Below are 72089 nucleotides of genomic sequence, written 5' to 3'. Positions count from 1 at the left end.
GATAGAACGCATACACTCGCGTGGAAAAAAGTAACCACTAGATGGCAGAAAACTTAATTCATATGAACAAGGAGAAACAAAGACAGCAGGGGTGCATTTCACAAAGCAGGTTCAACAAACTCTGAGTCTAATCCTAAACTCAGAATTCAGAGTTTTGTGTTTCAGAACAGGTGATAACAGTTAGTTCATTCAACTCTGAGTAACTTGACCCTGAGTTACGGGGAGATGAAAAGCCCTCATCAATGGAACAAAGATAACAGGATTCACCATGGTAACCAGCAAAAAAAAGCCTCACCCCTCCCACTTCTCACAGTGGAGTGAACACACACACTACAAAAAAAAAAAATAAGAGAGAGAGAGAAGTGTCTGTGTGGTGTCATGTGAGGGTTGTTCAGATAAACTGAGGGTGCAGAACAACGGGAACGATCAAACAAATCCTCATGGAGAATAAAACATCACGTCCTGTCAGCCGCTGCTTTCAGTCTGCAGCTTCAGATAAAAAGGAGAAACTCAGGGTTAGTTGGAGAAAACCTGCTCCCGACCAGGTTAGGTTCACGGAGTGTGTTGGAGGTTGCCATAGTAACTGACTCTGAGTTTCAGTTACCTCTCTTTGTGAAACGGGCTGGAGTTACTCCTCTTTACCTGGTTTGAGTTACCTCCCTTTCTGAAACGGAAAACCCAGAGTTTGCCTCATTTCAGGGTTAACAGACTCAAGAGTTTTCACTAAACCTGCTTTGTGAAACAGACCCCAGATCTGTGAATACCTGGAGTCCAGACTCAATACCAGTAACATCAACATGCTACATGTCGTTTTCAATTCAAAAAACCTACTCTTGGTCAACAAAGCAGCTCCTGGTCTGGCTACACAGTACATCAAAGACAGTTTAAAACCCCAGCAGACTGCCAGTTGGAAATCTCCAACTCTGCAAGTAAAGATGGCTTTTAATATTTATCCACCTAAAACAGTTTACCTACTAATTTTATGACTTTCTCCATTACTGTGTTCTTTTAAAACCAAACTCAGGACCTCTCTATTTTCTTAAATGTTAGTGAACGGGGCACAACAGCTACACTGCACTTGTTGGAAATTGAATTCCACTTATTTTGAGCAACTGAGGTGAATTACAAACAATGCGTGGTCTGGCAGATAGATGCTCATCAATGACTATTATTGTCAGAACAGTACAAATCAGAATAGAACAGAGACGCCAGAGAAATTTCCTCCAGTGAGAGGAGTTGAACCCCTGACACCTGGTATATGCTGACTGTTCTTCATCAGATCCTACACAAGTTTGATAAATGAGGGGGGGCCATAGTCACTATCTTGGGTGTAAAAAAGGGTTGGAAGGAAAATTCTATAGAGCAGGGCTGTCGCCTTCCATCTAGTTTTGACTTGAACATAACACACATTCATCAGAGATGTGATGATTAAAATTTAAACAGTAATACGGTAATCTGTAACTGTATTGAAAGCGTTAGCTGTTTCATCTCAATGTGTGTGTATCTGTGTTTGTGTTTAATTCCTAGTTTGTTCATTACTTATGTAGGGGGAGGTGCTATACAAATAAAACTGAATTAATCTGAAATAGGTTTTACTGTATGAAAAAATTTAGAAACAAAACTGCATTTGGTGTAGATCTTGGTCTGTTTTCCTACCTGTTTGTGTGCTGAACTCCCCATCATCTTTTGCTCTCTTGTGGTTCTCCAGCATGATGATCTCACAGGTGAAGCACTGCTGTGGGTCCTTGGCTGTGTAAAATACAGTTGGACATAAAGAATATTCAGTCATATTTCACATCTAGTACTTTGGGATATTTGTCATGTGGGGAGGTTCTTGAACGGTGATCTACCCTGCACACATCAGTGTTTACATAAACAGATATAGATATTTTATTGGTCCCTACAGGGAAATTTAGAAACCTCATGTGAACCTAAACACAAAACCAATGAGGACATCTCTTCGTATCAGGTGGAATTATATGTGAATGAAGAGCACTACCTACCAGGCTGAAGTAAGACATAAAGTGAAGTTGTTGATATTTTGAAGTCCCCAAAACAGCATCACACCATCTTGCCGCGCAGTTCTTGATCTCAGCAGACTGGAAAGAGATGAAGGTTGTGCCTAGTAGAATTTAATGCTACTCCATCTCATATCAGTTAATGTTGTTTTCTTCAATGGCCAGGAAAAAAGAGGATGTTTCCAGTTTAGAATTATAGGGATAGTTCGCCCAAAATTCAAATTTCCCTCATTATCTAATCACCCTCATGTTGACTAAGAGCTGTGGGAATTTTCAGAGTCCTCTGCTCCTTCTCTGAGTTACGGGGGGGGGGGTCCACGCAGCAGTATTTGTCCATATAATGGTTGTCAACCAACTTTTTTCGTCCAAAGAGACACACCAAAAAACATCCAAATACCTCCATACTGCTCGTCTGTAATGTCCCTCTTGTATTGAAGCCCCCACATGAGAAATTTTTCCGCCGGTCAGTGGAAGAGCAGTGAACTGAGACACTGGGAGCTTCCGCTACAAACAAGCTTAAAATATAGACTTATTTCATTTTTTGCGGACCCCCCTGTAACTCAGAGAAGGAACGAAGGACTCTGAAAATTCTCACAGCTCTTGACATGAGGGTGAGTAGATGGAGTGAAATTTGAATTTTGGGTGAACTGTCCCTTTAGTAATAGCCTATTATTAGTATTAGTTAGACAATTACTTACCAGTCCGAGGGGACCATGAGCAGCAGACTGGAAACAACTCAGTCCAGATGAAGTGAAGGTTGTGCAGGAAACATCTGCTGTTCTGCTGCTCCTCTCCTCATCCTCTGTAACTGTACAAGTATATGACAGTCACTTTTCTGTTATTCACCGACTCTATTCATTTACCTGCAGACTTCAGACCTGGTAGCAACATACACTGAAATTCGCTACTTAATACATTGTGAAACTGTTAGTATAGCTCATGTGCTAATGGCAGGTAATTTTTCATCTCAACACACACGTTAATGAAGCTGCACTGGTTGCAATATCGTCCTCACCTTAGTAAGATGCAGGAAAAAAATACTGCCACGGTCGCAATTACAATCGGTACAATCCACGTCCGTTACCCCGCCCGCAGACACACACACACCTACACACACAAAGGCACACACAAACACAGACACACACACACACACACACGCATGGCACACAAACAAACGTCACAATAATAACAGAGGAATATTATCTTACCTGTTCTTTTTTTGAAGAATTTAAATTCACTTGGTCTTGACCAGGTTCCGCCCGACGGTTTGTCCATGCCTTTATCCGTTTATCCATGGCATAAAAAAATCCACATGACGGTGATGCGCATTGTCGCGGTTACCATTTCCCAGCTGCAGTAGCGCGTATTTTCAAATTTGACGGAAAGGCGCGCCCATTGGCCGCGCTGTGATGACAGTCAAACTAACCAATCACGGTCAAATGCTCAGGTTGAGACAGCCAATGGGTGTTGTTTACTATGGTTACATAGTAATAGGGGGGAAAAATACTTAAACGTTTTTTATGTGCTTAAAACCAATAAATGTGTGCATTTAGTTAATATCATTCATTGATTCCTTCATGATCAAAAGAGAAAAGAGCTGATGTTATGTACATTGTCCTTTTTAAATACATGAATTAAATTAAATAAGTGAAACATTGTATTTTTCATTAATTTATTGAATACATTTTGAATTAAGTGTTTCTGACAATGAAGAGCACCAGAGGTAGAGACAAGAGACAAAGATGCGGCACTCCATGCATGTTTTTTGATTGAATATTTTGAATGATGTATTATGAAGTTCTGGGCTCACACTGGTTCACACATGTAGAAATGAAGACAACATCAGCCACAGCTGGGTCAAGCTTCAAACCTGATTCTTGCTTTCATGTTCTACCAGGGATCTGCCATGCACTTTTTTTGAATTGAGGACCCTTGTCCATACAGTATATTCGTTTTACTGATATACAAGCTGCTCTGGGGCTAGCACCCAAGGCAACTCTGTCGGTGAATTGGCAGCAATGCAAAAAAAAGTTTCCTATATTTACATCCAGAATTAGAAAAATTTAAATATTAAAGTGCACAAAAACCATGAACTGTAAACAGAGATTACCTTGGTAAAAGCTCCACATTTATACAGATATACTTTCATGTGCTTGAATAAAACAGAGAAAGATAGTAATGTTTCATTTACAAAATGGGAAATAAATGAAATCACATTTTTTTTCACATTGAAAAAGACTACGGTCGAAACGTCTACCTGCCTGTCCTACATTAAAGATCACCAAAGGATCTTATATTCAGAGTGTGCTGGTTTTTCTCCCTTTCAAATAAATGAAATCCACCATAATCCTTACAGGACATTCCTGTAATTTCATTGGCCTTTGCACACTTTCAAAAACACTAAATTTACTTCATAAACATTAGAGTTATACAAGTAATTATAAATAATCTTTTAGCAGAACATCATTTGTAACTCCTTTTGGTTGTCTATTGAAGTCCAGAACCGGGCCAGGCTGGACGTATAGTCTCAATGTCATATATCAACTAATTCTGGTTGTCATATTGACGTTCAGATCAAGGCCTAGCAGAACGTCTATTTGCAACTAATTTTGGTTGTCTATAGACGTCCAGAACTGGGCCAGGCTGGACGTATTGTCTCAATGTCATTTATCAACTAATTCTGGATGCCGCGTATAGACGTTCAGATCAAGGCCTAGCAGAACGTCTATTTGTAACTCATTTTGGTTGTCTATAGACGTTCAGAACCAGGCCAGGCCGGACGTATAGTCTCAATGTCATATATCAACTCATTCTGGCTGTCATATTGACGTCCAGATCATGGCCTAGCAGGACGTCTATTTGCAACTCATTTTGGTTGTCTATAGACGTCCCCAACAGGGCCAGACTGGACGTATAGTCTCAATGTCATATATCAACTAATTCTGGCTGTCATATTGACGTCCAGATCAAGGCCTAGCAGGACGTCTATTTACGACTCAATTTGGTTGTCTATAGACGTCCAGTACCGGGCCAGGCTGGACGTATTGTCTCAATGTCATATATCAACTAATTCTGGAAGTCGTATAGACGTTCAGATCATGGCCTAGCAGAACGTCTATTTGTAACTCAATTTGGTTGTCTATAGACGTTCAGAACCAGGCCAGGCCGGACGTATAGTCTCAATGTCATATATCAACTAATTCTGGCTGTCATATTGACATTCAGATCAAGGCCTAGCAGGATGTCTATTTGCGACTCATTTTGGTTGTCTATAGACGTCCAGAACCGGGCCAGGGTGGACGTAAAGTCTCAATGTCATTTATCAACTAATTCTGGCTGTCATATAGACGTCCAGATCATGGCCTGGACGGGCCGACGTGATTTCAACCTGTATTGGACGTCCATGGACGTTGCTTGCTCAGTGGGCTGGTGTGTGCGCAGATACGTCCTGCAGGTAAACCCTGAACCCTGACCTCAACCCGACCTCTGAACCTCTGTGGAAAAAATAAATGCCTGTGTGTGTTCGCGCATGTGTGTGTGTGTGCGTGTGTCGTGTCCTCACAACAACATCAGAACAACAACGGCTACTTTTAAAGTCACAATGAAATAAAACATTAAAATGTTTAAAATGAAAATTGAATTAGAGAATTAATTTAATGTGAATATCTACAAATTCAGGACAGAGCAACAAAACTCTGCTGAAGAAGCTCATGTGACACGACTGAAAGCTTCACATCAGCCTTTGTTCTCAGTATTAGGATTCAACTTTTTGAACATTTCTGAATTACTTCTAATCTTAATAGAATAGTGTTTTTGTTTCCGCTGTGTTGTTTGTTTTCCAGATGTTTTTCAGCTGTTTGCTGTTCTTAAGTGTGCTTTATATATAAATTACTCTTCATTTCAATTGCCACTGTGATAGCACAAGCTCCTATGTTTATTTTTCTTCTTTTTTTTCATATTTTTATATCAAAATGGAGTTTATTTTAAACCAGTAGGCTATTGCACACCAAACATGTGCCCTACAGAAAAGCAAACATTCAGAAATACAGTTTATTATTAAACAGTTTCAGATGGATTTTTTATTTTATGTCCTTATCCCAAGTAAAGTAATTTGCATAAACCAAATCTAAAATCTTCTGTTTTTTTAACAATCATCAGGCAGTTTTAGGAGAATTCAACCAAAACTGTTCTTTTACTAGGACTTCCAAGACATTGTTTGCTAATAAGCACCTTGTAATGTACATGAACATAATTTACAGGCCATTCAGTGCATTTAATTATGTGAATTCAAACCACCACAATAAATGATTTGAATGTGAACAAATGGACAAAAGCTGCTGTGCTGCTAAGCTAGGCTAGTCAACGTTAGCAAGATTAGTTTAGCAGGTTTTCGTTATTCTTTCACATCACAACTGATTTTACCTTTCCCCTTAGTTATGTTGGATAACCCAGTGATGTCATAAATAAGACAATTGTCTTTTCTATATGACCGCTGAACGGAAAAAGCTAACACGTAGCCCAGTTTTTTTGCTTTAGAGTTAGCATATATATAACTTGAAAATAAGAATTTTGTTCTTAATTTGCTTGCCTGGTTAAATAAAGGTTAAATAAAATAAAATATCTGTTAGCTTGAACTTGATGTAGTTCCCTAGCTTTAGCTGTGTAGCTCTGTTTCTCATGTGTTAAACTGTAGAAAGTGTTGACAGCTAAAGGTTTTAAGCCTTTTGGCTAATTTTGATACATTTACAGAAATATCTACTCACGTGAACTTTCCCTGTTAAATCAATCAATAAATAGCTAAACAACAAACTACGATACAGGAAACAGCTTTTAACAGTGGTTTGTAGTGAGTTTTTATATTTTACATGCCATTTCCAGTAGCCTATATACATTATTAGTACAAAACTGATGTTAAAAATTCATGTTTTGCTCAACTTGCTCACAGTTTGTTAAAGCCAAAGACCATTTGTTTGATCTTTGAAGTTGATCATCAAAACAAGTTTGGGAAGCAATTTTTCTCTTGACCAACTATCCATGATCAAGTGTTCAATTTATTGTGTCAGATCTAATTCAGGTTTATCCAAACTGGAATTAAGTTGTCTAAAAAAAAAAGCCCATCCCCAGACAAACAGACCTGTGGTCAGTTGTGTCCATTTAGTTTTGGCCATGCACCATTAGGCTACATCATTAAAAAATCCTCCCATCCAGTTTCTTTCTGTCCCCATTTCCACAAATATGTAAAATTCAGGAGCAAGACGCTCTCAGAGTTGCCATTTCATTGTGACTTTAAAACCAAACATCTTAAATCTTAATGTGAAAGTCTCAAATCTTCCTCTCAACACTGGTGGTTCAGTCTCAGCGCGGCGCGTCAGAGTTGTGACCAATAAATTATCCTTTTTCAAGAAAAAAAACCCCACAACAACGCTTTACCCACAACATTATCTTTAACCCTGGAGAAACAAACAATCCCCCAAAGGACCCAGTTTGCCGCTGTTTAAATATTCAAACTCTGAAGTGTATTTACATGATGCCGAAAGGCCACAAGCCACCAGCTCTCAGAAAAAAGTGCTTTGACCCTCGTGCACTGTGGAGGTCAGACGTGTGAAGCACAGCAGTTAAGTCCGACTCCTCACTGATCTGAGTGTCCGTCAGCTGGCCGGACGACTTTAAAGACAAGAGTGAGAAGAACAAGCAGCAAATTTACAGATTACAAAGAAAGTCAGTCTTTTACATGGGACCATCACTGTGGAATCCCGGAGGAAGGACAGCAGATTCATTATCAGCCGCTTGCTCAGCAGGTCAGGAGGTGATTATCTTACGACGCTACTACGTGGCTTGTGATTTAAGAGTCACTTGCTGTCTCGGCAGAGATCAAAGCACAAAAAAAAAACAGCCTTAAGGCTTTTAAACAGAACTGCTTATGAACCTGAGGAGGAAACGCAAAGAGAGCAAAAAACTCTCTAAAATAAATAAAATTCATTGTCTCATTGACGAGGAAACGTCAAGACCGTCTGCTGGCGGGATGTCGTCCCACTCAGCGGTCGTCTCGGAGAGTAAAGCTAATCCTTAAATCAATATTTTCATGTGAAACCCGAGACTGTGTAAACAGCTTCCCACTAACATCCGACTTCAAAAGAGACGAATCCCTCTGATAAAACAGACCAGCTCCTAAATAAACCTCAATCTCCTCTCTGGGAAATGAGCTTAAGTCCATCTGACACACGTCTTAGACTCTCACACACACAGATGCTGCTGATTAACAGATGATTTCTTGATGGATGATTTTTCATACACACATTAGTGTCTGGAGTTCCCTAAGAGGAAACAGATCAGACCTTGGATTCAAGTGTTTTCAACATTTTTTTTTGTTTTTTGCATCGCCTACTTCTACCCTGAAAAAACCAAGACAATTTGCAGATTTCTTTCAGTCAAGCTTGAAAAGATTTATAACTTTTTTTTTTTTGCATTTCAGTGAATTGCACAACACAAGTCGTGCTGTGCTTTCCTTTGTTGTTGTTTTTTTTTGCATCTGGGAGTTCTTAAGTCAATGTCGGCGTCTGATCAGACACATGAACCTTATTCCTACAGTCCACTTCTTCTCCTTCTTCTTTACTCCATGTCGTCAGATTGTGATCCTCGCAGCCGTGAGAGAGCAGCAAGACCCAACTTCCTCTTTCTTTCCAGACGACCGACAGGCGCCAACGCGGCGAACACCTCTCTGTGCACCGTGCAGGAGGTCTTCGACGGGTTTTACCGCTTGACCAGAAAGACCTGCGTCATGCCAGGCAGCTGAGAGAGCAAAGCGCACACACAGAGGACCGTGCCTCTAAAACAAACCGAACCGAATCCGTCGTCGCCGGGGGCTCATACTTGGCATCGAGGGTTCGATCGGGGGCTGACGGGAACCGGAGCCTTTTTGGCGTCCGTGCAGCCGAGGCAAGACGGAAACAACGGGCTAAAGAGGCGGCCGAGGCCTTTCCGGAAGACGCTGTTGGAGAGGCTGTAGATGAGACAGTTGCAGAAGCTGTTGCTGATCGCCAACCACGTCGTGAGGAAGGACGCCACCTTGTGTTGGTACAGCCCAGCGCTCTCCAGGAGGAAGTAGAGGATGTACGGCATCCACAGCACGTAGAAGACGCTGGTGATGCGGAATAGCACCATGGCGTAGCGCTTGTCCGGGCAGCCCTCGCACCGCTCCCCGCGCCCCTCGCACTTCTCGCCGTCCACCTGCGAGCTGAAGCGGGCGTGGCGCTGGGTGATCTCCCGCGTGTGCTGCCGGCAGATCCTGAATATACTCCCGTAGGTGAAGCAGACGGTGAGCGCGGCCGGCGCGTAGAGCAGCGCCACGATGAAGGTGCTGAAACCCGGGCTCGTCTTCCACGAGTCCGCGCACCACTGGAATATGTCGCCGTGGTAACCCGGCTTCCCCCAGCCGAAGAAGGACGGCAGGAAGACGGAGGCGGAGTAGACCCAGACGAGGACGATGCACACCCGCAGCCGGCAGGGCGTCACCAGCGTGGCGTAGGACAGCGGGCGGGTGATGGCGATGTAGCGGTCCACGCTGATGCACGCCAGCGAGGCCATGGAGACGCTCTTCAGCACGGAGACCATGTAGCCGAAGGCCTTGCAGGTGAACTCCTCGTTCAGGCCCCGGAGGTAGCGCAGCAGCGACAGCGAGGGCACCAGGCAGCTGACGCCCACCAGCAGGTCGGCGTACGCCATCGTCTGGATGAAGTGGCTCGTCGTGTGGTGGTGCAGCAGCGGCGCGCAGTGGAAGACGAAGATCACCACCAGGTTGCCGGCAATGATGAGCACGGTGAGGAAGAGGATGACCACCACCTCAAGCACGCAGGTGTCCAAGCTTTGGGAGTAGCCCACGGCTCCCAGCAGGCAGAACTGGGGAGAGCTGCTTTGGTTCGCATCGGAGGAAGAGTTCATGTTTGGACTAGACGAGGGGGGAAGGAGGAGGTTTGGGGGGGGGAGTGGGTTGGGAGTTGGTTTCAGCTCAAATCATCAGTTATCATCCTGCCGTCCAAGTCTGTTTTCTTTTTAATCCTGGAGTTGCTCGTCCCGTCTTCTGCTTCCAAGAAAAGAAAGCGTGCCTCCTGTTCATCTCAGATCAGCATCTTTTTGCTCATCCTTATTAAAGTAGCAGGAGTCGGCGGCCGGGCTCTGCTGCTGCTGCTGCTGCTGCTGCTGCTGCTGCTGCTGCTGGGTGTGAAAAACGTGCATGTGTGCATCCAACGGGAGGCAAAAGAAAATCCCAAATGCACAACAATAACAAGAAGAGATGCCGGTCGGATGCTGCAGTGCAAGCCGTCCTCTCTCTCTATCTCGCTGCTGTTTACCATACCTCCTCTCTCCTCTCCTCTCCTCTCCGCACCGACCGGTCCCTCCCTCTCTCTCTCTCTCTCTCTCTCTCTTCACTACAAATCCTGAGGTAAGCACTCTGCTCTGAAACACAGCCGCTGAAAAAAAAACAAAAAAAAAACAGGCATCCACTTCCACCGGCTAGGATAGAGGGAGGGAAGGGAAGGGAAGGGAAGGGAAGACGCAAAAATGCCGAAACGTCCCAGCAGCTCCAATTGTTAACACCAATCCACAGCAGTGGTGGCGGTTGCGGCGTTGGGCTCCTTGGTAAGCGAAATAAGACAGTCCAAAGAAGAAGCAGAAGAAGCAGAAGAAGCAGCAGCGTCAGCCCGGTCCATGGCTCTGCTGACGGGGACGAACACACGCCGAGAGACGGCTGGAGGAAAACATCCAGAGGTGATGGATCATGTCACCAGGCAGGATCTCTGCTTCCTTCTGCGCCGGGCTTCTGGTGAGGCTGAGAGGCAGCCGGCGCACTTCCAGCGTGTGTGTGTGTGTGTGTGTGAGAGAAAGTGTGTGTGTGTGAGAGAGAGAAAGTGTGTGTGTGTGCATGAATGTGTGTGTATATCGGAGAGAGAGAGGGAGAGAGTCAGGCAGTCAGGCTGCCTCTCCTCTGCTGTAGTGGCGGTGTAGTGATGATGCAGCACTGCCACTGCTGCTCCGCTCTCCTCCCCCTTCTTGCTTGCCCTCGCTCTCTCTCTCTCTCTCTCTCACACACACGCTGGTGCTCCCTCCCCTCTACTCTTTCTTACACACACACACACTTTTCCACCCCTCCCTTTCTCTTGCCTTTCCCCCTCTTTCCTCTTTCACACCCACTCACTCCCGACTCCCCTCCTCCTTCTCTCTATCTTAAACCTTCAGAGTCAGAGTCATTTTATCGTCCCTCAACAGGGAAATTTGTTTTGGAGCGTTGGGTGACAAACAATGAACAATTAAAAAAACAAAAAGAAAACAGTAATAACAACAACCAATAGACAGTCACTGTGCGTTCACACCAAAACCTTCCAAAGCGCCAAAAACGCTTGAGGATGGGCTTCAGACAAGACAGCTTCCAAAGGCAAGGCAAGACAAGGCAATTTTATTTGTATAGCCCGTTTTTACAAACAGTTTGTCTCAAAGGGCTCTACATGGCATCGTAACAACATCCTCTGTCCTTAGACCCTCACATAGACTGAGGAAAAACTCCATAGAAAACCCTTTTAACAGGGAAAAATCGGAGAAACCTCAGGGTGAGCAACAGAGGAGGGATCCCTCACCCTCACAAGCAGCAAATATTTTCAGCCGCTTTGGTCGCTCGTCATGTGACTGACGAAGTTCGATCGCGCTGGTCATTGGGGAGCCGAAGGACAAAAGAAAGGGGGGAAAAAGCCGCCGAAGGCATCTCTATTCTGACAGGTTGCCGCCGAACCGCGACATAGCTAATTACCCTAAAGTTAACCATGGCTCAACTTCTCGTCTGGTGACGCTTTGGTCGCTCAGTGTCGCCGGCTTGACTTCCGGCGTTTTGACGCTTTGGAAGCTTTTAGTGTGTACACATAGTCATGTAAATTTCAATTGATTTGGGATAGCCCCTTGAGATGCGCCATCTTGTTTTTGAGGGGGTAAATAAAAACAATTACAATCACAAATTTTTTTTCTGTCTTCTCTACCTCTGTTTTCCTCACCGGCTCTTGTATTACCACTCATTAGTGTCCAAAGATCTCTCCAGAGGAAGATGAATTTACTCCTCTGTGCCTTGAAATGTTGGTCGGAAAATAAGTCTGTGGAGTCACAACTGATCCAGATTAATCAAGTAATCAATGAGTCAATCAGCAGAAACATCAGTCACTGCTTTGAAAATCAATCAGTCTCACTTTCACATCACTGTAAATTGGATGTGTTCATGTTTTGGATGTGGCCACACTAGATTAGGATCAATCAAGTAATAGATTAGTCAATTGACAGATCAAACTAAATAAAAATGTTCACAAAACTATGAATCAGTTAATCAATATTGCAAACAATTAGTATCAATTATCTATTAAATCTATTAAAATGCAGCTCAAACAATTATTACACACAATCTAGACGTCTCAAAATCCAACTTTTATGCTCAGTTTTTATGTAAACAAATTAGCAGATCGATGCCAACAGTTTCTCGACTATTGAAGCCTAAATCATTAAATATTAAACATAGTAAATAGATAATTAAATAGTCATTAGTTGGAGGCCTGAACTATTTAATCACCTTAATCTGTAGATTTTACAACATTTCTCATTATTATCATCATTGTCATAATATAGCGGTTGCGTTTCCTCTCATCCTTTTCTTCTTCTTCCTCACTGTTACTGTCACTGTATCTCCCTCGTGTCTGTGCATCCCTTCCTCCCTCGCTCCACTTGCCAAAGGAAGCCCCTCCCCCCTCCTCATCTCTCGGCCAATCAGCAACGAGCTTCCTCTCCATCTGTGCAGAGCCCTGGTCCCGCCCACCCACGTGCAAACACCACCACACACCCACCCTTCCTTGGCAGGCTTCACCCCCCTTCACGTATGAACTGTACCCATGTGAAGAAAAAAAAAAAACGACATGACAACACACACACGTGTTCAGAGACACATGTAGAGAGACACACACACACACACACACACACACACACACACACACACACACACTCAGAGGAGGATGAAATGAGGCAAATCTTTTGATGAGGAGAGGAAACTCCTGCAGCTCGCAGCGTGTGATGGAAGGAGAGGTGGATGAAAAGATGGAGGAGAGGGCGACACAGAAGAGGGAAGACTTAGGGCTGGGCGGTATGACCTAAAATTCATATCATGGTATAAATCGAATTCCTTCACAGTAACGGTATATATTGCGGTATATAATTGACGTGTTTCTGAATGGGTTTTGTAGTCCATTAGCAAAGCTTAACTGATTTAAAAGTATAATATGTAGGAATTCCCCCCATCTAGCGGTGCGGTTGCATATCGGGACATATTCTTGATGTTGCATTCACGTGAAATCGGGCAGACATCAGACAGACAATAGACGCTGCATGTAACAGGATAAACAAGCGTCTACTGTATGTAAACAGGCAAAACAATACAGGCGTGACAACATGTTGTCATGGTGATGTCGTATTGTTTACCTGACCCACGTTTTACCGTCTTTCTCTCGTCGAGTAAAATGGCATCCGGTTGGTTTGCCGACGGCCGTCTGCCTGACTGCACCTGAATGCAACACCAGTGCCTCCGTCCTTCCTCACACTACACAGTGGTGACAGTTTTAACAGGCCGAGCCCACAGCTCCGCTGAGTTTCCGTGGTTACCTACGGTCACGCTGACACTCAACGTAAAAAATGGCGATGCAACATGGCCGCCTCGGTTTGGTGCGTCGCCCACTTATGTAACGACTTGTAACAACTCATTCTAAGGTGCGAGAAAGCTTTCATTTGTATGCGGCTGTGATTCGACTTCAGTGAAATGCGTATTTATGAAAGAAATATTTGATTTTTGCCAATAAAAAGCCAAATTAGTTACATACTGGGGCTTTAACAAGCTCTCCTGCTCCGCTGTCTCTGAGGCAGGTAAGATGACGTCATCGACGATAGGACGGTAGAGCGCAAATCTCTACTGTGGGCCACCGTCTACCGCGCAACCCTATGATGAGATAATCCTGACATCCAACAGCTCACACACACACACATGCACATTGCTGCAGAGAGACCGTCAGGGTTCAGGAATCACACAACAGTCAGACCAGCTGCTCTACAACATTAAACATTTAAAAAGGTTCGTATTATTACATATTTTTCCACTCAGCTGCGGTGGCGTCTCAGCACATGGCCACATCCAGTCCTTTATTTGGTGCTCACAGCAGCATCAAAACTCATCTATCAAAAATAATGTCTAAAAATTACAAATACATACATGAATAATTAAAACATATCGTGTTGTATTGTAAAGAACCACTTACAACTGAAACAATTCAATTACAGTCACTGAGACAAATTCTCCGCACAGAAGCTTTGTTCCGTCTCTATTACATCTATATCTTGTTTCACTGGGTGGTGAATCACTGTTGCCAGTTGTTTTGCCAAGGTTATTTGTTGATAAAGACATAAATGCACAAAATGAGTTTAGTTTGGACAGATAACATTGTATGCAATTAAACAAATAATGTCCCTCAATGAAAGAAAAGTATGTTTCATCCAATTAATCAATTAAATAATTGGTAGATTACTTCCATTTCTAAAGTACTGTTGCGTCAGACATGTTGTGTCTTCCTGTTTTCACTCAAGTTTCCAAAATGATGATTGTATTTCTGATGCACTGCGCTTGCCTTGTTTATTTATTGACATGGAGACACAGAGAGCAGCAGGTTTTACCCTTAAAACACAACACTGTACTGTCTGATCTGTTACGGTGTCAGATTATCGCTGCACAGCAGTCATGCAGGGCAGAAGATGGGAAATTCTCGAGTGCAGCTTTTTGCACTTCACACTGAGAAATCAGATCTGGGTCAGATTTGGGTCGCATGCGAACCAAATACACATTACGGACACAAGCTTGTGGGAGCTCAGAGGTGACCTGGATATCTGGATTCTTAAAAAAAAGAAAAACCCTTATGATGCCGATCTATTCTGATTTCTATTTTTTCGCCACAACAGATGCTTAATCTTGGCCTGTTTTTTTCCTTTAAGGTCAGACACTACAGGTGAATAGGGTAAAAAAATTTTAACTAACAGATATTACCATGAAACTTCCCAAGTTTATCACTTACATTAAGACAAATATTTTTTGTATTACAAGTTTTGTCAAATTTTATGTTGAAATATGTAAATTAGGCAATATCTGATGAAATATGCGCTTTATTGCATACATTTCCAGAACCAAAATCTGAAAAATGGATAAAGCTCCTTTCAAAATTCTTGTTTTATTCTGTTAACATATTAGAGTCAGAAGTTTTTACAGAGGGGATTTTGGATTTCTCTTTTTATTACTCTGTAAATGAGAAAATACTGTCACCAGCCCTAAAAAATTCAATTCCGCCATGTTTTTATGATTAAAATATTGTATAAATCAGGCTGTGAATGATATATCAACAATTCCTCTGTAAAAACCTTCAGAATATAGAAAGGGATCAAACTGGAAGGTTTGGTGTCTGTAAGTGCTGCTGACGTGGAGATTTCTAGCTCAGAGTCTGAGGAAATACTCATTTTGAGAAAACGGCCTTTAAAGACTTGTACTGTAAAATTCCATAGATTGTTCATGTAAATCGTACTTTTAGGATTGGTTGCGGACACAGATGACAATTTTTGATCATTGTTCAGGAGAGAGAGCTTTATATCATTATAAAGCTCTCCTGACATGACATGGATCAGACAACAGGCACAGCAGTGTGTCATGTTAACTTTTTTGGCCAATCTAGGAGAAATCTACTGACAAAAGAGACAAAATGAAGTAAAATAACCACCTTTATGTGGATTTTCTATCATTTCTTTTGACTTTTCTGAAAGAATATATATTAAGGAAGAGAAATAGCCCAAAATCTCAAAATTGATCAGTGCATGAAAAAACTATGTTTTTGCCTGTTTAGTGTCTTGCCTTAACCAGAAAACATAAGTAAAGCACCAGGTCAGATAGCAGATTAAAAAACAGTTAGCATACTGTGTTGTCTGCTGATTCACCACATCAAACTGAAGTCTCCCCTGTGAACCGTGGGAGGGTCACGGTGAGAACGTCTTCCCCTTCCAGGCTGGCCGGCGGTCCTGAACAGAGACGCCATTCAGACATTGCTGGGGGGGGGGTTAACCATATGGTGAGCGCTGAGGTGGGAAGGACGACCATGAACCACCATGTTTAGCTCTTTGTTTTTGCTTTTTTTGCTTTTCCAGGTCAAGGGTCGGAGGTGCACATCTGCGGAAAGCTAACTGGCTGAGCGTTGAACATGCAGTAGGTTGTCTCTTCTACATCTTGCAGGACCGTGTTACCTAGTCAACGCATCGTTGTGAGTAAACAGCAGGCAGGCCTTCGGGGGAAAACCACCTTGTGACTAAATGTTTGGCAAGAAGAACTTGTGATGCCTTGATTCAAGTCCCAGTAGACAAGATCTGAAAATCACAACGGTTATGTCACAGCCCCGAAGAAACGGCTGTCACAGAGCAGTCTGAAGATCTCGAGGTCAGAGTGTCTGCAGCTAAACAGTTCAAGGGCTCTTATTGTGGAAATTAAAAATCGTCTTTATGTTTGATCCAAGTTGTCATCGGACAACAACTTAGAGACTAAACTTTCCTGGAAAGTTAAGGGACACAGACATCTGGTGTAAACAAACTACCCTCTGTCTTGACGGTCACGGCACTCGGATGTTTTTATCATGAGCGGAGCCTTCAAGGCCCCGAGGCTCGAGGGATCTCTAAAGAGACATGAATCAGGACACACGAGAACGGCCTTCAATGAAGTCTTTCACCAAACCAACAATATCCTCTCTGGTGTATGTATTGGTGGTCGGACCACTCTGACACAAGACATCACTGAAGTTTTACACAGACAAGACAAACAAAAGAACCAACTCAACTCGAGTGAGATTCTGGATGATGAAGTGATGTAACCAGAGGTCAACGGGTGCTTTGGAGCTAGAAGCCATCCATACATCATCCATTTCACTCTAGCTTGGTGGCCTCTAACATTATTACATGGTCTGGTCGAAGCTGAAATGATGATACAGTAGCAGGTCCTCCTGCAGACTTTGCTCTAGGTTATAGTCGGAGCTTCTCTCTGGCTCTGAGGACCATGATGCTCTTCGGCTGGTCGTCGTGGTCCTTGGTAAGTTTGATGGCGACACCCAAAGTGATCAGTGTCCGTCTCTAAGGGCCTTTGGGCAGCTGCTAAGCAGGTGGTTTCCAGGATCCTCTTCCACTACAACAAGACCAGGAAGTTGTCTCAATTCTGCCCCAGACATGAAGGTTTGCTGGACTTGGCAGAACACTGTAGACAGCTCTGACTAAGGACTTCATGAGATGCACGACGTCTGCTTGCCAGATGTTGGACCAGGTGATCTTTCACAACGGTCGCTGCAGTTCTCTCCCATCTCCTGACATCCAGCTGGCTCATAACTCCTCTTGTCTGCATGCCCCGTTGTCACTGACCCCACCAGTGCCCTCTGACTCAGGCATGACTCAACAGATTTGTTGGCGCTCCACTTCCTGCCTCTTCCGAGAACGAATGGCACTTTTGGATTCTCTGTTCTGGAGAGTTTCCGGGGTCCATGTCACCCTGTACTCTTCAATAAGGCCACTCCATGGTCCAATGCTGAGTCACACCCCTGTATATCTCAGTAACAGATGAAATAAATAGCATGTTGTCTAAATGATGACTCTCTATTTTGTACTCAGGTTTGCTGTCAAGTTTTATGAGATTGTGAAAAGACGCATCACTCAGTTTTGTTTTTCCTTTCATTAAGCAGAGTGCCATTTTTTTCTCTAGACAACAACAACAATCTCCATCCTGCTTCTGTGGCATCAGCTGAAATAAAGGTTACGGGAAGGTGGAAGTGGAGGTGCTGAACAAAGGTGACCTAATTTTCTTGCCGCTTTTACAACTTCAGTGCAGACAGAAAGGTCAACGCCACAGCGGGGCGAAATGAAGCGAGGATGGAAAGAATGGGGATTTACATGCAGACAAGTCCTACCTATTATCCTGCTGGTGGGTGATTATGCTTTCAAAGGAAGGTCAGATCTGATATTTGGGCTTTGCTTCAGTCTGTCCACGGAGGATTTAACAATATAATTAAAGGTTTCCCCATTTCACGACACCAGGGCAAACTTGCAAAGCTGGAGTCCTTCCTACTGCAAAATTGGAAAGGTTTCCTCTGAGAAGCAGTTCAGGAGATACTGCATCCATGGAGCTAAAACCATTTTGACCTTGACCTTTGCCCTTTAGTCACCAAAATCTTATCAGTTAATTTGTGCTACTTGCTTGAAGACATTGCTGAGATGCCACATTCATAAGACCAATACGCTCCGTTGTGCGGTCACCATGTCATTAACCCCAAAAATCTAATCAGGTCATCCGTGAGTACCAGTGACTGTGCCAAATATGAAGAAGGTCCTTCAAGGCACAATTGAGATATCGCCAAACATAACAAAGCTGTTCTAAGGCTATTGTGATGAATAGAAAGATATGGTAATAAGATATTTAGTGAAACTGGGGCTTTGGAGCTGACTTTGAAGAGAAACGCCACAGGTTGATCTACAGCATCTACAGTCTACTAGTAATAAAATAACAGTAATATTATAAGAATACTGATCAGTATGGAAAGGTAAAGTAAATGTACAATATCTAAACAAACTTAAATACCCCATTCTTGCTGTATTTGTTCAATTCATGGACTGTTACACTTTGAAAATGTATAGAAATTATCCTCAAAGGAAATCTGAACCTGTGTGTCATTCTGGACAGAAAGTGCTATGATGCAGACAAGAGGTAGAAAAGAAGTAATGCCCAAAAGAACAGGTATAGTAAATCATAAAAAAAGAAATTAAGAGGTTTAAACACGTGCAATTTCTTGCATTTTTGTTACGTTGTAATGATCTGCAGTGCTGTTTTAAAGAACAATAAATGAATATTTATTTACAGTCTATGATAATATAAGAAACTACAGTATTGTATACGATGCAAAACATTTGTACAGCTTTAAATCAGGAGGGAGGGACCAATGTTTAGAGCAGCTGCAGCAAAACATATTGAATAGTAATCAATTTCATTTTACACTGTTCACCAACATCATATATAATTCATGTGCCCAAACATCAATTGTGTACATTCTCTCCCTCTCTCTCTCTCTCGGGTATCTTTCCCTCCATTTTTCAGCCAGCTCCTCTTTTTTTTTCCAGAGGGTTTATGTGACCCGTGAGAGCTCCTGCCCAAATTGAATTAACCTCAGTCACATGGTTCATTAGGGGAAGGCCTGCCTGGTGCCATGGGCAATTAGCTTTTACAGTGCGAGTCTGCACAGCCAATACTGTGTCCTCGCCGTCAACAGACGCACAAATACAGGCCACGGACGCACAACGCACCACTACAGGAGCATGCAGCCAATTAGTATCAGAGCATGAACAAAAAACGTCACGATGACAGATGTGACGCTACAGCAGGAGGTGGGAGTGTTTAGTTTCTATAGCTCGTAGCTAACTGTGCGCACAGGCGGTGTGAATGTTTGTCAAACTCACCTGTTTTACTTTTACTTTTACGCAGACTAAAAGTGAAAGAGTAGGTTGGCGCTTGGTGCTTTGTGGTTAGCCAAAGGTTGCACCTGTCCAGGGTTTCCCGCAGCGCTTTCCTGTTAAGGCGGCCGCCTTAACAACAAAGAGCTGCCGCCTAAACTAACGTCTTAAAAAAATAAAAATGTAGCATATTCACAGCACACACACACGACGGTGACATTAACGCGCGCCGCCACGTCTGCTCATAGCGCAGCAACAATGCAGCAGCGTCAGGCCGTCACTGAAACGCTCCGTGGAACCGAGACATGACACGGCGCGCCCGGTGTAAAAGTTCTCAGAATCAGCCCCGGTGACCGCGGCGCTGACGATTGGGGGTGAGTCGCGAGTGTCATATGTCTTGGTAGCAGGCACGTGCACACATAGGGCCCAAAGGGTGCTTGAGCCCCTGCCCTTTTTGCCCCGTATTAAAAAGTGCCCTTTTTTATTTTTTTATTTTTTATTTTTTTCAATAAATGCATTCCTGTTGTGCATGAGGATGTAAACAACCGCGCTGTAAAAATGCCACGGTTATCTACCGTACGCATTTCCTTGTAATATACACGGTATTGTGTATACGTTGGTGTGTGTGTTGTCCACTGCTGCTCCGCTCTGTCCCTCACTGAGGGGCGGGGGGGGGGGGGGTGCGCGCTCCCTCACATGCACGTCCAGAGAGAGAGAGAGAGAAGTAGAAGCTGCTGCCTCATCGATAACTCTGTGTGTGCCGCATGTAGATGAGACGTGACAGTGGAGCGACTTGTGTCGAATCTTGTGAGTTATAAATCCACCAACACAACTTCCTTGTCGGTTCTGACAAGTCGCCGTCCACTTATTCAACGAGCTTAATAAGAGTCATATTTCGTATATAGTTTGTTTAGCTGACTGCTTGTTAAGAGTTAAGCCCCACCTCGTCCTCTGTCTAACATCACCTGAATGTAGTGAACAACAACAGCAACAGGAGGAATCACTCACTCAGCTTGATTTCACTGACTATTTGAATTTGTTTCCAGATATTGAGTTACTGGTAATTGTGACTTTGCTGTGGTAAATATTGCTGCTGTTCTGAAATATGCACAGTAGCAGTCACAGTAGTCATTTCTTAGTTTTGTGTGTGTAGCCTGTAGGCTTAGCCTACTTCTATTTTGCACTTGCACTCACATGATTTTTTTTTCTGCAATGTTAATGTGCACCCAATACAATATTAGCCTTAGCCTACCAGTTCAGAAGTCTGGACTGTTTCGGGAAGTTGGGAAATTGGTCCAGCGTGTTGACTGCAGTCCTGAAGGCGTGCAGGCTTTCTCTACCGACTAAATAGTGACTGTAATTTATTTTTATTTATTTATTTTGATATTAAGGCCTGAAAAAATTGTACATACTGCCCTTTTCTGATGTTGAGCCCCTGCCCCTCTATAGTCATGTGCACGTCCCTGCTTGGTAGAGCACGGCCGCTGCAGCGACCCTCCGACAGTCCCATCGCTGCGTGTCAATCCCCCCTCTCACTTTCTCTCCGCGTCCCCGTCTCTCTCCAGCTGCCCTTTCAAAATAAATGCATAAAAAGCCAGAGAAAAAAACAAACTGCTTTGTTTTCTCTGTCTTTTTATGGTTTAGTAATTCTTTCATTGGTGTAGTAGCAGCGTTCAGGACCACGAGCGTAGTTGTGACCTGTTGTGATCATAGATGGCATGGCATATGTTTTTTATGTAAGTCCCTTCGAAATATAAAGTGTTCCATGACCAGCCAAACTCCTAAAAAAAGCGTGATTTATAGTTCATAACATGGTACTTTTGGCCCCCTCGCCAATCAATCGATCCGCTCGCGCACCCCCCCCCCCCCCCCCCCCCCCCAACAGGACAGACACCACCTTAACTAACACATTTTCTGGGGGAAACACTGCTGTCTGTCTGCTATAGGCAGTTACCGGGCTCCTTCACTGTGGAACCAGCTCTCCATGGGTCAGAGAGGCAGACACTCTAACTACATTTAAAGGGACAACGAGGAGTTTTGGAAAAGCGAAGCGTTTTCACACTACATTTATGAGCCTCCGCGCACCGTGAAATTCTTTGACCGGTGCAAGACAGACTCATGTTTTCATTCATCAAGAATTAAAGTCAGAGGTCCGAATACGATCAGATACCGTCGTAGTTCCGACCATAAACGGTGATTCGGCGGCGTTATTCTCATGACTCGCCACGAAACCGAAAGTAAGGAGACGCTGGTCGGCTCACCCAGCATTTCCGCCACCACTAATAATAACAAAATAACGATAGAGACAAAACGATATATTTATCGAAAATGGGCCCATTAACAAGTGTGGGTAGCGGAGATTCATCCAAATTAACGTGAGACTTTTTTATTGTCGCGGAATTTTTCGTTCTGCCGATGGAGAAACTCCTCGTTGTCCCTTTAAGTCCAGGCTTAAGACCTTCCTCTATGACAGGGCTTTAAGTTAGGGCTGGTTCAGGTAGCTCCGAACCATTTTATAGCTACGCTGCTATAGGCTTAGACTGCTGGGGGACACATCTGGTTACATGGAGCCCTCTCCTCTCCTCCAACCGCCACCTGCATCGCCCCCTTCCTGCTGTTAAACCGGCCTGCCCTCCCTTCCCATGAACCAGTCTGCCATCCAGTCATCCCATTAAAGCAGAAGTAAGCGATCCGGTGGTTTTGGCTAACTTCTTGTCAGCCGGTGGAGTTAGCAGTCCCCGCCCTCGTCCCTACATCACCACATTCACATGCATCCCTTGGCTGCACACACAGAGAGGACCGCCCCTTTATGCCATTCTCTCTCCTCATTGGATAAAGGTTGTAGGATACAAGGAAAGTTTTCTCCGTCGGAAGATATAACTATTTAACAGTTATATTAATACAAAAATTCCGCTTACTTCTGCTTTAAGCTTGCCTGCTCTCCCTGCCTTTCCTCCTACCAGAAGCTGCCTTCATCAGCTCTTGTTAACATTTCCATGTTTCCCACATTCTGTGTTATAAACTGTTTTCTTGTCTGTAACAACATCTATTGCACATCTGTCCATCCTGGGTGAGGGATCCCTCCTCTGTTGCTCACCCTGAGGTTTCTCCGATTTTTCCCTGTTAAAAGGGTTTTCCATGGAGTTTTTCCTCAGTGGATGGGAGGGTCTAAGGGCAGAGGATGTTGTTGTGATGCCATGTAAAGCCCTTTGAGACAAACTGTTTGTAAAAATGGGCTAGACATAATCCCTATAGTTTTAGGAGTAGGTTCGTTACCTTTAATTGTCGATGCAAGCTAGCAGAGCAGAGCTGCGAGCTGCTCAGAGCTACGCTACGGAGGCTAATGGGATTTCTTGGTTTCCCTCATAGGGAATAGTAACGTTCTGTTATTATCTCACAGCGTGGTGAATGCGCAGGTCACAACTTGTCCTCGAGAGCGTTTTGGAGTTGTTGGATTGTGTATTTGATGAGTTTGATGAGGGAAACCAAGAAATCCATCTTCATATACAGTAAGTTTCAGGATACTACGGCCTTAAGAAACCCCAGTGTTGAACCATGACATGAATCTTCTCTGAGGATTGAACTGAACAAACCTCTGATGTTCAAACCCCCGACAGCACATGAGGCAGCTTCGAACAGATCGTCTTCAGTGTTCCTGAGGTTTCATATGACTTTTTAATCTCCATTAACATGGAAAATCAGACTAATTTCATCCTTTTAAAACACTTAAAAGCGCTAATGACCCTGAACAAATCTGATTTGTTTGGTGATCAGACACCAGAGGAACAAGCTCGACAGGGGTTGCGTGCCGAAGGTGAGGTCAGAGAGATGTTTTTGTTTTAATAACACAGTAAACTGTTTCCCTGTCTGTAACAACATCTATTGCACGTCTGCCCGTCCTGGGTGAGGGATCCCTCCTCTGTTGCTCACCCTGAGGTTTCTCCAATTTGTCCCTGTTAAAAGGGTTTTCCATGGAGTTTTTCCTCAGTAGATGTGAGGGTCTAAGGACAGAGGATGTTGTTATGATGGGATGTAAAGCCCTTTGAGACAAACTGTTTGTAAAAACGGGCTATACAAATAATTGCCTTGCCTAAAAGATCCACATGAGTTCACATTGACCTGAGGCTGAAGAGGCCAAGTGTTCGATATCACAGGACGACCTGAGACTGATGGCAGTTTCAGTTTCTGTCAAGAGCTGTTTGAGTCTCTTGTTGTCACATGGTTTGAACTTTGAACCCCACAGCAGCTGACTGTGGCTGCAACCAGGTTACACGATTATTGTTTGTTTTGTAATACAGTGGTTTACATTCTCTCGAAGGCAGCAGACACATCCACACCTCCAAACATCAAGGGTCAGCTGGTTCAGCCTCCCTGACTGATGTGGACCTCAGGATGGAGCTGACCTCTCCTCCTCCTCCTCTATGATCAGCTGCTGCTTCATGGGACTCAGACTGTCACAAGCTGCTTAATGAACCCGCAGGTCATTCAAGGATGGAAGCTTTATGAAATCCATTCATCAGAAACCAGACAAACAAGATGTTGTCACAAAACTATTGAAGAAAAAGAGAGAGAGAGAGAGAAAAAAGAAAAGAAAACAGCACCGGAAAACGAGGCGAAGCCGCCACAGAACTGACGTCAGATGCAACAATGTCTGTAAAGTGCAGCATTAACCTGGATTAACCTCCCAGACAATGTTGGAAAACCCCAACTCTAACCGGCTGACTGCTCCGCCCTGTTATCACTAATATCTTAAACTCAATTTTAAATCACTTAAAATCGTTGCACCTTTTACATTTTTAATTGTGAAGTTCAAATTGTAAATCATTTAAATTGTTTTGTACGTCTTAGTCTTTAAAGCATCATAAAGAATTCAGAATTTACCTCATGTATGAAATGTGCCTTAGGAAATAAAGCTGCCTCGCCTCAAATATTTATTGTTATCTGTTCATTTGAGTTCTGGGTTTGTTCAGGGTCAAATGTAACTTGTTGTGATTTTCTCCTTCTGTACTATTTAAAATAGTTGTAATAAAATGAGGATGCTTCAGTGCGGACACACGTCACAGGGATTTAAACCATCATAATGACGTGATCAACACATCTATCTAACATATCATTGCACATAACAAGCGATATACAAGATGTAGTTCTGTATTGTGCCTAAGGTATTCACAGAGTCCACTCACTTCATTTCATACATTCTCAAAAGTCCTGTAGGTTTAAAGCGGAGTTGCTAAAATGTTAGCGTTTCCTGCTTTACTCCGTTTTATATTTAATTTACATCAAAAAACAAATCGACATATTAATAATCAGTAATAAATGTAATGGTTTTCCCTGATCCATACTGAGTCTCAGTCTGTATTAATAGTCTTTTATGTAAATGATAAATTACTACCTGGGTGACTGAAAGTGAATCAAAACATTTCTGAAATGAGATGGTCGATCGTGTTGTGAACGTGAGCGCTGGCTCCACATCATCATCATCATCATCATCATCATCAGCTGCCACACAGTTACTGTAATGATGCTCTGTGACCAAGTGTGTTGTAATCACACCGACACACACACTTTCATGTTGCTGCAGTCACTTCAGGCTGAATCAGTTAGCTCAGTGGGACTTTATTATTATTATCGCTATGCAGAGAATAATGAGACTGAATGGGGCCGTAGTGAAAGTGGTAAACAGGAAGAGCCTGAGATGGCTGCAAATGAAGAGAAATGACAACATTTTACAGCAACAACGTCGGTCTCAGGCTGCTAATGAGCAGCAGGGACACGTCCTAAAGCTACACTCAGTCACACATTTAATGAGACTGTTTAAAACTGTCGTCTAACCACAGTGATAATGAGATGCTGTCATGCAGCATGTATTCATGATAACTATTGGTATAGATAATTATCGCCCAATATCAAAATACACAGATCATTTTTCGCAGATTACTAAAACCAATTATAATCAGCCGACATTGACTTGATTTAGTTCATTTTCGGTCCGTCTGGCCCTTAAGTTGATTTGAAACTATAATGAATGTTGTTAAGTCAGAGGCAGAGATGTTAAATTAATCTTTCCTCACTAGATCTTAGCCTTAGGTGTACAAATAAACCAGTGGTTCTCAAACGTTTTTACATCAAGGATCCCTAAATTGACACAAATTAGACCACGGATCCCCATTGGACAAAATTTGAAGCAAACACCAGAAATACATAAATATAAATATATAAATATTTGTTCTGAGACTGAATAACGTTACTTTTAGTCAATCAAATTAGGGCCATATTTGGAAATATTCTAGAGAAATTTCTGGGGAAAAAAAGTAAAAAACTAATTCTAGAAACAGTGGTAAAATTTCAAGAAAAAGTTGGGGACTCCCTTCAACCCTCTCAAGGACCCCTGGGGGTCCCCAGACCTCACTTTGAGAACCATTGATATAAATGGTATCGGTTATGAGAAGCAGGAAGTGATCGGTTATCAGTATCAGTGGGGGAAAAAAACAGCTAGTATCGTGCATCCGCAGTGGCATGTTGGGAAAAAGTTGGAGAAGTTGGAAATAAAAGTGGAAAAACACATTGACAGGTTTGACTGAGGAGAGAGCAAAAATAATGGATTCTGTTTCCGATGATATTAATATCATTCTTTTGTTCGATAAATATCATATCCATTGTGCAAAATGGAGGAACTGCAAGCCTGTCTTCCCTGGCTTTTTTGTCTTGCTAAGTTATTTTTTCTGTCTCTTAAAAAGATATAAAACAAAAATGCCAAGAAATTAAGCCTGAACTTTGTCCTTCTTTTGTTATTCTAATTAATAACGCCTCTTTTTTATTTATTATTTATTATTCCGCTGCTCTGTTTTATGCTGAATAAAAATGTCTGATATAGCCTAATGTATTTTCACACCTCATCTGTTACTATTTGGTTCTGTTTGCTTTTGTTCCGTTTAGTTTTCCTTCATGAATCCCCTAATGTTTTGTTTTTTGCACCTGTATGATTGTAAACGTCCTCTTTGAGAGTTTGTATCTTCAAGTATTCAATAAAAAATAATGAAAGGATGCTTCATGCTAAGCTAAGTCTGAGTCTATTTATTCAATGTGAAACACAAATACCTTTAGAGTTTGTGCTGCGACTCAGGATAAGGCCCCCGTCGAGCCGCAAAAAAAAAGCCGCTCAGCTCAGCCAACCGTCATAATAACTTTAACAATCATAATTACATTCCATTGTTTAAATGCAGAGCCGCAGATTAGATTGCTCCCCGCGGGTTAAACACACTTCTCCCAAACCGCCTGTTTCAGCTAATGGCTCCCTGGAAAGAGTCCCACCTTCTAATCAGATCTAAACTCACACACAGTATACAGTATACACACACACAACTCATCCAAACACACACACAGCTAGCAGACAAGCGCTAATTTTAGCTTTTAATTAAATTCAGCGCCTTTTGAATTCATCTCAGGGTTGTGATTAAGGACGATGCTGGCTGCGCGGCGCTAATGGAGCCGGATTCTGCAGCTCGACGGCTTCACGGCTTCACGGCTTGGCGGGCTGACAGATAGCAGATCAGGGAACACCTCACAATCCTCCCCCCTTTCCCCCTCCTCCCTCCCACATGAATGATTTTCTCTATTAGTGTAGCTGAAGTGTGCAGCAAGGGGGAGGTGGAGGTGTGTGTGTGTGTGTTTGCGTGTGTGAGTGATGGCAGGCAGAGTGTGTTTTTGTGACTTTTTTTTTGTACAGAGAGAGAGAGAGAGGAGTAATCACGTGTGTCAGCATGTGTTCATACTGTATGCATGGTTGTACAGTGTGTTTGCACGCACGAGTGTACAAACCTTTACTGTATGCCTACGTGTGCTGTGCATCCTCCAAAATATCACGACTCGTCAGGCTTAAAGCCGCCACTTTTTAAAGGGAAACTCATCAAATACACAATCCAACAACTCCACAACGCTCTGGTGGACAAGTTGTGAGCTGCACATTCACCACGCTATGAGATAATAACACAACGTTACCAGACAGAGTTGTTTTAGAGGCAAATACAGAGACTGCTTGATGAAAAACTGTCCCTGAAGGCAACGCGCATGAATTTCCCTGTAAAACAACTCTGTCTGGTAACGTTGTGTTATTATCTCATAGCGTGGTGAATGTGCAGCTCACAACTTGTCCACCAGAGCGTTTTGGAGTTGTTGGATTGTGTATTTGATGAGTTTGATGCGGGAAACCAAGAAATCCCATGAGCCTCCGTAGCGTAGCTCTGAGCAGCTCACAGCTCTGCTCCGCCGTTATAAAAACAGCTTGCACCGACAATTAAAGGTAACGAACCTACTGCTATGACTATAGGGATTATGGCAATGGGCCAATTTGCCAGAATGTTGAACTATCCCTTTAACAACAGTTTTTTACACCCTACAATGAAAACACACACACACACACACACTGAGGTTAAAGTTCAGCTAAATGATGATGAGATGTGAGCAACATTGTGAGTAATATTTTGGACAAAAAGCAGCAAGTTTGTGATGATATAAAGAAGGAAACTGCCTCTTTAATGAGTGATAACATCTACAGGAAAACTATTAACGTCAGGTGAAGCTTGTGTTGTATTAAGTTCGCTGTTAAACCAAATATAGTTTTTAAAGTGTGGAAGCTACAAGATCCACACACAGACAGGTTCAGATTACATTACACACATTTTTCTGTCTGTAAATAAACAAATATCACAAATATTTGTTGTCTTTCAGTAGAATCTCTTCGTGATTATTTTGAATTTTCTACATTTTAGTTTCACAGTTGTTGTTTTTTTCAGTAAAAGTCACATCTGTGGTTACGTCACAGCCTGTGAGCTTTGAGAAAATACCGAGGTGTAAATAAAATACATAAAAGTATCTTTGCTTTTCTCAGCATCATGATAAAGAAAAGAAAAAATAAATAAACTGAGATTTTAAAGAGGGAAACTGGGAATAAAGTGGAGGACGGGAAGCACTAACAGCCCTTTGATACGGCCGATTTCTCTTGAACTACTGGGCCTCTGTTGTCCTGGTTACCATAACAAACAGGAGCGACATACTGACCATCTCCATGGTTACTATAATAACAGTCATAGCCTGGTCCGCTTTGGGAAAATATCATTATCTGCGTTAAGATAAGCGCATCCATTCATGGTCACAATAATTACTGTAATAATAACAATGTAATAATTATAGCCCACACAAGCTAACGCATCAATAAACTGCTGCTTTCACATGGGGATCAAACGCTGCTCTCTTGAGTTTTTTGACATTCCCAATTTTGTCTCTACTGTAATCATCACTAGGACCACTGGATGTCGCCTGGCAACAAGAAAGTAACTATGAGATACTGTGTGTTATTTCCGTTACATAGGAGGACCACAATTTCACACAATACAACAGTCACAGCTGAATATAAATGTATTTCATATACTGCAATAATACACAACAAGTAGGCCTATGCATTAAAACCTCAACAAATAACTTAAAATTTTTAAATTCTAACCATTTAAGACGAAGGCCGCCATGTTTTGATGTTGTTGTGACGTCAAGTCGGAGCTCTGAAATGATACCCCGAGTTTCCGACCTGTAATTTCCGAGTTCTACTATTTCCATTTCCGACAACTCGGAGCTCTTTTTTTTTTTAACAACTTCCGAGTTGTTTTGAACACAGCATGAGACGGAGAGAGTGAGACTGCTGCCTGCTACAAAACCCATCGAACTGATCCGAACACACACACAGTGAGAAAAAAAAGTTGTAACTCTAAAATTTAAAAAAAGAAATAAAAAAAGGCGTGTGTCAGTCAATAGCCTAAATGTTTTGTCATCTGATCTATAGGCTAATCAGTGTTGATTTTGTTGTTGAACAACTGTAGCCTACAGATGTTGTTGAGGTGTCACTAAACTAATATAATGGAGCCATTTGTACTGTTACACCTGAAAATGACACAAAATAACACAAAAACCTCTTTTTCTCAATATTTTGGTGCCAAAATGTCTTTTTGGGCTAAACAAACCCATATTCAACTGACAATTTCTCAAGACTGGAACAAGATAGAAACACACTGTTTCTTTTGTTTTGTTTTTTTGCTGGAAAGTAGAAAGATCGTGGGTCTAGAAAGGTTAACAGTCAAAAAGCTAGAAATGCCTGGCAAGCTGGAGGTGAAAATGGCTGGCACTGGCAGTCAAAGAGTTAATAACGACAAACTGTTTGGTACCAAAGTGTTTCCAGTCTGACATGGCAGCAGGCAGCAACACAACAGAGAATAACTGCTACTCACCCTCAGCGGTGGACCAACGGAGATGAACGGCGACGTTAATCCGCTTGTTAAGGCCACACACGTCACACACACAGTAGCAGGTGAACGTTGTGTTACCGTGTGACGTGGTGTTGACGTCGCTGCTCCTCCGGTTGTGCTCACAATAAATCCACTCAAAACTTTCCCGCCTCGTTTCCGACGTTCCAAACGTTCTGTTGTTGTTTGGTTTTTCCTACGGTGGCCGTGAAGTCCATAAAGGTGCTTTTACCGCGGGATTTAACCATGGATCTATAATAATAACTAATAAGAAATAATATAATACATCCATGGATTTAAAGCAGAACTATGCAGGATTTGGGCTGTAATTATTGTGGCTCAGAGTCACTGTGATGGTTGAGTGACCTATTATGAGGTGAATGGGGTCTAGGCCAATGCGCTCACCCCCCCCCCACTGGCTGAAAACCGCACTTGCAAGATCAGTCCTCCGTCTCGGTGTCCCAAATCTCATCAATGGATAGAACTATCGCGAGAAACTGCCTTACGGCAGTACGAGATAAGAACGCAGATGACGTCATGCATGTCATGAATCGTGATTGGTTTGAGTTCGGAAAGTCGGAGGAAACCATGGAAACATGAAATGTTTAGAAGTTTGGCTTGTGGCTAACACGGAGCTAATGCTAACACGGACACACACACACCATGGATCTTTTATAAGATAATGTAATACATCATGACACACACACGCCTTCGCGTTTTGGAACCTTTATTCATGTGTGTGTATGTCTGTGTCTGTGTCTGTGTCTGTGTGTGGCCGTATTAGCGTTAGCTCCGTATTAGCGTTAGCGCCGTGTTAAAGCAGAAGTGAGTGATCCGGTCGTTTTCGCTAATGCTGCGTTCCAGGCAGGCTTTTGAAATCGTAAATTACAGCTTCAAGTCACAACTTACGACTTTGTAGCGTTTCAGGCAACCCACTCGTGTTTTTCCGACCTGTTTTACCGGTGAAAGTCACTATAACGGCCACTCGTAACTTCCGACCGGTGAACTCGTACCAGATCGAACTGGTACCACTTCACGGTCGGAAAAATACGAGTTTCCTTGAACGCACCATAACAGTCCTCGTCGCTACGTCACCACATTCACGGCGTTCCTTGGCTGCACACACAGCCCTGCATGCCGTTCTCTCTCCTCATTGGATAAAAACTGTAGGATACGATAAATGTTTTCTCTTCGGCTCAGAGCAGAGCAGAGGGACTGACAGACCCGTGTTTCAGACCAAACACTCTATGTAAGTGATTGCTGTCGGAAGATATAACTATTTAAGACTTATATTAACACAAATATATCACTCACTTCTGCTTTAACATTAGCTCCGCGTTAGCGTTAGCTCCGTGTTAGCATTAGCTCCGTGTTAGCATTAGCTCCGTGTTAGCAGGGCTTAGCAAACACCGCTCTCTACCTTCAGCAGTAAACACAAGCACGTGTAGGGAGGGGGTGGAGGGGGTGGAGGAGGTGGTGGCGGCGAGTTTTTTTTTTTTTTTACGACAGTGACATGTGCCTCCCAGAACTGTGGGGGAGCCCCGGAGAGGGAAAAAAAGAGAAACCAACAAAGGAGCGAGCTATTTCCGGCCGACCTGCATAGTTCTGCTTTAACGGCTCCGTCTTTTTTCTTCACTGCTGTTTCTTCCACCTGGCTGCCATGACACCTGAGTCACATGACCACTCACCTCTGACCTTAGGATAAACCACGCCTTCTGTTTATTTCTTACTTTTACCTCACCATATTAAAATAAACAACAATAGGCTATATTCAGTCACTGCAATTCCCAAATAATATTTTTCAAACTAAATATTTCGAATTTATGATGCAGGAAAGCTTTAAATAGATGTTTTTGATTTTAAATGTTTATGTTTCAGTTTTATTTATTTGTATTGAGAATTATTATTTTATATATTTAAAGGGACAAGGAGAAGTTTCTCCATCGGCAGAACAAAAAATTCTGCGACAATAAAAAAAAGTCTCATATTAATGTGGATGAATCTACGTTACCACTTGTTAATGGGCCCATTTTCGATAAATATATCGTTTTGTCTCTATCGTTATTTTGTTGTTATTAGTGGTGGCGGAAATGCTGGGCGAGCCGACCAGCATTTCCTAGTTTCCGTTTCCCGGACGCTGCCCGGCAAGTCATGAGAATAACGCCACCGAATCGCCGTTTATGGTGGGAACTACGACGGTATGTGATCGTCTTCGAATCTCTGACTTTAATTCTTGATGAATGAAAACATGAGTCTGTCTTGCGCCGGTCAAAGGATTTCATGGTGCGCGCGGAGGCTCATAAATGTAGTGTGAAAACGCTTCGCTTTTCCAAAACTCCTTGTTGTCCTTTTAATAATTTTGATTTTAGGACTGTTAGTTGGACAAAACAATTGAGTTGTGAATTAAATAAGCAAATGAATCAATAATGAAAATAATAAATTCCTCTGGCCTCAAACTGAACTCGTCCAAAGGGAACAAATTGTCTACTTATGTGTTTCTTCTCCATTATCCAGTCCATTAACTCTCTGACTGCACCTTTAAATCATATTGTACTTTGTCTTATACTTATTAAGTCCAGCTGATTTCCACCCAACTCTGTTTGCAGTTTCCTGATGAATCTGGTGAATTGTTATGTTTCCATAAATCAGACCAGAGAGAGTTCTCCTGTCTCACCCAAAAATCATCTTTTAAGGAGCATGATACATTTTGTTTTCATAAAATTTTTCTATTCTAATATTTTCACTGCTCCAATAATTCTCACACTGATGTGTTTTATCAGCTGTTTGTGTTAATGGGGCTCTGATTTATGTCTGTCTGCAGTGTGTTGACTTTGGAGCCTGGCTTTACCTTCTTCTTTTTTTTCTGTAGAGGAGAAATTGAGATTTATAGTTTTCATAATTTCATCAGCAGCATCTTCTGACTGTAGTTTGTACTGGTGTATTGAATACATTTCTTGCATTCTTTCATGTCTTGCATTTTAAGGTCTTTCCATTCACTGTTGCACTGTTGAATCACAAAACCAAATGTGGTAAATACTAGCTACATGAGAGCGACCTGTGGTTTGGGAATAGCAGCACTCCAAACAGTTCTGGGAGATCGTGGTTGTAAAGACGCTTCAGTGAAAGTCTGTCTGTCTGCCTGTCAACTTGACTCTTTACTTTGTTTCTTTGAAGATCCTGAAATACGTAGCAGAAGTGACGTAAAACGTAATCGCAATTTACATTCATCCGGCAAAGAAGAACTGTTTCCATCAGCATTTATGGCATAATAAGCCTTTTATCGAGATCGATTCATGAGAAAATCCGAAGAGATGGGCGGTACAAACTTTTTTGACAATATCTAGGACATTTAATCAAACTATACTGTTTCCATAAGACATTTTTAATTGAATATACAGTCATTTAAAGGGGAACTCTCCATGTCTGGTCTCTCCTCCTCTGTGTTTCTAACCCTCCTCTCCTCCATGTGCATTTGTTTACCATGAAACCGGTGAGAAATCAATCCATGGAGCGGTGGATAAAGTTATTTATCATATTATGTATTTATCATCTTATCAGGAATGTTACCAGACAGAGTTGTTTTAGAGGGAAATTCATGCAAAACCACTGATGCACGTTGCCTTCAGGGACAGTTTTTCATCAAGCAGTCTCTGTATTTCCCTCTAAAACAACTCTGTCTGGTAACGTTGTGTTATTATCTCATAGCGTGGTGAATGTGCAGGTCACAACTTGTCCACCAGAGCGTTGTGGAGTTGTTGGATTGTGTATTTGATGAGTTTGATGAGGGAAACCAAGAAATCCCATGAGCCTCCGTAGCGTAGCTCTGAGCATCTCACGGCTCTGCTCCGCCGTTCTAAAAATAGCTTGCACCAACAATTAAAGGTAACAAACCTACTGCTATGACTATTATAGGGATCATGGCAATGGGCCAATTTGCCAAAATGTTGAACTATCCCTTTAAGGTGAAAATCTTGCATGGTCCCTTTTTAATGCGCATAAAATGGAAATATGGATGGAAATATTTGATATCAAACCAGAGAGAGTTGTCCTTGACCCTCCATGTTGTGGTGAATGAATGAACAACGCTATAGTTCAGTGAAGGCCACGTGAGCGCTGGCTCCGCCCACTCAAGTCTGAACTCAGAGAAACATTCGTGTGAATAAAAAAACCCACTCAAACAGCTCGGACAACACAACGACTGTTTGACTCAACGCGTGTGTGTGTGTTTGTGTGATAAACAAGTTTTACTGATCTGTCCATCCATCCGTTTAATCTCTGCACTGTAACATCACTCTCCATCCATCTGCACATCCATTTACCCATTAACCCATCTGCCAGCGCCGCGCAGCAGCTCATCCATCCACCACGGCCTTCACCCCACATCACACCACGCTCGCTAAATGATTTAGACTTCGCTGTCCAGCCTCTGTGAAAACACACTCAGTCTGATGTTCATGGAAAGAAAACACACACACACACACACACATGTTCAGACGGGAAAATATATAGAATTATCTAATTTCCCTCCCAGAAGCCCAACCAACTGTAATTCCTCATTTCAGGGCCGTTTTTTCCCTAAATAAAATAAAATTAACCCTCAGATTCTCCCTCAATTTGTACCACTCCATGACCCCTGGACAAAATTTAGACACCAGTTACTCCCAAAATATTCAAAATCACTTTTGACATGGGTTTCAAGATGTTTAACCCCTTCCTGGCCAGTTGTTTTTGCTGTAAAAACACATAATTTCTATAGGGCTCTATGGCTTAAAGGGATAGTATCATTTTTTTTAAAGTGGGGTTGTATGATCTACAAATAGCCCCTAAGTACTTTAATTGCAGTAGAAGACTCTCTGCACTCCTCCCGTTAGCAACGCCAGCCCGTAATAGCCCTGCCCAGAGATTTACAACATAAATACAGACAGACATACAGACCCAAAGAAATGCCCTATTTTCACGGCCTAAAAGAGGTTTTACCTGAAAAAAAATATACCCAGTTCCATTGTTCGCTATAATATAATTTTTTCCAGCCCCTCAAAGTGCAGGAAAAACACAGTTTTTATTTGGACCTAACCAACTCACGTATCCCTCCGCCCAGGGTTAGCACCCGCCGATCAGCAGTTGGTTAGGTCCAAATAAAAACTGCCTTTTTCCTGCACTTTGAGGGGCTGGAAAAACAATGGCGAATAATGGAACTGTGTATTTTTTTTCAGGTAAAACCTCTTTTAGGCCGTGAAAATAGGCCATTTCCTTGGGTCTGTATGTCTGTCTGTATTTATGTTGTAAATCTCTGGGCAGGGCTATGGTCTGGCGTTGCTAACGGGAGGAGTGCAGAGAGTCTTCTACTGCAATTAAAGTACTTGGGGGCTATTTGTAGATCATACAACCCCACTTAAAAAAAATGCTACTATCCCTTTAATTCTTTAGGGCTGGTGACAGTATTTTCTCATTTACAGAGTGATAAAAAGAGATATCCAAAATCCCCTCAGTGAAAACTTCTGATTCTAATATGTCAACAAAATAAAAACAAGAATTTTGAAAGTGGTTTTATCCATTGTTCAGATGTTTAGTTCTGGAAATGTCTGCAAATTAGCGCATATTTCATTAGATATTCCCTCATTTACATATTTAAACATAACATTTGACAGAACTTGTAATACAAAAAATATTTTTCTTAATGTAAGTGATAAACTTGGTAAGTTTCATGATGATATGTGTTAGTAAATTTTTTTAAACTTTAAAATACATTAAAAAACCCATAGGTGGACATTTTTGAAGGGTCATGGATGTTGTAAAAATGCATTACGGGTCCAAAAAATGGACTTTCATTCTGAAACTGGGGACATCCAGAGTTTACCCAAAGATACACCTCCTTGCCAAAAATCAGGCCCCAGTGACCTTTCATTTGACCGTGGGGAGTTGGACAAAAATGGCTGCATGCTAACAGATTAGCCGTCAGCGGCTCGCGTTGTAAAAACTGCTCAGGAACAAAAGCAGCAGTGAAGTGAAGGGGCTCGGTCGGTGGATGAGTAATGGGAGGAAACGGGGGGATGTCTGCTGCTCCAACAAGTCTATTTCAGGCCTGTGGTCGCTCAGAACAAAAGAGCCCTTATTTTCCCACATGATCCATTTATCAAAAACAATGAGTGGAGGCTGGGAGAGAGAAAGGTTGAAAGAGCTCGTAAATGTCAAATAGGCCGCTTGAAGAATGAGGCCGGGGCGCTAACGGCTAATATTACTCCAACTAGTATTGTGTAATCTGACAGAGGAAGTGTTGGACCGTGAAAGGGCTGTTTGTTTTGTTTTGGTTTGTGGGGTTTCTTTTTTTAATAAATCAAAACACAGAGCTGCTGCCAGAGTCATATACTCCACCAATCAGCTGCAGATTAATGATCTCACCTTATGTAACTAAAGTTCAAAAAAGGAAATTATTTTGTCGCCTCTGATTACATTGTTTCACTCAACGAAAATCAACAGAGTACAAGATATGATCCGCGGTAAAAGGAAACTTCTAATCCAGAGAAACAACTAGTTCACACCTGCCAGGTGTTTTTGTCTGTTAATCTACTGCATTATGCAATTACATTAAACTTAAAGGACAATTTCGGGCAAATTCAACTCGGGGCTGTATTTTCCCAATATTTTAGGTCTAAAAGAAGGAATCTGAAGATTTTCAGTTTAATTGCTCCCGTTTTGCGGTAGTTGTGTCTGTCCCTGCATCGCCACGGCAGCGATGAATGGGAGCGGATTGAAGTTCTGCTGCTTAGGCTGTTTACATCCCTCAAAGCCACAGACAGCGTCAGATGGCGACTCAAACATGCACCCAGAAGTTTATTTACTTCAAGCAAGTCAAGAGTTGATATTCCTGTGTTTATGACACAAACGGGAGCTTCCGACTGCACGTGAACACACAGAGCATCAACTTGGGTCTCGCGCAAGAATATTTGTCTTATTTCTTGTCAAAATGTCTCATTTCTAGTCAAAACTAAACTCTTTTCACTTAAAATAAGACTCATCACCTGAAAATGAACTTGTTTTTAGATCATTTTTACTTGTTTCAAACGAATTTTCACTTGAAATAAGTACAAAAATCTGCCAGTGAAAGCAAGTTTTTTGTGCTTGTAATAAGAAAGAAAAACTAGCTCCACTATCAGATTTTTCTACTTATTTCAAGTGAAAATATGCTTGAAATAAGTCAAAACTGTCTAAAAACAAGCTTCTTTTTATGTGATGAGTCTTATAAGTATAATGAGATTTGTTTTGACTAGAAATGACATTTTGACTAGAAATAAAACAAATATACTTGGTAAGATATTTGAGTTTTTGCAGTGTGAATTATAGTTTTACAAACATGTCGGCTTGCTTTAAGTAAATAAACTTCTTGGTGCATGTTTGAGTCGCCATCTGACGCTGTCTGTGGAAAAAAAATTGCGGCTTTGAGGGATGTAAACAGCCTAAGCAGCGGAACTTACATCCGCTCCATTCATCGCTGCCGTGGCGATGCGGGAACAGACACAACTACCGCAATTAAAACAGGAGCAATTAAGTTGAATTTGCCCGGAATTGTCCTTTAACACTTCCTATGTTCCTTTGAAATGAGTTTCAGTGGACACAGTCTTCAATAATTCCTTAACTGGGCTTTTACTGTGAAAACTCACACAGGAAGTGTTGTTAGAGCAGCGCTGAAATCACATATTTGCCTTCAGAACCTCGTCCTCCTCCTGATCGGACAAACCAAGCTTCTTATCTGCTTTAGCTGCAGATGTTTTCTACTTGTTTTGGAACGGTTGCAGAGTTTTTCCTCTTTTCTCAGAAACTCACACCAGACACCCTCACCCATCCATCATCTGCTAGAGACAAGTAAACAGCGTGCACACCACACCACGGCATCATGGGAAAGATCGGAGACACAAAGCAGACCCGCTTTAACTATGAAAATAAAAACAAGTTCAGAAAGAACAGTTCAACATTTTTATTCATTAAGTTTTTCTTTCAGATGGTTGCAGTTGTGCTTTGAAAGTTCAACATTTTGAGGAAATATTTGGTTTGGATTCATTCACGTTAGTACGGTTAATATTAGGTTACAGCTAGCAGGTGGTTAGCTTAGCATAGCAGCCAGAAGCCATGACTCTGCACCTTTAAAGCTCAGTTGTTAACATCTTATATTAATCTGTAAAGAGGCCAAAGTGTAAAAACATTTTGCTGCCATGTTTAAAAAACAAACAAACAGTTTTTATGTCTCCCGTGACGGCAACAGATGGCGGCCATATTGTTTCCAGGTTGTGTGTCCACGGTGGACACGACATCTCAGTGACACTTTGGTTGAACTTGTTTGAATTTGGCACAAACCTTCACTTGGACTCAAGGAAGAACTGGTTTGTTTTTGGAGGTCAAAAGGTCAAAGTTTAAGACTGTGGTGATGACGAGGGATGGGCACCGAGTTCAGTACCTTTATTGGTTCCCACCAAAGTACCGAGTATCGATTCACAGTCAAACGGTACCTGAACGCACCATTGCGAGGCATCAGTGAGAGTGGATGGAAGGGTCTGCCTGTAATACTGTAAAAAACAAATGAAACTGAGGTGCGGACTGTAATTAGGACCGGAGAATATTGTAACGGTACGGCTGTGATGATAAGTCAATTAAAGGGATAGTTCAACATTATGGCTAATTGGCCCATTGCCATAATCCATATAGTCATAGCAGTAGGTTCGTTACCTTTAATTGTCGGTGCAGGCTGTTTTTAGAACGGTGGAGCAGAGCCGTGAGCTGCTCAGAGCTACGCTACGGAGGCTCATGGGATTTCTTGGTTTCCCTCATCAAACTCATCAAATACACAATCCAACAACTCCAAAACGCTCTGGTGGACAAGTTCTGACCTGCACATTCACCACGCTATGAGATAATAACACAATGTTACCCAGGGCCGGCCCTGTACATCTGGGGGCCCTAAGCAGGATAAAATTGGGGGCCCTGCCTCAAATATTCATAAAACCAGCTACCGTATGCAACCCTTGCATATTTTATTGTACCTCTATCAACATGATGGCGAGCAGATATTTTATTACTAATTAGAGTCACTGAAACACTTAAAGCTGTCTAATTGCACTTGTCATTTTTTCTTCTACTTTGTTTTTGTCTGAATGTTAATGTTAATATTGTGAATGGCAATAGGTGGCTCCAAACCTGCAGTATTAAATCACTACTTTTGATGTAGCAGAAAGATAAAAGATTCTACAAAAGATTACAGAACAGATTTATTTTCTTTAAATTATCTGTACAGCTAAATTCTAGAACCCTTAAAACAAAAGTTCAGTTGAGAAGAAGATAGAGGATGTTGGTCGGTCAGCAGCATCATCAGCAGTAACCATTGGAGCTGTGGAGAAGATTAGTAGAATTTTTTTAGCCACTTGTGTACACACAATTTAATTTTCCAACAGAGATAAACATATTGTGGCAACAAACAAGAAACTTACCAACTGTATGACTGGAACCAGCCACAGGGGAATGAGGATGTGGCAACATGACATAGCCTAACAGCATATCTAATCAGCCATTAATAAATGGGTGATTGATCCTTTATCCCCTCACAGGAAAACAGCTGTTATCTTTTCACTGTAAACAGACCGTAAAATCAGCCAGGACATGTTACCTGCAGCAGGCTGGTACATGTAGCAGCTAGCCAGCTAAGTGAGCTAACACAAGCACTGACATGTTTTTCGGCTAAACGTACATCTGGTAAACATAACATTAATTAGCCTTACCTTGTCCTTGTTTTTTTTAATCATTGGCCTTCTTCTTTTTCCTATTTTCTGCACCTGATGGATTTATCCTTTTTGACATCGTCACTGTTCAAAAGCTAATCACCTCCTCGCAAATCGCGATCTCAGTGAGTGAGGGAGGGAGGGGGCCAGGGGGGAGAGAAGGGGAAGGGGTGGTGCGCGCTCGTTACCGGACAACGGCCACAGTCTGCGTTACGTTTACGTATCCGTGTCACGGTCATTGTTGCCAGTTGGGTCAAGGGTTACACGTTGCCGTTGTCAGAGACGGTTAGACAAATGATTGAGCAAAGTTTGGGGGCCCCCTAGTGGCTGTGGGGCCCTAAGCAGCTGCTTAGTTCGCTTATAGGGAGGGCCGGCTCTGATGTTACCAGACAAAGACATCAGCGGTTTTGCATGAATTTCCCTCTAAAACTCTGTCTGGTAACGTTGTGTTATTATCTCATAGCGTGGTGGCGCATTCACCACGCTATGAGATAATAACACAACGTTACCACACAGAGTTGTTTTAGAGGGAAATACAGAGACTGTTGATGAAAAACTGTCCCTGAAGGCAACACACATCAGCGGTTTTGCATGAATTTACCAACTTGTCCACCAGAGCGTTGTGGAGTTGTTGGATTGTGTATTTGATGAGTTTGATGAGGGAAACTAAGAAATCCCATCAGCCTCCGTAGCGTAGCTCTGAGCAGCTCACGGCTCTGCTCCGCCGTTCTAAAAATAGCTTGCACCGACAATTAAAGGTAACGAACCTACAGCTATGACTATAGGGATTATAGCAATGGGGGAATTTGCCAAAATATTTAACTATCCCTTTAAATCAAGAAGTTCAATCACAAGAAGTGATCTTGACTTTGGAAATCAAACGTCAAAGGTCACAATGACTTAACTGAACAAGGTTTTGGTCATTTGATGGCAATACTTAAAAAATGTTCAAGTTTTGCTCCGTCAACAAGGACAAACACATAAGGCTTTGGTGGTCAAAGGTCGAGTTGACTTTACAGAACACTTTTTATCCATTACTGGAGATTATAACATCATTTCATGCAGATGTTTCACATTTTCTACGACTCGCTGGGAGGACAGATACGACCATGATGAACTAAACTTCTTGTTTCCGTACGATACGACGGATGTGAGCACATTCCTTTGGTCAGTGATGTTAAAAAAATATTTTTGTCTTTAAAAAAAAGTCGAAAAGCTGCTTAAAGAAGGAGGAACAGCTTCACACCGAGCAGCTGAATGACCTGACAGACGAGCTTAGAGAAGCAGATTTATTATTCACTGCAAAAACTCAAAATCTTACCAAGAATATTTGTCTTATTTCTAGTCAAAACAAATCTCATTATACTTAAAATAAGACTCATCACATTAAAAAGTAGCTTGTTTTTGACACGTTTTACTTCTTTCAAGCATATATTAACTTGAAATCATTGTAGATAGTGGAGCAAGTTTTTCTTTCTTATTACAAGCACAAAAAACTTGCTTTCACTGGCAGATTTTTCTACTTATTTCAAGTGAAAATTTGTTTGAAACAAGTGAAAATTGTCTAAAACATGTTCATTTTTAGGTGATGAGTCTTATTTTAAGTGGAAAGAGATTTGTTTTGACTAGAAATTAGATATTTTGACAAGAAATAAGACAAATATTCTTGGAAAGATTTTGAGTTTTTGCAGTGTTGTTTCATCCCTTCATTTCTTCACCGACTCCTTGGTGAGCGAAGTGACGTTAGTGCGTTGTCTTCTGCTGTGAGCTGCGAACATAGAAACACCAGGTAAACGAGCGGCGACTGTCACACATCTCCGTTAGTGCACGTCTCCATGGAAACGAGCCTGGCGGGCGTGAAGCCGCTGTACTGTCCGTCGGGGCTGGGGTACTCCTCCCTGACTCTCAGCACGCAGCAGCGCGGCACGGCCGGCTGGGCGGCGTCGGCCTCGGTGGGCGAAGCTCCGAACCTCCAGGCGATGTACTGCGAGTAGGCGCAGTGACGCAGGGCGGCGCTGCGGCCGCGCTCGGCGGGCGGCGCCAGTGGGTCGCGGTACAGCAGCGCGGCCTCCAGCAGGCGGCGCCGCAGCACCAGCTGCTCGAACAGAGGAGACGAGGCGATGCAGGCGCCGTCGCCGCGCCGACAGCACAGCTCCTCCTGCAGGACGGAGGAGGAACTGCAGCCGCCGCACCGGCACCAGGCCGGCCGCGGCCGCGGGGGGCGGGGCGCCGGGTCGGGTTTATCATCATCGCGGCCGGCGCTCGGATCCACGTCGCCGCCGCCAGGCAGCAGCAGACAGAGGACGGCCATCAGCTGTCCTGTGTCCTCCTGTTGGGACGAGAGCAGATCACTGAAATGTAGGTATGTAGTAGTCATTATGTGCACTGCAAAAACTCAATATCTTACCAAGAATATTTGTATTATTTCTAGTCAAAACAAATCTCATTCTACTTAAAATAAGACTCATCACATAAAAAGCAGCTTGTTTTTAGACACTTTTTACTTATTTCAAGCAGATTTTCACTTGAAATAAGTAGCAAAATCTGGTAGTGGAGCAAGTTTTTCTTCCATATTACAAGCACAACTTTCACTGGCAGATTTTTCTACTTATTTCAAGTGAAAATTTGTTTGAAACAAGTTAAAATTATCTAAAAACAAGTTAATTGTTGGTGATGAGTCTTATTTTAAGTGGAAAGAGATTAGTTTTGACTAGAAATTAGACATTTTGATAAGAAATAAGACAAATATTCTTGGAAAGATTTTGAGTTTTTGCAGTGTGTGAATGTTTATGGCCGGTATGTGTGCAATCATGTAACCATGCTCAGTCTGGGTAATGTAATCATATTTAGTCTGAGCGTGTGTTTTGGATTGGATGTCTTATAACTGATGTGTATGAAACCACGAATCATGTCCAATCCTCCCGCAATCATGTAAATCTACTTATTGTAATACTTGTTATCTATGGGTCCTCTGTTTTTATGGACTTTTTGTGTTTAACTGTTTTATGTTTTGGGGACTACAGATGAAATCTAGCAACAGTGCCAAGTCCGGTGTATTTACATGTACACACTCAGTGTCCATTATTATTCTATATTGTCCCGTCTAAATAAACAAATAAACCTGTGTTGACATGACAGCGACAAACATACAGGACTGTACACAAGTTCTAGATATTAGATCTATCTGGTAGATAGATAGATAGATAGATAGATAGATAGATAGATAGATAGATAGATAGATAGATAGATAGATAGATAGATAGATAGATAGATAGATAGATAGATAGATAGATAGATAGATAGATAGATGGTATGATTTCAGATGTATTGTACATTTTATTGTAATGGTACAGTATGTAATTTTTATGTCTTTTTTTCTTACTTTCTTTCTTTTACTAAAAGCCTAACTAGGGACGGGAGTTTGAAACTATCATTATCTCTATAATCTCTGTATGCAGAACATCAGTCACATTGACTTGTTTGTAACGAGTGGAGGTGTCACTATGTTAACCTGCATTGTCCCTATCAAATAAACTAAAGTAAATTAAATTAGAGGTTATTCTTCTACCATCGACCGACTCTGCAGCAGAACAACGAGTCCAAAACATCAAACCAGAGACAAGAAGAACAGAGAGTCCTGCAGCAGAACACATTGTATTAAAATTAACTGATTTATACAAACTTTTTCTTGTTTTTATAACGTATTTATAACTTTACTTTTAGAGCCTAAAATATAAAAACCATCGCTCCTCTGCTGCTGCTGCGTTCAGAGCGAATCACTCGACCGTTTCATAAACCTGCACCTCCTGCAGCACTTTAATAATATTATTATCACAACGTATGACATAAAAATCAATCATCCAAGGTCTGCGGCTGCTCTCCGGTTATTAACACCTTTTTATATTTAACAAATCAAAACCAATGAGATTTATTTAATTTCTGGCTCTACTCTACCTTCCGTGGCTGAGTCGACAGCGGCTTCCTGTCCTGTAAACGTTTCTTCTGTGAACTCTTCACCAGTCGGATCTTGTCCTCGTCGACGTAGGACACACAGAGGACGCGCTGCAACATCAACAACAGCGTCAGATCGTCAGGACGAGCAGCTCTCAGTGATTTACAGATACACAACGTCACACAACTTCACACAACGTCACATCACAGGTCAGATCAGAGCGTTCGTCACCTTCTGTTCGTCGCGGACGGCCTCCACCTTCTTCTCAGCGTAGTTCTGTCCGACCTCGGCCGAGTAGCAGCTGGTTCCAATCAGCCAGTCGAGAAACATGGTCGTCTGGAGGGAAACACACACACACACACACACACACACACACACACACACACACACACACACACACACACACACACACACACACACACACACACACACACACACACACACACACACACACACACACACACACACACGATGATGACATGATGCTGACAGATGATCCACAGTGCAGAGGTGAAGCGTCTAACGGCCACTAGATGTCTCCAGAGAAACACTGAAGGAAAGAAACAAAGCTTTAACTTTTCCATCTCCTCTCTCAGCTTCTCTCTGGAGCTCTAGTAACAACAGGTCGGTGTCAGCCAATCAGAAGAGAGGAGGAGGCTCTGAGACTCTCTTCTGATTGGCTGACTGTTTTCTAAAGTGTTCCGATAAAAAACAGAGCAGATTTCAGAATAAAACACTCAGAGAAACTAAAAATCCTGCAAAGTTGTTGTTGGATGGATGGTGGGCCCAGGTGGTGAGGGGGCGGGGCTTAGTTGTGACATCACAAAGTGACGGGAAGTCCTGACGGCTGGTTTTAAGGCTCAGTTTCTGAATCCAGGCTGTGTGCATTTCTCTGTGGACTGAGGCTTTGATACTTTCACAGTATTAATATAGAACCTAGAGCTGCTTTATAATCACACTACACATGGACATCTACCTTTATACTGAATGGAGCTTTAACACAAACATCTACCTTTATACTGTATGGAGCTTTAACACAAACATCTACCTTTATACTGTATGGAGCTTTAACACAAACATCTACCTTTATACTGTATGGAGCTTTAACACAAACATCTACCTTTATACTGTATGGAGCTTTAACACAAACATCTACCTTTATACTGTATGGAGCTTTAACACAAACATCTACCTTTATACTGTATGGAGCTTTAACACAAACATCTACCTTTATACTGTATGGAGCTTTAACACAAACATCTACCTTTATTTTGAAGGAGCTTTACTGTAATAAAAACACTGTGTGTGTTCTCTCACCAGAGCGTAGTACGACAGCGTTGATCCGATGTAGATGATGAGCTGGATGTAGCTGAACTTTCCTGCCTGGAAAACACAAACTGTCACTTTGTTTGTTTTTAATTAAATTATTCATGTAACTTAAAGGAAAGGAAATAAACCTGGACCTGTCCAAACACCATGACGTCGAACCTGATGCCGAAGGCTTTGTAGAGCGTCCGCTCCTCCACACCGTTCACCGTGTTGTACTTGGCAAACCTGGTGAAGAAACACACGCACTGATGAGTTTCAGCCACTTGGAGGCAGCAGAGACAAGTGAACGCAACACTGAGAGGATGACTGTAGTGAAACAACATCCAGCTGTTACAGATGTTTCAGTGTTTCTGTGTTTGGTGTTTCTTTTCTGTTTCTTTTGTGTGTTTTTTTTCAATGAACTCACTGGTTCTTTTCAGTCATTTTAGATTCTTCATCAGCAAGGGTTAAGTTCAGATGTACCTGATGTACTGAATCTGACGGAGAGAAGGAAAGGAAAGGAGAGGAAAGCAAAGAAAGGGAAGGAATGAAGGTAATTCAAGGAAGGGCAAGGAAAGATGATGATGATGATGGGAAAGAAGAGGAAGAAAAGGGAAGGAAGGGCAAGGAAAAGAAAGGAAAGGAAAGAAGAGGGAGGAAAGGAGAGAGGAGGAACGATAGAAAACAGGAGGAAGGAAAGAAAAGGAAGCGCAAAGAGAGGAAAGGAAAGGAAAGGAAAGAGGAAGAAGGGAAGGAACGAAAGGAAGGGAAGGACAAAGAAAGGAAAGGAAGGGATAGAGGAGGAAGGAAAGGAAAGGAAAGATGAGGAAGAAAAGGAAAGGAAAGAGGAGGAAGGAAAGGAGAGAGGAGGAACAATAGGAAACAGGAGGAAGGAAAGGAAAGAAAGGAAAGGAAAGGAGGAAGGGGAAGGAGAGGAAAGTGGAAGAAAGGAAAGGAAAGGAAAGGAAAGGAAAGGAAAGAGGAGGAAAGAAGGAGAGGAGGAAGGGGAAGGAAAAGGAAAGCAGAGGAAAGAAGGAAAGGAAAGGAAACAGAAGGAGAGGAGATGAGAAGAGAAGAAAGGAAAAGAAACGTAAAGAAAAGTAATGTAAAGTGAAGTAAAGTAAAGAGAAGAGAAGGAGAGGAGAGGAAAGGACAGGAAAGAAAGGAAAAGAAAAGAAAAGAAAAGAAAAGAAAAGAAAAGAAAAGAAAAGAAAAGAAAAGAAAAGTGAAGTGAAGTGCAGTAAATAAAGGAGAAGCCTGGTGTGTGTGACCTTTGACCTTTTGACCTGTGACCTCTGACCTGAAGTTGAGTCCGGGGTAGAGCGTCCTGTTGCTCTCCTTCTCGTCCAGGCGTCTGAAGGAGTACCGGGGGAGGCAGCGCTGCGTCAGCCGGTCCAGGTCACAGTCCCACTTGATCAGGACGCCGATGACGCCGCCCTGTGGCCGAACCAGGAAACACACACAACACACTCTGACTCAACACAACCTCTCATCGTTACTAACGGAGACGGAGCTGATGTTCCATCCAAGGGGGTGGATCTGACTACACGCAGGCGTAGCTCACAGTCGGCCATATGAGGACGGGCAACTTGCTCTGACTCTGGCTGCAGTTACGGTGCAGTAGATAGGTGATCCACTCATCTGCACTAAAAAAACGATTCATAACTCTGTGAAAAATAAATCAGTATGTAGCTATTACTTTAACTATTTGCATAATGTCACTATAATGTTACTTTTACAAAAAAAAATACATTATTAAAACTATCCGTGATTCTAAATATGCTGCATCATAACTGCATAAACGTTCATAAAAATCAAACCGTTTTGAAATCGGACAAAAACTGAGCAAGTTATGGTCATTATAGCAGAATATGCAGCAGAGGCTTAATGCTCTGAGGGAGAGAGTTGCCCGTTCCAAGATGGCCGCCGTACTGGCTACGCCGTGTCATTGGGAAACAGCTGCGGGTGAGTCATCTAGTTCTTATATATATCTATGGTTCCATCCACATGTGACGGGAGGAAACTTTCACTTCCTGTTTCACTCACTTTCATTTCCACTTCACTCGACCTCTTCCCCTCCAGGCGGGACAGAGAGAGATAGAATAACTCCTGCTAAGAGTCGACTTACGAGTAACATAACTTTTAGTGAAGTGTAGGACTGAATCTTTAGTAGTAGTAGTAGTAGTAGGAGTAAACCTTTATTGCTAAGAATACATTCTTATTAAGGCAATGGCCTGGTAGGAGGTGAAAGGCCTCCTAAGGGGCAAGGGAGAGGGGGAGTACAACATTAAAATATAGACAATAAAAGCACATACGACAACAGTGACACAAAAGAAAAGAAGAATAGAGACAATAGGCCTAACATAATGCATACAAACATACCACAAAGTGACAGTTAATTTGACGTACAGTGACATACAACAATCTTTAGTGTCTTTAGTGTCGGTCTGTGAGCTGAGCTCCTTATTTATTTATTTATTTAAAGGTTTAAAAATCAGGGGCAATGCACATTACAGGTTTTCTCCGTTGGTTTGGCTCATTTTTCAAAACAGAAATTACATTCTCAAAACAACATGGGCAAACCTCCAAACCACTTGTCAGAACTGTATTTCTCTTTCATTTCATCAAATTGCAAATGTCTTCGTACATCTTTGTAAATGATTAAGTACAGGTAGCTGCAGTTAGCACAATGTCCAAGAGAATAGATCTTGTTGATCTAAACTGATTGTTGATTGTTCTCTCTAAAACATGTCGGCATCATTTCATTCTTCATTCTATAAGTCATAACATGCACAATAGTCTGTTCAGTTGTCAAAATTAGTTAAAAGAACATAATACCATGAATACCATGTATTTATTTACAGCACTGTAGGCTACTTATCATTAATAAATTGTGTTTATATTACAGTATATGATGCTGTATACCTTTTCTTACTCTGATGAATGGAAGTTACTTTACCTGTGAACAAAAATGGCTACCTTTCCTTGACAGTATGAGTGCAATGTGTGATGTCAAACCTTATGGGCTACTCTTACCCTAAAATCCTGGTTTTTTATTTTTTCAGTTTTATACACAATTGTACTCTGTTAGCTAGACAAAAAAAACTAGTCCAGTAATTATTGTCAGTGAAGCACTGGGCTCAGACTGAGAGGAGGACATGAGGGATATTTCAATGCTCCTCTGCCATAGTGACAAAACATCTAAACATTTTGACTTGCAGTGCTCACACGATGCCAAAGGGACGATGCATTTTGGGGAAACTGACTATTTGTATGAGTTTTGACACCTGTTTTGAGAGAGAGATGAGCTTTTGCCAGTGATCTATGGTTGTGCTGAACTGTAACACTGTTTTACCAAATGATCTTAGAGTTTTGAAAATGTAATTTCTGTTTAGAGAAATGAGCCAAACCAACTGAGAAAAACTGTAATAAAACATTTTAACAAATGTAAACATGCCAGGATTAGCCAAAAGGCTATTGTACATCTAAATAAATAAATAAACAAATGCATTAAACCTTGGATCACAGCTGTAACAACAACTGGACACGCGCTGCCTCTCACCTCGATGGCCATCACAGAGAACTTCTCCCCGGCCTCTCGGACCACGTCTCCCAGCCTGAAGATGGGACACAGAGAGTCGTTGCCGCGGTGACAGCTCTTCAGGTAGCCGGCGTCCATGTTGGAGAGGATGTTTCTCCTGTGAGAGAGAGAAAAAAACACAAAAATACACTCAGAGAGGAAGAGGAAGTGAAGAAGAGTCTGGAGACAAGGTTTCAGAGTCTCATCAAACATTTAGCTCTGTGACAAACGACTGGTGAGATTTAACTAATCTGTTTTATTAGAATAAAGAACCTCTGAAATTCTGATATTTGCCAAACTTCATCAACCACGACTCCAAAATATTGTCATTTTTTTCCAGGAAGATTGAAAATGTATTTAGCAAGAATTTGATGGTATATGTTTACAGTCAAACGTTTTCATGCACTGTAGGCTCAATTTTTCAAATATCAAAAAGCCGGTTGGTATTTTTGTGTAGGACAGTCTGGAGAAGCAGTCGCAGCAGGTTTGGTGTCAATTGAGCAAAAATTGTGGGAGAAGAAAAGTTTAATAAGTTTTACAGTCTTTGAAATAAAAAAAAAACAGAGTGACGGACTTCATAATTTGTAATTACTGTAGTTTAAATGTACAAAAGTTTCTAAAGTATCGGGTCAACGTTTTGGTGAAAGTTGCAAAACTGTAGCATGCACCATTGGTTTGGTAGGAATTTTCAAACTTTTTAAAGAAGAAGAAAGTATTAGCCGACCACAACCTTGGCTGCTTCATGTCTGGGTTTAATGTGCAATAGTTTGAGCTAAAAATACGATTATTTTGGCTCCTCGGTACAATTAGTTTTTCAGTTTTCAGCATCTGGCAGCTGTTGAGGCTGAAGCTCCTCGTTCCGTCTCACCTGAAGAAGTTGAACGCGGGGAAGCGGATGTTGTTCTTGATGAGGACGGTGAAGTTCTCCGCTGCTGCCAGCAGAGCCGGCCTGAAACAGGAAGTCCTCACCGTTACATCATCATACAAACCGTTACATCATCATACAAACCGTTACATCATAAAACGTCACAAGCCACAACAACAACAAATTGATGTTGAACATGAAGAGTTTTTGTGTTTCTCAGCTCTTTATCACCTGTGACGTACATAGATGTGTTGAATTTACATATATCAAATCTGGTAACACTTTATATTAAGGTACACATATACACCATTAACTAGGTGCTTATAAATATGCATATAAGTAGCACACTAACCCTTTATCAGTAATTATTAAGCACGTATTAACACCTTATTCTACCAGTAGCACAAGAACAGTAATTCTTATCAAGGTTATTATCGTTAACGAAAACGGACGAAATGACGAAAACTAGGATTGAAAAACATGCACAAACTTTTACAAAAAATTTACCACCATATTCTCGTAAATCTCCGACTTTTTCCCGTAATGTTATGACTTTTTTTCTTGTAGGAAATGTACGACTTCATTCTTGTAAATTTACGACTTCTAGTAAATTTATGACTTTATTCTCGTAAATTTATGACTTAATTCTTGAAGTCTGTGTTTTGTTTTTTTCTCTCAATGTGGCCCTAATACTCCATCGTACTATTGTGTGTTTACAAAACTAACTGAAACGTATTGAAATTATAGATAAAATAATTTTTGTTGTTGTCAATTTTCGGATTGATATGAAATCAATTTATTTCGCTTGAGCAAAAGTCCTATTTGGGATTTCTTTGAATATGACGGCAAGAAAGATAAAAGCAAAAAGTGCCTTGTGGTGGAAACGGGATAAAATATGTGGAATGCTTCTCACACACACAACCTGAACGAGCTGCTGAAATATTGAAATATATACGTAGATATTCCATATATATAGTATGTCATCCAGTTTTTTCTTCACTACGATTGGTCGTAAGAGTGGGTCCCATATAATAAGGTTACTATATGTCAAAAATGTTGTGATGGTTGTGGAAAAATGTTAACAAGTTGTCAACTGAACATGTGAAATAAAGGTTTCTTTGTTGTTTCTCCCAGCGCCGCACACTGAACCAGTTGTTTGGCCATGAGGCATTGTGAGGTTAACACATAGAGAAGTATATTATCAGCTGTCTGTGCTCTGTGTGCTTAAAGTGTCCAAAACATTCGCTGTGTTCACTTTATGATGTTAAATACAATACAACATGCGAGGTACTGTGTTGTTTATCTACTGCACTGATATGTCAAAAACAATATACAATATTTATTACACAATAGCCTACTGTTACTTACTCCGATCTTTTTGAATCCTGCACTTGACAAATAACCCAAAGTATGAAAAAACTAAAACTAAGCATTGAAAAACTGACAAAAACTAGCAAACCCGCTCTAAAAACGAATTAAAACTAACTGAATTAGAGAAAAAGAAAGTCAAAACAAAATAAAACTAAACAATACTGAAAAATCCAAAACTATTATAACCTTGATTCTTCTGCTGTAATGACTTAACTGAATGTGAAGAGTCTGCAACTTTAGTAGCTATATGGAACAAATAAGGGTCAAACTACTTGTAAATTAAATATGAAAGACCCCACTTTAGAAAAGGGAACATATTTTGAGTTAAAAACAATTCATTTATAATTATTAGGGTAATATTACCACTTGTAGTTTTGCATTGCATTCCACAAGAATAGACTTTACTAATTCAGAGTGATAAATTACTGTTCTTGTTCATTATTCAGACACAACAATGCATTAATTTACAGTGAATAAGCGATAATTAGGAGGTAATATCAGGAAAAATCTTAATTCATGGTGTAATAAAGGTAGAATAAGGTGTTACTACATGCTAAATAATTACTAATAAAGGGCTAGTATGCATATTAAAGCAGATATCAGCTTCACGGCCGTTTCGGCTAATGCTGCGTTCAAGGCAGGCTTTTGAAACCGTAAGTTACAGCTTCAAGTCACAACTACGACTTGGTAGCGTTCCAGGTAACCCGTAGCTCGTGTTTTTACCATCCTGTTGTCTGTGAAAGTTCCCTATAACGGCCACTCGTAACTTCCGACCCGTGAACTCGTACCAGATCGAACTGGTATGACTTCACAGGAAGGAAAAACACAAAGTACGAGTTTCTTTGAACGCACCATGAGTTAGCAGCCCCCGCCCTTGTCAGGCATCAATTGGTCCTCGTGCTACGTCACCACATTCACGCGCATCCCTTGGCTGCACACACAGCCCTTCATGCCGTTCTCTCTCCTCATTGGATAACACTTGTATCCCACAAGGAAAATTTTCTCCTCGGGTTACAGCAGAGCAGAGTGACGGAGAGACTCGTGTTTAGGCTGAAATACTTCATGTAAGTGATTGCTGACGGAAAATAGGACTATTTAGGACTTATATTAACAAAAACATTCCACTGATATCTGCTTTAAGCACCTAGTTACCTCAATATAAAATGTTACCTGAAATCTTTATTTAATCTTTATGTAGTAAAATAATATGTACATCTTATATATGATGAACAATAACGGCTCTAATAGAAACCTGGATGTTCAGTTTGTCTAATTAGACTGTAAATATTGGTATTACCACTATATTTATATGTAGGTGACACAACAAGACCATGAAACAGATCCATACAGATCAATAAATAATGTTAAATTAATAATAATGATAATAAATCATGCTCTTCACCTGGGGGGCGTGGTCTTGCTCTCTATTGGACACCAGGCCGAGACCTCGCAGGTTTTCTTCAACACGTCGAATTTCACACACGATCCCGTCTGGATCCCTGCGCCGGAAAAAAAAAAAAAAAAAAACACGACATGGATCGCAGGTTCGATTCCCACAGCAGGAGCAGCAGCAGCAGCAGCAAACGAGCGCTCCGACACATGAACGCCACATTCCTCAGGTCAGTGTCAGTTTGTTCCTGTGTCCTCTTTACTCTGGTGACGGGATTTCTGGGTAACGGAGTTCACTGCTGTTAAACTTGACATTAAAGGGACATTGTGTAACTTCTCCTGTCATCTATTCAGGAAAATCAGCGTTACACTGATGTTGCATTCACCTGCAGTCGGGCAGACGGCCGTCAGTAACAAACCAGATGTCATTTTAGTCACAGAAGTCCAGAGAAAGCCGGTAAAACGTGGGTCGGGTAAACAATACGACATCGCCATGACAACATATTGTCAGGTGTATTGTTTTGCCTCGTGCTGACGGACCACTTGTTTACATAGAGGCTTGTTTATGCCGTTACGTGCAGCGGCTGTCATCCGTCTGCCAAATTTCACGTGAATGCAGCATGAAAAATACGATTGAGTTGCTTGCGATATACAACCACAACGCTAGATGGGAGGAATTCCTACACAATGTACCTTTAAACATTATCTCAGTGATTGATATTTGATTGTTTATACCGTTACGTGCAGCGGCTGTCGCCCACCTGCCGTCTGCCCAATTTCACGTGAATGCAGCATGAAAAATACCATTGAGTTGCTTGTTGCGATATACAACCGCAACGCTAGATGGGAGGAATTCCTACACAATGTACCTTTGAAGGTCCAGTGTGTAATAATTAACAAGGTTTAATGGCAAAATCTGAATAAACTAGCCAAGAATATATTCGTATAAGTGTTTAATCGCTATAAAATAGAATCTGTTTGGTTTTCGTAGCCTTAGAATTCTTCTTTTATTTCTACATGTAGGAGAATGAAAATGTAAAGAGCGACAGGAAGTGAAGTTGAGGCACTTCCTGTTTCTGTCTGCACCCACCGTGGCTCTGCTGGTCCGAGGCTCCTTTCTTACAGTCTGCGTTGGTCCGACACACACTGCCGCTACGAGGGACCTGCAACACACACACGCACACAGACACACACACACACACACACACACACACACACACTGCTGCAGCATCAGAGACGTTTCCACCTCTTCATGTCGACCACCAGACAAAAAAAAATTAAAAAGGAGAAATCACCTCAGGACATTTTCCCTGCTGCTGCTGTTTGGTCACGATGACGTTCGTCACCACGAAGAACGAGTTTTTATCCTAAAAGATAAAAATAAAACGTCTACACACACTCTTTTTTAAAGGGATAGTTCAACATTATGGCAAATTGGCCCATTGCCATAATCCCTATAGTCATAGCAGTAGGTTCGTTAACTTTAATTGTCGGTGCAAGCTATTTTTAGAACGGCGGAGCAGAGCGATGAGCTGCTCAGAGCTACGCTACGAAGGCTCATTATGGGATTTCTTGGTTTCCCTCATCAAACTCATCAAATACACAATCCAACAACTCCACAACACTCTGGTGGACAAGTTGTGACCAAGAAATCCCATTAGCCTCCGTAGCGTAGCTCTGAGCAGCTCACGGCTCTGCTCCGCCGTTCTAAAAATAGCTTGCACCGACAATTAAAGGTAACGAACCTACTGCTATGACTATAGGGATTATGACAATGGACCAATTTGCCAAAGTGTTGAACTATCCCTTTAACAAACGCACACACACACACACACACACACACACACACACACACAGATCCGATCCCAACGACCACCTGTGAGGAGCCGCTGTAGTCGACGGCGTCCCAGACCAGGTCCCCGACCCCGGGCAGCCGGACCTGAGCGACACCCTTCACCTTGGTGGTGACGGAGCTGACCACCAGGTCGAACTCCTGGTACTTCCTGTTCCACAGCATCATGATGCTACAAAATAAAAGCACACAGGGATGTACACTGTAACCTGCAGCAAGAACACTGTTTTTTTTTTTGTTTTTTTTTAACCTAATTTGTTTTTTATCTAATAGCCTATTCTTTGGACGTACTCGTGGGGTTTAGTTTACCTTTCATTTATTTATTTATTCTGGTCCTTTTCAGTATTATTTATATTATAATTATTGTTTTCATTACTGCATAATTGTTCAAGATGTTCAAAGTGTTGGATGTGAATGTATAATTTCATAAACCAATGAATATATGTCTAAAAAAACTAAAAGTAGGCTACACATGAAAGTTTGACGGAGGAGGAAAAGATGGTTTTAAATCCTTTTGAACTCAGGTTTAAGTTAATTATCATTAATTAATTAATTAATTAATTAATTTGCATCAAAAATATCATGTCTGATTCATTTATACAAACATTTATGAAGCTTGTTCTCCAACAGAAAATGGAAGAAAAGTCACTCACTCATTGATCCAAAGGAATTTAGCTCTTTACCACTAACTGTCATCTCAGTAGGCTATTTCATTTTTCAACTCTAAAAAGTAAAAAAAAATCAAAACTGCACTACTAATGTAACCTAATAAAATTTTGATATGTCTGATCAATTTCAATATTTTTTGTTTTTGTTTTGAAATCTCGATGAGTCAGAAATGTTAAAGTTACATTCACCATATGTTCATCATATCTGCCAAAAACAAACCATATAAGTCATAACATTTCTGATCATACTTGATAACATCTTTATTTATTTCTATTTTGTTTTTTAAATCATTATTAAATTGGCAGCACTGATCTTCCGTACAGTTCAGCCTCGGCTACTGTGCGAGAGTGTCAACACCGTAGTGAACCGGAGTCACTCCACATGTCTCACTCTTTAAACTACACACAAACAGTTTATCTTCCACCGGAGCCCTGAGGCGGAGAACCGGGGCTTAGAGGCGGCGTCTGCCCGGGACTGAGCCGCTCCCCGCCGGCAGCAGCTCGGTCAGTCTCTCCGGTCAGGGTCTCCGGTCTGGATTTAGGGTTCATCCGGTCTCTGGACCATGGATGTATTATATTAACGCTCTGGACTCACCAGATGAAGAGCAGGATGGTCGCGTTGAGGCTCCACTTCAGAGAGCCGAGCCGGACGCTCTGGATGCGGACCAGCTTGTTGGTGTCGTACTGACAGAGGCCGAGGAGGCTGCAGCACGGCATGATGCTGCTGCTGGGGCTGCTGGTGGGTCTGGTTCTGGTTCTGGTTCCGTCTGGACCGGAGGAGGAGGAGGAGGAGGAGGAACCTCTGACTCACTCCTTCACCCTTCTTCTTCTTCCTGTGTGCACGGGTCACATGGTCAGACTCCTGCAGCTGCTCGTCAACATCAACATCTTCAACAGCTGCAACAAAACACGTCTTTTTTTTTTAACCATTTGTTTCTGTTTTTCTCATTTTGACACATTTTATTTTGCACTAGTTTTTTTTTTTTTGCACCAATGTTTCTTTGTTATTGTTTTGTTTTTAAATGCAGTTTTTCACTGTGTTTTAAATTAATTTGAATGTCTTCACACTTTGTCTGCTAATAATATTTTTATTACTGTAGTGTAGTTCTGTGATTTCCTTGAAAAGTGCTCTATAAATTATCATTATTATAATGATCAAGACCTTTTAAAGTTTATTAAATTAAATTAAATTGAAATATATATACATATATATTTAAAAAAAAAAAAACACTTTGATGAGATTCAAAATTATTGATTTAAAATAAGATTAACAAATAAGTTATGATGTATCATTATTATTATTAGATGAAGCTCTCCAGCAGGATAATCTTATTAAAATGAAGTCCACACTTTAACAACTGCAACTTTCAACCCAATAATGACTCTGCCTTATGTTTTAGGTAGTTATATTTTGATGCTGATACTTTACTGTAATATTAGTTACTGAAGAAAAAATGTGCAGGAGTGAGTTTTGTCATACATTTAAACAGATTCATTAAATAAGAAATAAACAACCTATTTAACTATGGTTCACATTTAAGATATAATGAGAAACAAAAAAGTTTGATAAGTCATATTAGCCTACTGCCAAAACCAAAACTAAAACTGATTTATGACTTGTTTTATTTGGATGTCCTTCTTCTTCCGTCCTGCAGGTGGCAGCGTCGACTCATCACTGTGACAAACTCAGAGGAAACAAAACAGGAGAAAAGAAAAATCTTCTCTCATTGTAAAAAAGAAAATAATAATAAATACATAAATATATAAAACCTTTAATGTGTTGATCAGCTGTGGGGACAAACTCATCACCATGACGACTCCATGTTGGATGTAAATAAGGAGCTCGTTGTGACGCTGAGGAACAAAGAAACTTCAGAGTGAGTCACATGACCTCGACAGGAATCTGATTCACTTCATCACTGAAAGCTCAGAGTCTGGACGAGTTTTTATTAAAGGGATAGTTCAACATTTAGTCAAATTCTCCTCTCACCATAATCCCTATAGTCATAGCAGTAGGTTCATCACCTTTAATGATCGGTGCATGTTGTTTTGTGATCGGCGGGGCAGAGACGTGAGCTGCTCAGTGAACGGTACAGGTCCCCTGTCCCTCATCAAACTCATCAAATACACAATCCAACAACTCCACAACGCTCTGGTGGACAAGTTGTGACCTGCACATTCACCACGCTATGAGATAATAACAACGTTACCAGACAGAGTTGTTTTATTCAGCCGGAACTACATTCCAGACGCGGCTGCTGGGCGGAGGGATTTCAAAAGCGAAAGTAGTTCAGAGTATTTGCTTAATGTGTAATGTTACATAATTATATATTACAATTTATTTAATTTAATACAATTGATGACTTTATTCTCATAAAATTGTGACTTTATTCTTGAAAATTCATACAAGGCAACAGAGAAACAGGATCTTTGTAAAGACTGAAGTCTTGATTTCAATAAAAACAGAAATACATATCTTTGCTATCATTTGACGTTCTGGAGATACTAGACGCAAAAGAGTAAAACAACACCGACCTCAGAGGGTTAATGTTGGTGAATCAGGTGATAAAATAAAAAGCAAACTCAGAGAGTTGTGTCGTGTCTCCAGGTTTTTCTCCAGGAGGAGATTTAATGTTGCACAAATTAGAAAAAAAACAAAACAAAAACACATTAAAGATCTTTTTTTTCCCGACAGACCCTGAAGCGACTGCACGGTGTTTCTCTGTTTCTCTGTTTCTCCGTCTCGTCACTTGAAGAGCTTCTGGAACTTGGGTTTGAGCAGCTGCAGCTGTGGGTTGTTCTGCATCGCCTGCGTCAACGCGCTGGCGTTCATGATGGGCTGGTGAACCTCGTCGAACAGCTTCTCTCCCAGCTCCTTCCTCACCCGCGCTCGCCACGCCTCCAGCTTCGGACGGCCCTCGAACGCATCGAAGCCGGTGCCGACCGGCTGCAACACACACACACGTTACATACAGTGTAGTGAGCTAAGCTACAGGTTAATGAAGCTTCACAAGCTACAAAACCTCAAAGCTTCTTTCTTTCTTTTTTTTTAACATCGAAAACTTTGAGATAAACAAATGTTAACTTCAATCATTTATTTTAAAACAAAAATGCACAAATATTCCAGTCTTTCCTATCTCTTCTCTTCCGTCTTGGACGTTGAGAGCAGCTTCATGTTTGTGTAACTGTTCTCTGAGGACTGGATTAGAAACATGAACCTGTCATGATTACTTGTTTTCACAATTAATCGCAGTATCAGCTAATCAGCTAATTGATCATAAAGCTTCCTAGATTTGAAGAGGCCCATGAATGTATGTTTGTAAACTCCTTGTCCGTGGTATTTCAGTATCAGTATTTATTTCGCACAACACACATGACATTAGTAGACAGAGCAGAAAAGAACAGAAGCAGATGTGTGGAGCGCCAGGTCTCCCAAGAAGCTATTTAAAGCTTATGGCGGGAGCCTCAAACGTAATACTAACGTATTACAAATTAAAAACTCAAAATCTTTAACCCTCTCAAGAATATTTGTCTCATTTCTAGTCAAAACTAATGTCTTTTCCACTTAAAATAAGACTCATCACCTTAAAATGTAATTTATTAACTTGTTTTTAGATCATTTTCAGTTGTTTCAAACAGATTTTCAATTGAAATAAGTAAAAAAAAGTTTTTTGTGCTTGTAATAAGAAAAACTTGCTCCACTATCAGATTTTTCTACTTATTTCAAGTGAAAATATGCTTGAAAGATATAAAAGTGTCTAAAAACAAGCTGCTTTTTTAATGTGATTAGTCTTATTTTAAGGATAATTGTTTTGTTTTGACTAGAAATGACATTTTGACTAGAAATAAGACAAATATTCTTGGTAAGATTTTGAGTTTTTGCAGTGCAGGACCTCGAAAATTAGATGCTGCTACATCATAAATTCAAAATTCAAAATCAGTAGTTTTCACCTGCATGATCTCCACGATGGCCACCAGGTCGGCCACAGAGATCTTGTCTCCGACGATGAAGGGTTTGTTCTGCAGGAACTTCTCCTCCAGCAGGTCCAGAGACTGTTTCAGGTCCTCCACCGCAGCGTCCATCTTGTCCTTCGGCGTCTCGGAGCCCATGACGACGGGATACAGAGTCTGAGACAGAGACACGGAGACACAGGGTCGGTGTTAACCGTACGAGCATCGGTGGCTGCAGCAGTCAGATAGTTTAATAAACTGCTGCACCGTCTTAAGTGGTATTTATTCAGGATTTATTCACTTTTTATCAGGCTGTTGTGCTGTTTCATTGTGTCCTTCTCTGTTTCAATTATGTCCTACTTCTAGATCATGTTTCATTGGCCTGTTTGTTGTGCATCATGTGTTGTTTTTTGTTGTCTCTGTGCTGTTAGCCTAACCTAGCCTAGCCTAGCCTAACCTAACCTAACCTAGCCTAACCTAAACTAAACTAACCTAACCTAGCCTAGCCTAACCTAAACTAAACTAACCTAGCCTAACCTAAACTAAACTAACCTAACCTAGCCTAGCCTAACCTAAACTAAACTAACCTAGCCTAACCTAAACTAAACTAACCTAGCCTAGCCTAACCTAACCTAGCCTAACCTAACGTAAACTAGCCTAGCCTAACCTAAACTAAACTAACCTAGCCTGACCTAACCTAAAATAAGCTAAACTAAACTAACCTAGCCTAACCTAAACTAAACTAGCCTAGCCTAACCTAACCTAAACTAAACTAACCCTAACTAAACTAAACTAACCTAGCCTAGCCTAACCTAGCCTAGCCTAACCTATCCTAAACTATCCTAACTTAACCTAGCTAATAGCTAATGACTGTGCATCAGATTTGGACTGAGAGTGACCTGGTTCCTTTTTCTTCTGACTCCAGCAGGAAGTCAAAGTTTCCACGTCGCCTGTGAAACGTCTTTTCAATCAAAGAAAAAAAGGGTTCAAAAGCAATTTTTTGGGTCTCAAATACTTTTTTTTTTACATTCAAACCCTTTTTTGTGTGATTGAAGTGAAGTTTGTGTTGATTAAAAATATATTTTTTGTTTAAATCAACTTTTTGGGATTGAATAATAAAGACACAAATGTATCTGTTAAATGATGTCTGTCACTCATTGTCTGTCAAAGTTTGAGAACGACCGTTCTATCTCAAATGTTGGTGACATTTACACCTGATAAACATTAGCAGCTTGTTAGCAGGTTTAGCATTGAGCTCAAACTATCGAGTTCCAAACATCATTAAAACACATCTATACAAGTTAATATACAATCTATCAATTGTGATAACACGCTACATCACTGATTATGTAACCAGTCGATGTGCAGTGCAGTGTGTCAGGTGTCATGTGGTGCCGTCCTGGGACTCGAACTCTCGTACCCTGAGCAGAAAGACCTTTGAGCCGTGAGCTCGGAGGTTCGTGTGCTGCCAGGACAGATACTCATTAACACGCGCTCGCTGCTGCAGCTCGGCTGGAAACCAGTGGCCGGCCACCGTCGAGGCGTGTTTCTGCGCCATGTACTTCAGGATGGCCGTGCTGCAACACACACACACACACACACACACACACACACACACACACACACACACACACACACACACACACAGGAGGACAGATTTATATACTAACAAAGGTCGACAAGGACAAAGTTTCAGACTGAACCATGACCCAGAGTAAAACAGCTGCAGCTCTGCAAAAACACTAAATATATAAAACATGATGACTGACAGCTTCTTCTAAAGCTGCTCACTATAAATTCAGCCTCTCCTCTTTAATATCAGATTTTAGAGAAACTGCTCAACTACTTATAATAAAATAAAACTGTGATGTGTGAATGTTAAACGAAAAAACAAAAAGATCAGGTTCTCTAGTTTTTACTATTTACTACTGTATTTACTATTATCTTAATGTGTTATTTAGAGGCTGCATTGCGCTGCCCTGTAGACTCCATTATACGGATATACGCGGCTCTTGGCTGGAGCTAATTTCTAACTTGTAATGACACCAAAGTTATCTGGGTGAGGAAATGATGGTATTTTATGCTAGAAATAAGGTCCAGATTATAAAAAAACGGTAATTATCCTTTAAATACATTGGTCATGGCTCCAGACTTTCTTGCCATGTCCTATTTACGTGAGTTCAATCCGAGTTAAAACACTAATCTGTAACTGAAAAATATAAAACCTTCCTTATATTTGACAGGGTTATGAATAATTTCGGGTTAAAGTGTAAATATATATTGCAAAAACATATATGCATAATAATGTATTTTTTTGTGAGGTGGTGAAAAACCTGCTGTTTGATTGTTCTTACAACTAGGAATCACCATAAAACCTAAAATCCATCCAGCTCTGTCATTCTGGACCGGAGGCAGAAGAAATCTCAGGAAACGCTTGTGCAGATAAAACCAGAACTTCCTGCCGCCCCGTGGGAGGAAGCGTGTGTTTGTGTTTGTGTGCGTGTGTGTTTTGTGTGAAATGAGCCTTTAAGTTTCCAGCAGCAGCAGCAGCATCAGGAAGTTTGTTTTGTTTGTGTGGGGGAATCGAACCTCTCGGTCAGAACGAAGTCTCCGTCCTTCATCACAGGGACTTTCCTCACCGAGCTGATCTGTCCGAACTCGGGGCTGTACTGCTGACCTGACACACACACACAGTGACACACACACACACACACACACACACACACACACACACACACACACACACACACACACACACATAGTGACACACACACACACACACAGTTCGATCAGAGGTTGTGTTGTAATCTGAGTGTTTGTTTTAACCCTCTGGACGCCGTTGCCCCTGCGGTGTTTTGTCTGAACGCTTTGACCTTTGACCCCCGAGGCGACGGCCGCTGTGGAGGAGTTAACGTAACTCTGCTCTTTACTCCTCGTGTCGGTGTTTACGTAACGACGAGTCCAGACGTTCACACATCCACAACGTCTGCAGCTCTGGAAACTTTATTTCTCTCTCTCTCTCTCTTTTTCCTTCACTTTCTTTTATTATTTTTTCTTTCTTTTAATTGTATGTTTATTTTTGTTTTGTTTTTTTGTCCGTTTCCAACTCTTACTGTTAGATGTTTAGTTTTTATGTAAAGCACATCGAGTTGCCCCTTTGTCTTGTCTTGGAAACTGTTGATTCATCAAAAAAACCCTCAGAAAGTGGCATCATTGTTTTTAAAGCAGCGTGAACACAAACCAACATAAACCATCTCTGTGTGTTCAGAGTGTGTGTGTGTGTGTGTTCAGGGCTTTGACATTTGCCCAAAAAATCATATTCGAACTTTGTTTGTTTATTAATATTAATATTCGAATATTTCTTGATAATATTTTAATCATTAAATGCCTCCAGTAAGTTTTTTTTTTCTTTTTAATATTCGAATTTCAGACCTACAAACTCTGGAGTAGTGAAAAATGTACAAAACTAAAACCCTCCACCACCCATTCACTTCTACTACCTTGATTTACATTTTTTTTTATTTAAAAAAAGGTGATTGTAGCCAAAAGCGATAAAAACTCCGGACAGGCTTCAAGATGAGCAGAACTCGGCTGCCTGAGTTCTCACCCCCACCCTCACACAGCTGCACTGGCTCCGCAGCAAACTCCTCATCCTCACCTACAAACCGCTGCACTCACTGGCCCCTCGGTGTTTAACCATGTTCACCTTCACCTCACGGAACCTGCGGTCTCCTCACGTACTGCAGACGCACCTTTGGGAGCAGAAAGCCTTCAGTGTGGCAGCAGCTCCACTACATCTGCACCAAGCCCAAACTCTGGATTCCTTTAAATCCCTGTTGAAGAGGCACCTGTTGTTCTCTCAGGCCTCTTGTGTTTTGTGTTATTGTTAAGTGTCCTTGTGTGTCTTGAAAGGCGCTATATAAATTGAAATTGTTATTATTATATAAGGTGACCAGTTTGCAGGAATTATCAAATCAAATCAAATAGCCTTTGTTGTCATTGCAACAGACAAGTGCAAGTGTGGTGCCACATCCATTCCAGGGCTAAAACAGACTAAAACAAGCTAAAAAGGACAATCTCAATGACACACATGTATACTCACACAAGAAAAAAAAAAAAAAGTAAGTCATCCAGTTATTAAAAATCAGTATTATAATAAAACCTGTAGGAATAAATAGATATTGCACAATAACATTAATAAAGAGTGCTGTTTGGTGCAGTGGTGCAGGGTTATTTATTTTGGCTGGTTGCTGTGGTTAATAAGTCTGATGGGCCAGTACAGGGGTAGAAGCTGTTTCTGTGTCTGTTGGTGCGTGACTTGAGAATTATGTTCGGAAAAACGAAGTTCGATGTCAAAGCCCCTGTGTGTGTGTGTGTGTGTGTGTGTGTGTGTGTGTGTGTGTGTGTGTGTGTGTGTGTGTGTGTGTGTGTGTGTGTGTTTACCTGTGGACAGGTCCACGCGCTTGTACTCGAAGGGCAGCGCGAGCGCCTTGGCGAACAGGTAGACGGAGCGACAGGGCTGAGAGAGCAGATCCAGGTACAGCTCCATCCTCACGGTCTCACGGTCTCAACGCAGCAGCAGCGGCAGATGTGTGTGTGTGTGTGTCTGTGTGTGTGTCTGTCGTCTGCTGCAGCTGCTGCTCAGGACTCCTCCTCCTCCTCCTCCTCCTCCTCCTCCTCCTCCTCCTCCTCCTCCTCTTTCAGGCTGGTTGGTTTCTAAGCGGCGGCGACAGTTCAAAGTGAGCCGACCTTTGACCTCGGCTCGGCACCAGAGTTTTGTAAACACAGCTCAGATTATCACTTTTTTTGTGTGTTTTTATCTGTGTGTGTTCAGCGTCCTCTGACTGCATAACGAGGTTACCGTGGTGACCGGGCTGCTGCAGGTCACTGGAGGCTTCTGGGTTATTAATTATCATCTTTATAAAACACATCAATCTTATGGTAACACTTCACAACATTAGAGTAGTTACTGGGGAACTAATGAGGAAGTAATGAGTAAGTTACTGAGGAACTAATGATTAATGCTGAACCAACTATTAGTTAATGGTCAGTTCTTCAGTAACTCCTACTCAAATTACTGAGGAACTAATGAGGAACTAACTATTACTTAATCATTAGTTACCCCTTTTGTGTATCCTAAAGTAAAGTGAGACATCAAAATGAGTAACTACTCTAATTTTGTGTAGCTACCTTAGTTCCTCAGTAACTTCTCATTAGTTCCTCATTAGTTCCTCAGTAACTTCTCATTAGTTCCTCATTAGTTCTTCAGTAACTTCTCATTAGTTCCTCAGTAACTTCTCATTAGTTCCTCAGTAATTCCTCATTAGTTCCTCGGTAACTACTCATTAGTTCCTCAGTAACTACTCATTAGTTCCTCAGTAACTACTCATTAGTTCCTCGGTAACTTCTAATTAGTTCCTCAGTAACTTCTCACAAGTTCCTCAGTAGCTTCTCACAAGTTCCTCAGTAACTACTCATTAGTTCCTCAGTAACTTCTCATTAGTTCCTCAGTAACTTCTCACAAGTTCCTCAGTAACTACTCATTAGTTCCTCAGTAACTTCTCATTAGTTCCTCAGTAACTACTCATTAGTTCCTCAGTAAGTACTCATAAGTTCCTCAGTAACTTCTCATAAGTTCCTCAGTAACTTCTCATTAGTTCCTCAGTAACTTCTCATTAGTTCCTCAGTAACTTCTCATAAGTTCCTCAGTAACTTCTCATTAGTTCCTCAGTAACTTCTCATTAGTTCCTCAGTAATTTCTCATTAGTTCCTCATTAGTTCCTCAGTAACTTCTCATTAGTTCCTCATTAGTTCCTCAGTAACTTCTCATTAGTTCCTCAGTAACTTCTCATTAGTTCCTCAGTAACTTCTCATTAGTTCCTCTGTAACTTCTCATTAGTTCCTCATTAGTTCCTCTGTAACTTCTCATTAGTTCCTCTGTAACTTCTCATTAGTTCCTCAGTAACTTCTCATTAGTTCCTCAGTAACTTCTCATTAGTTCCTCAGTAACTTCTCATTAGTTCCTCATTAGTTCCTCAGTAACTTCTTATTAGTTCCTCGGTAACTTCTCATTAGTTCCTCTGTAACTTCTCATTAGTTCCTCAGTAACTTCTCATTAGTTCCTCAGTAACTTCTCATTAGTTCCTCAGTAATTTCTCATTAGTTCCTCATTAGTTCCTCAGTAACTTCTCATTAGTTCCTCGGTAACTTCTCATTAGTTCCTCGGTAACTTCTCATTAGTTCCTCAGTAACTTCTCATTAGTTCCTCAGTAGCTTCTCATTAGTTCCTCAGTAACTTCTCACTAGTTCCTCAGTAACTTCTCATTAGTTCCTCAGTAACTTCTCACTAGTTCCTCAGTAACTTCTCATTAGTTCCTCAGTAACTTCTCATCAGTTCCTCAGTAACTACTCACTAGTTTCTCAGTAACTTCTCATTAGTTCCTCAGTAACTTCTCATTAGTTCCTCAGTAACTTCTCATTAGTTCCTCAGTAACTTCTCATTAGTTCCTCATTAGTTCCTCAGTAACTTCTCATTAGTTCTTCAGTAACTTCTCATTAGTTCCTCAGTAACTTCTCATTAGTTCCTCAATAACTTCTCATTAGTTCCTCAGTAACTTCTCATTAGTTCCTCAGTAACTTCTCATTAGTTCCTCAGTAACTTCTCATTAGTTCCTCAGTAACTACTCTAACTGTGTGTACCTTAATGTAAAGTGTTACCCATCTTATTAATGTGATTAAGAGGAACTTATTCGTGCTGCGTTAGAAATAAATCCCATCTGTCTAACTTACACACTTGTGTCCTGGTTTGTTCTCTGGTTCTGGTTTAGTTCAGGACTCGGGCAGATTGAAGTTGTACTCAGGCTTTTATTTTGAAAGGAGCTGGCGTCGGTGTTTCCTACAGTTGATCTGGTTCGATGACACCGTCCGAGGAGGAGGACTCGCTCCGAGCAGCAGCAGCAGCAGCAGCGGTTTGGTCCTGTTCCCTGACAAACACACAGCAGAAACATTTACACATGAAGACAGTAGTAAAACAAACATGTTGTGTGTTTATTCATTTGTTCTTGAACTGATCATTTAGGTTTTTGGCTTCTGAGGAAACTATTGAAACTCTTCAGCTGCTAAATGTGAAAATAAACATCAGGTCCGTCACATGTTTGTTGGTTCCTCTTCTTCCACCCAACTCTTCCAGAGTCGATGTTTACTTCCTGGTTTCACTGTTTCATTTAAGGGCTAGTTCAACATTTAGTCAGATCCTCCTCTCACCATAATCCCTATAGTCTTAGCAGTAGGTTCATCACCTTTAATTATCGGTGCATGTTGTTTTGAGAACGGCGGAGCAGAGCTGTGAGCTGCTCAGAGCTACACTACGGAGGCTCATGGGATTTCTTGGTTTCCCTCATCAAACTCATCAAATACACAATCCAACAACTCCACAACGCTCTGGTGGACAAGTTGGGACCTGCACATTCACCACACTCCTATGAAATAATCATGTAACATTATGTAACATTACGACACATGAAGCAAATACTCTGAACTACTTGTGCTTTTGAAATCATCCGGCTGCATTTCCCTCTAAAACAACTCTGTCTGGTAACGTTGTGTTATTATCTCGTAGCGTGGTGAATGTGCAGGTCACAACTTGTCCACCAGAGCGTTGTGGAGTTGTTGGATTGTGTATTTGATGAGTTTGATGAGGGACAGGGGCCCTGTACCGCCGCCAAAATGTTGAACTATCCCTTTAAGTTTATGGGTCAAGAATCCGGAGGAATGATCATGTTTGGAAGATCGGACATGAGATCTGGTCTCTGAGGGAACTGGACCGGACCGGACCGGACCGGATTGGACCAGATGGGACCGGATCGGACTGGTTTCTCTGCTCCTCTGTCTCTGAACACACGTCTTCATGGATCAGTGAGTTCAGGTTCATTGCCCGATCAGACGCGTCCTCATGGTGTCGAGGAACGGACAAGGACTCAACCCAGAACACTTTAAACAATATCACATCAACACCAGACACACACACACACACACATACACACTGATACACACACATACACACTGATAAACCAGTGCATCACAACATGGGTTAAATATACAAATTAAATCAAAACATCTATGACTCATTCCTCTGTGTGGTCATTTAATGAATATCTCAACTATGTGTATTTACTGTAAAATATATGCAAGTTTATAAAAACAACTAACACAAATGAAAAAATTATGGGTTTTTTTTTAAATTCTTCTTTAATTTCTCTTTACGTAAAAAGTATTTTACATTCTGGAGAAGACCCTCCTGTTATGACTGTTAGAACGATGCAGTAACTGTGTTTTTATAAACTTGTAGCTTCGTTCAAGTCACAGATATTTACATGAACACGTGTGAGGAAACATGTCAAGTGTCTGAAACAGAGGTGACTTCACCGAGTCTGAATGTTCTGGTGAGAATCGTCCAGCTGAGAGGAAACAGCTGTTTGACTCTCTGAAAGGGATCCAGACCAGGGGAGTGGTTGTGGTTCTGGTTCTGGTTCTGGTTCTGGTTGTGGTACCTGGAGGTGGGGGCTCTCTGACCTCGGTTCCTCCTCCTCCTCCTGGTCCCCGGGGGCCGGCTGAGGGAGGAGGCTCCTCCCTGGGGGGCTGTGCTCTCCAGGATCTCCAGCAGCCTCTGGGCCTCTGCTCCTCCACGTCTCTCCGAGTCCTGAAGGAGTTCATCAGAGTTCATCACATCATCAGATCATCAGATCATCAGTCCCCTCCTGGACTCAGAGCATCAACGTTCAGATAAAAACAGAGTCTTCACCGTAAATCCTCCAATAGAAGCCGAACCTGGCTTCTATATATATGGGACAGACTTTTATCTCATTTAGGACAAATCTGATGCTCAGTAAAGATGGAAAATGATTCTGTTGTTACTGTTTTAGAGGAACTCTGCAGGATTTCCACCTTAAAGGGATAGTTCACCCAAAATTCAAATTTCACTCATTTTCTACTCACCCTCATGTCGACTAAGGGCTGGGAGAAGTTTCTGACTCATCCGTGCCTTTTTGGAGTTACAGGGGGGGTCCGAGCAGCATTGCATTGCCATATGACGGTTGAGAACGGAGCTCACTTTTCTTCGTCCAAAAAGACACACCAAAAAACATCCAAATACCTGCTCTGCCTGAGTGCAAATCGACACAGGCAGAGCACTGAACTGAGATACTGGGAGCTTCCGCTACAAACAAGCTTAAAATATAGACTCATTTATTTTTTTTCTGAACAATTTCTCACGTCGGGGCTTCAATACAAGAGGGACATTACAGACGAGCACTATGGAGGTATTTGGATGTTTTTTGGTGTGTCTTTTTGGACGAAGAAAAGTGAGCACCATTCACAACCATTATATGGACATGCAGTGCTGCACGGAGCCCCGCTGTAACTCCGAGAAGGCACGGAGGACTCTGAAACTTCTCCCAGCCCTTAGTCGACATGAGGGTGAGTAGATAATGAGTGAAATTTGAATTTTGGGTGAACTATCGCTTTAACTCAGCTCCATGTGTCCCTTAGCTCTAGCTCCAGAGTCCTAGTTCTGGTTAAATCAATGACTTGTAACTAGTTCCAGGGAGAATGGAGGCTCTCTGCCTTCCACCTAGCGTCTCTTGGCTGAAAACCAACCTTGTAAGATCAGAGCCTCTGACCCGGTGTCCCAGCTCTCGTCTCTGCGGCCAAACACACACACACGCTGCCCTGATGAGTCACAACAACTCTTCCTCTTCACCAGTGACCACGACTGATCTAAAGAGCGGGCTCGTCCGGGATTTGAACCCGGGACCTCTCGCACCCTAAGCGAGAATCATACCCCTAGACCAACGAGCCACAGGGAGCTGGTGACCACATGGGGGGAAAATAGTTCCTCTTTTAAAGAGTCAGAACAGAAGGAAAGAGCCGGAAAAAACATCTACACATACCTCAGGTCGGGTCGGACCACGGGCTTCTCTTTTTTTGGCTGCGTAGAGTTAATGTTCATATCAGTGTGAACTTCAACACCCGCGGGTCGGACCGGGTCGCGTTTTAATTGTCAGGCCCATTGTGAACTGTAGTAGGAATGAAGCAGCTTAGAAACTGCTCAGACGGCCGATCGTGGGCTCTGAGAGATTTTGTACATTCACAACAACTTGTAGAAAATAGAAATAAACCTAAACAACTTCTAATTGAGACTCTGCTTTCATCGGCTCAGACCCGGAGCCAGACCCGGTTGAGACTCGGCTTTTAGAGGAGACATATTATGCCCCTTTTCCACAAATTAAAAGACATGTCTGTGACGTGTTTCAGTCAAAATCCCCCAAGGATCAAACATCACAGCTCTTTTCATCCTCTCTAAACAGCCCTGTTCAGAACAGCTGGTTTCAGTGCCTGTCCCTTTAAATGCAAATGAGAAGACGGTTTAGAAACCCCCCCATGACGAGTCAGCTTCCTGTCTACATGTCACGTGGGTTTCTCCATGGCCCCGCCCCTTTAGGAGAGATTATGGTCGATCCTTCTGCCCCACGGTAACTTAAGTAAATATTAGACTAATTTTTCACAAGCCGCAAATGTTGACACAAAAATGGCAATTTTCAGACGGACACATCAGGAGAAAATGAACTTTGTTCCAGACCTGTCTCTGTCTCATCAACAACACATTCTTGCAGGATTTGGCACAGATCTCCTAGGCAACGCCCGCTAATTATTTTTAAATAATTTTCGTCATGTTAAATCTGACTGTTAGCTGTGTAAATATTTAATGTTTTCATAAGAAGATTCAATTCAATTCAATTCAATTCAATTCATTTATTAAGGACTGCACAACAAGTCGGCAGAATTTGCTTTCGGCACAGCATAGTAGCAGCACATAGTACTGTGTGGCAACAGACATCAGTTACATTTATATAACTCACTTAAATAACTCACTTTCGTCTGCCTTCAACTTTTATAAATCCACACGTATGATGCAAATTAACATCATTGTATGTCAACTGAGGGAACATCTGGTAAAACCACATGGGTTTCTACCTCAGGAGTCTGAAAATTACAGATTTTTTTGGTCAGTTCTCACATTTTGGGGCTGGAAGACAAAACAAACACCCAAATACATGTTAAAGAGCCTTCTAAAGGTGATATTTCCATAACATGTCCCCTTTAAATGAAGAGTTACGGTACAACCACCTGATCACAGAAACTGTGTGTGAGTACTTTTACTTCAGAAACCTGAGAAAAACCCTGAGCAACAGAGTTAATGTGGTGGATTTGACTGTGTGAGAAAGTGACTAAAACTGATCAAACAACAGTGACTCATCCCCCTCTCCTCCCTCCCCTCGGCAGTGCGACGCTGCAGCAGCTGCTCTGCGCCGTGTGTTTTACCGTGAGGACGTGTCTCAGGATGACGGCTGCTTCCTGTCTGACTCGGTCCAGCAGCCGGCTGCGGCTCCTCTCCCGCTGCAGCTCGGCCTCCAGCCCGTCGGCCGCCGCTGATTTATCACCACACACCTCGGACACAGAGCAGATCTGCTCTCTGTACACACACACAGCGGGGGTATAGCTCAGTGGTAGAGCATTTGACTGCAGATCAAGAGGTCTCCGGTTCAAATCCGGATGCCCCCTGGGTCACATTTATTTACATTTAACAAAAACGCTGACAAACAAACAGCGGACTGAGGGAAAGTGTGGATGTTGAACCTGAGACAGTGGATGTGCTGCAGCAGCTCAGACAAGTCCCAGTCCCCTCGCTCCTCCATCAGCTGCTGCCTCCGCTCCTTCAGCTTCTTCACCTCCTGAGGAGAAAGAAAGAAAGAAGAAGTTCTATGGTTGTTTTTGACCACAATATGAAAAAGTTCTATGGTTGTTTTTGACCACAATATGAACAAGTTCTATGGTTGTTTTTGACCACAATATGAAAACGTTCTATGGTTGTTTTTGGCCACAATATGAAATAAAGTGTCAACAAACGGGATCTGTCAGGTTATTTCCACATAACACACGTGGCTCGTTGGTCTAGGGGTATGATTCTCGCTTAGGGTGCGAGAGGTCCCGGGTTCAAATCCCGGACGAGCCCTTTGTGTGTAGTCAGCTGCAGCAGAGTTGATGTGGAGGAAACATTGTACAGCTTCACTTCCTCCACTGTTAACTCCGGTATGAAGTCTCTGTGACAGTTCACTGCTCTGTAGCAAACACATGTTATGTTACTTTTATAGCAAATTTTAGTGGCTACAATCAAATTAAATCCAAATTTTCCCACAATAAAACCTGTTACAGCACATGGCTCGTTGGTCTAGGGGTATGATTCTCGCTTAGGGTGCGAGAGGTCCCGGGTTCAAATCCCGGACGAGCCCACTCTTTGTTAAAGCCTGAACATTGGTGGATACTGTTACTGATCCCTGAAGGATAACAGATAGTTACTCAGTAAACTTTGTTAAAGGTTAAACTCAGTGATGGTTGTTGGTTTAAAACACATAATTAACAGGTTGTGTTATGAAATCTCTCTGTCAGAGGAAACAACTTGTTTCTTCAGGACAAAACAGCTTTTCTCTTGTGTCCAGTGTTTTCACCACCGTCAACATGTCACCTAAACGACCACTAGTTGACCCATGGGGGTATAGCTCAGTGGTAGAGCATTTGACTGCAGATCAAGAGGTCTCTGGTTCAAATCCGGATGCCCCCTCAACCTGCTTTATCACACTTTACAACATTTCACAACTAACAAACAAAAAAAAAAAACGTTAAACTTCAGGGGGTTAGGATTGAAGATTGCTTGAATTAGCGAGAACTCCAAACCAAGCCCCGACCTGTTCCATCAAACAAGATCATCTGGCTCCACTTGACGCTAATCCAAGCCTCAACCGTAAACCTCACGTCATCTCGTACAGGCCCACCAGTCGAGTGCCGAAAATATCAAGAAATGGCCCAAAGCAAAGGGAACGAAGGCCTTTTCTGTATTTTCCCCTCACTCCCTGTCTTCTGTCTCTCTCCACCTGTCCTCTTGAAATAAAGGTGTAAAAGTCTGAAAAGATATTTTAAAACCCTCATCAAAGGTACAAAATGAATGTAGATAGTGACACCTATTAACGTTTAATTCATTTAGCCCAATAGACCTAAATAAATTCACAAAACCTTTTCATTTATTTTAACAAGTGATATTTATCACATTTATCAACTATTTCATATGATTCTTCACATTTATCACACAATTGAGTATGTAGAAGATGATAGGCTATAAATTCATCAATTCAAGGAGATGAGGTGATCGTGAATAGTAGAATTACATTGTTTTATATCTTATCATTTTATCATTACATGAGGGTGAGTGTGTAAAAGCACCGGCAGAACTGTCGTTAACACATTTTTTGAACATAAATGGCTCGTTGGTCTAGGGGTATAATTCTCTCGAAAAAGTTCTATGGTTGTTTTTGACCACAATATGAAATAAAGTGTCAACAAACGGGCTCTGTCAGATTGTTTACTCTCATAAATCACTTAATACATGTGGCTCGTTG

At 41.7% G+C, this 72089-nt stretch overlaps 3 protein-coding genes across 3 annotated transcripts; all 3 read right to left on the bottom strand.

The window, feature by feature from the left end:
• Positions 1-8882: 8882 nt before the first annotated feature.
• On the bottom strand, positions 8883-9956 carry LOC310991694 (putative G-protein coupled receptor 21; the record flags this gene model as incomplete). Its single annotated transcript, XM_083979564.1, has 1 exon — positions 8883-9956. One exon carries the CDS (start codon positions 9954-9956, stop codon positions 8883-8885), a length of 1074 nt encoding a protein of 357 aa, XP_083835690.1.
• Positions 9957-41427: 31471 nt separating this feature from the next.
• p2rx7 (purinergic receptor P2X, ligand-gated ion channel, 7) lies at positions 41428-55374 on the bottom strand. Its single transcript, XM_083979020.1, has 13 exons — positions 55226-55374; positions 53987-54134; positions 53406-53477; positions 53201-53273; positions 52124-52220; positions 49354-49434; positions 48468-48603; positions 46206-46342; positions 45061-45151; positions 44915-44980; positions 43829-43933; positions 43600-43707; positions 41428-41974 (listed from the first exon to the last, which is right to left on the bottom strand). Exons 1-13 carry the CDS (start codon positions 55345-55347, stop codon positions 41453-41455), a joined length of 1758 nt encoding a protein of 585 aa, XP_083835146.1. The 5' UTR covers positions 55348-55374; the 3' UTR covers positions 41428-41452.
• Positions 55375-57221: 1847 nt separating this feature from the next.
• LOC310992054 (glutathione S-transferase theta-3-like) lies at positions 57222-63221 on the bottom strand. Its single transcript, XM_083980021.1, has 5 exons — positions 63025-63221; positions 61171-61258; positions 60002-60158; positions 58582-58758; positions 57222-57577 (listed from the first exon to the last, which is right to left on the bottom strand). The coding sequence occupies exons 1-5, from the start codon at positions 63128-63130 to the stop codon at positions 57377-57379; spliced, it is 729 nt and encodes a 242-aa protein (XP_083836147.1). The 5' UTR covers positions 63131-63221; the 3' UTR covers positions 57222-57376.
• Between the last annotated feature and the right edge of the window lie 8868 nt (positions 63222-72089).

This window comes from Trachurus trachurus (assembly GCF_905171665.1).
Source record: "Trachurus trachurus genome assembly, chromosome: 9".
Lineage (NCBI taxonomy): Eukaryota > Metazoa > Chordata > Actinopteri > Carangiformes > Carangidae > Trachurus > Trachurus trachurus.
Note: the sequence above shows the minus strand (reverse complement) of the source record. Positions and strands in the feature narration are given on the sequence as shown.

Bases quoted from the DNA above. Each gene is read 5' to 3' on its own strand.
- p2rx7 (XM_083979020.1), bottom strand. From the start codon at position 55,347: ATGCCGTGCTGCAGCCTCCTCGGCCTCTGTCAGTACGACACCAACAAG. The intron at 46,343-48,467 runs GTGAGAGGCAGC...GTTCGGCCACAG, and splicing joins TCTCTGTGATGGCCATCGAG to GGCGGCGTCATCGGCGTCCT. The intron at 41,975-43,599 runs GTAGAGTAGAGC...TCGTCCCAACAG, and splicing joins TGTCGACTCAGCCACGGAAG to GAGGACACAGGACAGCTGAT.
- LOC310992054 (XM_083980021.1), bottom strand. From the start codon at position 63,130: ATGGAGCTGTACCTGGATCTGCTCTCTCAGCCCTGTCGCTCCGTCTAC. The intron at 58,759-60,001 runs GTACGAGAGTTC...TCTCTGTCTCAG, and splicing joins CAAAGGTCTTTCTGCTCAGG to ACTCTGTATCCCGTCGTCAT. The intron at 57,578-58,581 runs GTGAAAACTACT...TGTGTGTTGCAG, and splicing joins CCATCGTGGAGATCATGCAG to CCGGTCGGCACCGGCTTCGA.